Below are 60,948 nucleotides of genomic sequence, written 5' to 3'. Positions count from 1 at the left end.
GATAATCTTCCAGCGTGGAGCTTCCGGTCAACTTGACTCGCGGGAGTAAACCTGTCAGGAGAAAAGCTCCGAGGCTCAGACCCCACTACGCTTAATTGGCGTCCGTGCACTGCATCTGCAAATCTTGGACGGTGGCAGGGTACAAGTCCTCATTGGATGCAGAGCTATCAGTACAACGGTTCAAAGCTAAGAAAACATGTGGACCTTGGAGGACAGCGACGCAAAAACAAGATTGCGACCACCGATGTTCGGATGAAACAATGTCACCTTTCTATCACAAAGCTCCCGTCTTTGACAGTGCATACGGAGTCCTATCTGCCGGCACGCAGCGCACGGGGCGGATTGCCCATGAATGCAGATAACGGACTTCCCGAGGACGGGCCATATGGCAGAACTCAATACCGTCCGTGCTCGTTGGTCTCCTTCAAGTTGAAGATATATCCGAAGTTATCATCAAATTAAAGCGGGCAACATCAACATGATGGTTTGCTAAACCTCAAGCCCTAAAGTTAATGATTTCGCTTGGGCATACTGTACCCATCTTCTAGTCCTGGTCACCGTCGAAGACATTCAGCATATACCTACAATTGCTATATCCAAAGGATCTAGCCGCTCGAGCCATCAAGACATGGATCGGAAGGATGTGTCTTGCATAACAACCAAGAGCAGAACCCGGTCTCGTCAGTGGAATAGTAGAGAACCGTTATATTAATGATAGCCGCGCCGCCAACTATGAAAAACAAAGTACAGTGCTTATCATTTTGGTAGGGGTCGAGGTCGAGCCGAGTTCGCGGGATTTATCATGCTTGGGCAGGGGAGTATCCGAAGTTTTGTTTCGGTTTAGCTCAGGTACTTCTGTCAATATCGCTCATGTTTAGGCCGTACATCAAGTATTTCAGCTCACTTTGCTGTAACGGCTGAAATGAGAAACGGCTTGATATCATTGTGCCTCGGAGGCCAATCTACGCCCATAATGTGCACAATAGGTATGACTAATTATGTATGGGTACAGCTCTCAAAATAGACTAGCTTGAGATCTCGAGTCCCTCCAAGCACCCCGCGCCTCTGAAAGCTCGGTCGAGTAGATACTCAAACAAAACCATTTCTATTCCTACAGCTCATCTGCAAGCACCCATAGGAAGAAAACTGGAAGTACGCCAAAAAGCACAAAACATGGCAGAGGTCGCGCAACCACCAGCTGAACCCCAAGCTAGACGTCTCATATACTGCGGAGGTGAGTTCGATAGAGTTATACCGAAATCAAGCTTGCTTAGCGCTATGTGAATTATTGAAGCTAATACTTTGAGTTGAATAGTATGCACATTACCCCCAGAGGTATGAAAATCACCCTTTCCTACTCCGATAAATCATGCCTTTTCCTCCCAGGTTACCTCGCGACGTCACCGTGCACATTTGCAGAGGCCGCTGTTCTGTTCAGTTTTGTTCGGTTTTTTTGACTAAAGACAGTACTGCGAATTCGGCGGTACAGCAAAGAAGTGTCAGGATTGGTTGAAGGATAACCACGCCGATCTGTATCAGCGACTATACTCCGAAGGTACCCTACATGTTGACGAATTCTGCGTAAGTCTATCCAGTGCAGTTTCTTGGCTAACTATCATCTCGCGTGTATAGACGCTATCAGTGCCAACCTCTCGACCCTGTCTGTATCCGTCCAAGAGCGTGTGGCAAAGGACGCAGCGAAAAAGGAAGCAAAAGCTGCTGCAGCGGAGGCGCGAGATGCGGAGCGGCGAGCGACGTCAAAGGTCCAGATCAAGCGGGTTGAGCGAAACAAGCGCAAGCATGTCAGTGTTGTTACAGGACTCGAGGTCTACGGACTAGAGAATAAGAAGGTGGCCAAGGAGCTTGGAAAGAAGTTTGCAACTGGTTCTTCTGTTACCAAGTCGGCTGCTGGGATTGAGGAGATTACAGTGCAGGGCGACGTCAGTGAGGAGATCAAGGAATGGCTCCTGGAGGTACATGGGAAGCAAATCTCCGAGTCAAACATTGAAATTGTTGAGGATAAAAAGAAGAAAAAGGGGGCGGCTGAGCCGTGATTTGGGACAATTCTATTTCGTTATGATAATGAATGCGCTAAGATGATTGTCGAAGACGGGGTATCGAACGTCAAAAACACCAATGCTTGTGCTCATAGCTCGTCGAACATTCGTAACGGGTCATGATCTGTAGGCCGCGCAGCTTCATCAGCTTCAAGGGAGGTAGGTGTAGTCGCCAGAGGGGTACTGAGACTGATATTATGAGCCAGAACGGATGGATCTAGAGACCACGCGTGATCATCTTTCACCTCTGGCGCAGAGGCACCTTGTTTCTTTGGCAGGGGAACGCGAGAGGGTAAGTTTGGAAGCTTCAGTGCCTTTGGAATGGTCCTGAATCCTGGCGATACTTCTTCGCCTGGCCAGTGCTGGATGACGATAGCGGCCAAGATCGCTAATATGACAGCAGTGACAAACCCCCAGAATATGCGTAGTCGTTGGTTCGTCCGCATCTGCCAGTCCATCTCTTTCTTATCCCATTTCTCGATTTCGGTTCGCATCGCCTCCAACCTATATCCGAGGGTTTTGGCCCTTGTCTTGCTGACTCTCATTCGCTCCTCCAGCGCTTCAATCTTTCGCATCTGGGGATGGAACTCGTTCAGGTCCGCAACTTGCTTCTGGATGTCTTGCTGTAGGCCCGTTGTCTCTCGCTGGAAGTCATCGAATAATTTGGACGTCGAGCCCGATAGCTCTTGAAATGAGGCGATTGTCACGTTGAGTGCTGCGACCTTTTCCAACAGTCCGTAGTAGGTGTAATCCAGCCTGCGTGTAATGTCTGTCGCAAGCGTCCCAATCACTGACAGTGCAGAACGTAGATACCTATCCCTGGGTCAGTCGAGGCGACCTAAAAGCAACCCATCTGATACTGACTCTTCTCCTTTATTCCGCTGGTCCCTGACCCGCTGCAAATCGCCCATCGAGCGTATCTCCTCTGGGCGCTTGATGGCACCGAGCCGTATATCCTTATCGATACCATCAAGCACGCTTCCTCTTCTGCTTCCTGGCCCTATTCCTGTCGACTCGGAGCCCCATCGCGATCGAGTGGTCTCACGGGTTATCGGCCGAAGCAAGCTGTCGTCGTCGCTTTCTTGTTCTCGGTACGTTGATAATGAGCCCCTGCCGCCTACCTTCGAGGGAACATGATGCATTCTGTGTCGGAAAATGCCGTCGCGCGATTTGCCTTTGCCGTCCCTATGACGTCGCCGAGTTCGTTTGTCTGTTTTACGATAAAATCAGCGATGATGTTTATTGAGACTTCGAAACACTCACCTGCTACATTCTCCCTTGAGAACGAGATCCCGGAGGTGGCGGGAGGAGCTGTCTGCGGACCCCTTGCGATGGGCGATCCATGGTTGCGTTGCACCTTTTTGGATGACGGAATTGAAACAAACAGAGTCGGTCTTAATGAAGGGTCCATACTGAACTCCATAGATATAGATGCTATAAATTGTAGTATCAAATGTAGAAGGAAGCTGCGCAATCACCCCCTGGAAGCTTGAAGGAGTCAGGAGACTCCTGGAGCTTGTTGGCCTGCAGAAACTCCCCGGATGGATCTGCAGGCAGCCACGGCCTCGACTACGAGAACGACTCGGGAATCCTTTCCATCCAAACTCCACCACCGAAACTCGCTGCCCCAATCATCGAGATAATTGCCTACAAACTCCGTTATTGGCACATTTTGACGAGTCCAAGCTAAACTCTTTTGAAGCCCAGATTTCGACGAAGATCGGCACCATCTTGAGACCTACACATCCACGCAAAGGCCCATACGGAGTAGTCTACAGGTATCGCGCTACATCGTATAGTTGATCCACACACTTATGTAACATTTTGCAATCATATAGTTATCGGAGCTATACAAGGAGGACACCTACCCCCACGTGGTTAGCCCCTCGCCGTGGCGCAATCCTTTCAGTAGCGCCATTCCGTCAATTCTGTTAGATCAGAGATATTAAAATTGAAGGTTATGCTCTTTCGATGAACGCCTCGCTATCGCCGTGGCGAGTCACATTCTTCCAAGGATGCGAATGAGCGTCCTTTGATTAGTGGTATGGTCATGACCAGGAGAGTATCAACAGTCCGCATAAGTGAGAGCTAATAAACGGCAAAGCATAAGAACAATCCAGTAGACCCAGATACCCAACTCCTAAGACGCCGACCATGGGCTGCTTTTTCGCGGAATCATGCAGCGACATTTTCAGAAAGCACATGGCTTGTGCTAAACGCCAACAAAGCTCTCGAGGACCAGAAGAATTCGCTGTATCATGAATTGAGCAGCTTGTTGCGCTTCTCCCGTCTCTTGAGTCGCTCAACCCGTTTGCGGTGCATCTTCTCAGCCATCTTCTCGTAGCGCTCCTTTTCTTCCTTTGCGGCCCTTCGGTCCTTGATTCTCTGGATATGTGCCTGAACGGCCATCAGTATGTAGGAAGCAGATGTGTGTACATTATATGCAGAGTCCCTTACTTGTCGTTCAGCCTCCTTTTCTTCCCTCAGTTCTTTTTCGTGCTCTTTGACAGCTTCTTGTTGTTTCCGTGCTTCTAGTCTCTTCGCGTACGAGGTCAAGCCCGCATTAGGGCGAAATGCTTTTTTTGTCGTATGCCAATTCTTCCCTGCGGGTCCGAAACGGTGCAAAGTTAGCCAGGACAAAAAGGAAAGGTTGACGGAAAAAAAGTGGGGGTAACGGGGTGCCTACCATTCTTGCGTACTGATTTTACGGTGGTGGTAGACGTGGCAGCGGCCGTGGACGACATGGCGGCGGTCCAGCGCTATATGGTGAGAAACGAAAAGGGAGCAATGAAAGGATGTCAAAAGCGCCAGACGAGAAGTCGGAGGTTCTGCCTTGGCGGGATTCGAAATTTTGAGGAAAAAGTTATCTTAGCAGCATCAGATAAACGGATCTCGGCGGAAGTGCTGTCCCGGTCCCACACACTTGCGCCCAAAGGTCGAATGCGGCCGGATGACTCGTCGGCGAGGATTGTTGGGTTCCTTCGCTGAAAAGAATTGTCGCATCCTCCCCCCCACTGTCCTCAATATCCCGCGTCCCGGCCCTCTACCCTGCAACTTGCAAGCGATGCTTTCTTACTTCTGAGTCTTCACCCGAAGGTACCACGCGTGGATTGGGCAAACGCCAAACCCCTCGTCGGTACACCGCCCCTCACCAGCTGCCCAGTGCCCTCTTTTATCACGTCGACTTTTCCCCTCTCATACGATGCTATCTCGATAAACCCATTATTATCCTTCTCTCTCCTCGCTTTCGTCATTCGCTCGGGGCTTTCCAGCTCATCATAATACCCTATGGCGGCTACTGAAAATGCCTTGACCCTCAACAATGAAATCTCAATGGAGCTCCCTGCCCTCCCTCCAAACCAAGGCCTGGAGGCCTTCAAGGACATTGCCTTTGGATCTGTAAGTTGGCTGTTCCGCATATACACAGATTCGTCTTCTAATTGCGTCAGTTTGCGGGGATGGTAGGCAAAATCATTGAATACCCGTTTGACACGGTCAAAGTACGGCTTCAGTCACAACCGGACCACCTTCCTCTTCGCTACAATGGACCCCTGGACTGCTTCCGCCAGTCGTTCCATGCTGAGGGTCTCCGAGGTCTCTACCGCGGGATTAGTGCGCCAATGGCCGGGGCTGCTGTTGAGAACAGCTGCTTGTTCTTCAGCTACCGTGTGGTCCAGGACATACTTCGTGCGACAGTCTACTCCTCGACGGAGCCGTTACCCTACTCCGCTTTGCTGCTGAGCGGTGCCGCCTCCGGATCCGTGACTTCTCTTGCCTTGACCCCCATCGAGCTCATCAAATGCAAGATGCAAGTACCATCGGACATTCCTGGTGCTAGACAGCCCGGGCCCTTGAAGCTCATGATATCTGTGTTCCGACAAAACGGCATACTGGGGTTCTGGCGGGGCCAAACAGGCACCCTGATCCGTGAGACGGGCGGGGGGGCTGCTTGGTTTGGAGCCTACGAGGGGGTGACCGCCCTATTTCGCGGAAACCAGCATACCCTCCCGCCGATCGGTTCCGTTGAACGAGAGCCTACCCCCCTTCCCGTCTACCAGCAAATGATTGCCGGTGCAGCGGCCGGTATCAGCTATAATTTCATTTTCTACCCCGCCGACACCATCAAATCACGGCTGCAGACGGAGGAAATAACAACCTCGTCATTCTCCAAGAGGCAAACGTTCCTGGGTGTTGGTAAAAGTCTGTGGCAGCAGCAGGGCCTGAGAGGCTTGTATCGAGGCTGCGGCATCACCTGTGCGCGTTCGGCCCCGAGTTCAGCGTTCATTTTTACAGTTTTTGAGGGGCTCCGGAGTTACTTTGGATAGACGACTCTCTTCATGATTAGAGCTCTTTTGTTCGCCGACGACGCTTTCTGACCTTCGATTTTCAAGCTTTTCAAGATACCTATGGCCTGTTTAGATTTAGATTCTCATCGTGTTTTGCTTGTTGGGCCAATCTGGTATTGGGTCGCAAACAAAAGTTCGGTTTATCCTAAGTACATACACTTATATACACTTTGATCTATTTGCAACTGTATAGGATCTTTCTCTCAGGATTTTCCTCATTTCAAGCTCAGTACTGGATAAGTCTTGCACCCCAGATCCTCCTTTCAATAATGAAACCAAAGAAACCTGTAGTCTTCAAATCTATGAGCGTGTACATATCAAGAAAACGGTGCTGTCAACGCGCGAGTGGGGTAGATAGACTGTCGCTTTATCGCGGGTGTTGTTTCCTGATGCAACCACACTCCGCATTATATATATCCTTCTGTCAACCCCCCTTTCTACCGACGTACAATTTTAAACCACTACCATGGCCACACTTACCCCCCAGGAAGTCGAAACACTATCCTCAAAAGCCGAAGCAGCAAAGGCAGCAGCCTACTGTAAGTCCATCGCTTTGCCTTCGAAACCACACTTCAACATGGTGCGGGGTCTGGATCAAATCACTCACCTAGGTACACGCGCGTCATACATCTGGACATCTAAAAAGCTGATATGAGCGATTATTACAATTGATCACAGGCCCTTACTCAAAATTTCGCGTCGGCGCTTGCCTCCTCACCGAGACTGGTGAGTATATTGCAGGGGCGAATGTCGAAAATGCCTCATACCCTGTCGGCACATGTGCTGAGCGAGTGGCGTTTGGCACTGCTGTTGTACGTTTGACCTTTTCCATTTCGTCCTTGTCCGAGGATCGTCTCCCTTCTCCCAAGGGATATCCAATCTGCACGGTTATTTTTAGGTTGGTTGAGGGGCTAGCTAGCTAACCATGCATCTATACATAGGTCGCCGGCCAGCGAAGATTCAAGGCGATCGCCGTGGCGACTGATATCAGTCCTCCAGCCTCGCCATGCGGAATGTGTAGACAATTGTGCGCAACTTGACAGCGATTGGTAATCCTTGCTAACAGTGCGTATCATTCTAGTATGAGCGAGTTCACATCGCCCTCTTTCCCAGTCTACATGTATGACAAGGACATGAATTGCACTATCACCACGATTGGTCAGGTATGTGTAGTATGGAAATCCTACTCCGTCCCCTTTTCTCGTGGCAGTCAAATGCTTACTTGTGGTCTAGCTGCTTCCGAGCTCCTTTGGACCGGATGACTTCAATAATAATTGAGAAGCTGTATGCCTGGCCGCGCCCGGGAGTTCTAGCATGTGCTTACATTTATAGGGAGAGTATGGGTAGTGTTGAAAGAGATCTTATATATTCGAAATGAGAAACATCTGAAATCATGGGTCCGAATTGGGACATCTAAAACAGAATCATGCAACTGATGCTGCAGGTCAAGGCGCCCTCGAACTGGGTTACCCAGGCTCGAGAAGATAGGTATCCAGAATGCAGCGCTCGTAGTCGTACATGAACATTCATGGCGCATATAAAACTTCAAAAAGATCGAGAGAGAAAAGGCTGGCCAAGAGCCATTATAACTCATCCTCGTCAGCATCCCCTTCCTCAACACCCAAAAGTTCGTCTTCATCATCAATGACACTACTATAGTCACCTCGACGGGCCGCGAAAGAAGCTCGCGAGGCATACGGGCGTGGATAGCCCCTGTTCTGTCCAAGGCGAACATAGCCACTCGCGCTGCGCCATAGACTTGAAGCGAGAAGTGGAAGCGCCTTTGCGACCGCCACAATGCCAGCAATGATGGTAATTGGGACCGTGATAAGCAGGGAGTCGCGCGACAGTAACCCTTCTGATCCACCAGCAGTTTCTCCAAGGCGTATCTGGCCAAATTTGCCGTCCCACCTTGTGTAGACGAAATACCCAACGAGTCCTGCCGCGGCGATTGGTGTAATAATGGCGAAGAATAGCCCGACACCACTTATGCCGTGCTTTTTCTCATACTGATCCTCTTTTCCGGGGCAAGGCAACGTATCGATACCGTCCAGAATCTTGCCGCCTTGACACGTTGTCTGGGGTATGCGACGGTACGCCGTGCTCTGAAAGTACTCGATTGCGTCGGGATTGGCTTTGCAGTAGCCCACCGGGTCTTCTGGTTGAAGCCCAGGAACCAGAGCACAGCCGCCATCGGGTGTAGGCTGGAAGTTGTAGGCACTATATAATTAGCTGGGGCAGATTTAGGGTCGGGAAATATCTTACCATTCATAGTCAGCCCTTGTGCAGCTGCAATTACTTTCAATGCTGTGCAAATGAGGACCGCGCCAGTTGTTCCAACAATCAGCCGACAACTTTCTGCGACGGTATTGCTCAACGTGTCCAAATAAGCAGTTCTCTTCCTGGAATGGATGTGATGGCTTCCAAAGGTAATAGTCCTCGCTGATTTGCCCGTCCTTGTCAAACACGCAGTCTCTACCATAGAGTCCGCTGAAATCAACATTGACTGAGATGGGCCTATTTTTGGAGTCAGTGCCCCAAAGAAGGAAGCTCCTTGAAGTATCAGAGGGCACAGTCGAGATATCAGATACTTTCATCTCTTCTTCTGAAAACTCGTAATCCTTCCAGGATTTGCCCTCGTCAGTGGAATAATGAAGGACCTTGGTTGACTCAACCTCTGAGACGATCACAAGCACTGAACCAGAGTCGCCGAACTCCCACATGTATCTACCCTTTTTGACGAATTTCCAGGAAATCCCGCCATCCGAAGTCATGAAGGTATCGGCTTCGTCTTTCTTGGTCAGATGGCCACCAACGTTGCCCTGAGCTATCATTAGACCAATCGCGGATCCCGAAGAGAATGTATCCCGAAAATCAGCGCGTTCCGTGTATCCATGAAGGTGAAGAGCGCATTCGGGAGTACCCTCACCGGGCTTGACTGAGCAAGAGAATTTCTCACCATTGGCGTCGTCCTTTGCTGGAGGAGCCAGGAGTGTCCATTTCCCACCATCGTTGTGAGTGATGACCGTCCGAAGCTTCTTGGGGGCTCCGCTTGACAATTCGTCCACGTTACTAACAACGTTTGCCAGTATTACTCCTTCCAAAGCTTGTGTTCTTTCAAAATCGACATTCCCATTTTTATCCTGGTCCACCGAATCGAGGCTGAGTACATAGGTCGTGCCATTGCTATTGCTTTTCACTATTGAACCGTACTCGGCATTAGTATTGTTGCTGGTTTGTACGTATAGAAAAATGGCGTGTTCAGAAGCGTCAAGGACGGTATAAAGATTTTGCTCTGGCGAGATGTTGGCGGGGAAGTTCAGATCGGCAAACGTAAATCCATCGACACTAACGCTAGCCTTTAGGGCTCCAGTTTCATTGTTCCGCGAGGCGACGATGATGTACTCTGACCTCGTAGCGTAGGCCACAAGATCATCATAGGTCGTATTCCAGACATCAAAGCTTTCGTCAACAGTGGACATGAGCTGCAGGCGGTTGCTTGGGTTCTCATTCTCATATTGTTCGCAGAAAATGAGACGCTCGCTGCCTGGATGGTTCTCTTTGTACTCGAATTCGCATTTCTTAGCGTATCGTAGCATGAGTTTCCAGTTGTCTCCTCGGTCGTTGCTGAAATAGGCGTTCGAATGGCAGTTTCCGGACTTGCAATCGGCTTCACCAACCCAAAGCAGCCAATCCTTTTTGGACGGATGAAATCTCAGAGTCGGGCTATTTTCACGATTAGGAGGGGTCTTTGTCTTGAATGACTGGAATGTTTCTCCGCGGTTGATAGTGTAGAATCCCTCAAGACCGCTGGTCAAAACGTAAGCGGTGTCACTATTATACTGATGACGAACTATCGCAATAATGTTCGACTGGTCTTCAAGCACCTGTTTCCAGGTCCGTCCATGGTCGTGAGATACGAATACCTCTCCATGGTGGCTAAGCATCAGGACAGTCTCGTCTGCTCCGGTACTGGAGATTTGGCGTTCCAGATAATAGTAATTGGACACCTTCGAGTCAAACGACGTGGGAGTAGAAGTGATTTCCCCACTGTTCGGCTTCCCACCGGCATCCTCACATGGTATTTCAGTGTCCTTATCCAGTTCTTTTCCACCTTCGCGAATGCAAGTGTCGCCTGGAATCAACCTCCAGCCAGACGGACCCTTGAACGTGTCAGTCGGATTCTTGCATTCCCCATCTGGTGGAGTAATGGACGTCGATGGAACACAGCTTTTGCCATCCTTGGTTCGCTTATACTTGCACTCGAAATCTTCAGCAGTGCATTTGCATGGGACGAACTTCGACAATGAAGTGTGAAATGGCTCAGCCACGAAGCAGTCTGCGTTGGCCTTTCTGCGACGAAAGAATTGCTTCCGTCCCATTAAGCAATCAGGATCTCCGTTCTCATCTAACCGGGCAGGCCAATCGGTATCAAAATCATCTTCTTCGCATTTGCGTTCATGCATGTCGTTGAAGTCGATGCCGAACACAACGAACTCGTCTTTGGAAGAGTAGCCTATAAGAATGAATCGTAGACTTGACGAGTCGGGAGTCGTCGTGATTGTCGTGGTCCTTGAGTCAACCTCGTGGGGAAGATCAATTGACTTCCATTCTTTCCCGTGGTCTAGAGAATATTGAAGCTTTTTCACTTTGCCCTCATCACTGATTGCAGTCACAACCCCTCCCTGGTCACCAAACTCGTACTTATGTGGCCCTTTGAGAGCGAGGCGCCAAGTGCGACCTGCGTCATCCGATATATAGAGGTTCCCATCCGAATAGTCACCAAGATGGTCGCCAGTATTACCAACTCCCATTACCAAGCCGGGGGCAGGACTTGAGAAGACGCGTCCAATATTCGTGACAGAATTCACAGAGTGCAAGTGGAGGTTTTCACCACCAATTTCGAGAGGCTGAAATGTCTTGCCATCATCGAAAGTTATCTTGCTGGTAATCTGTTTGCCGGACCCAGTCGCCGACTCCTTCGTATTGTTAACCGTGTTCACCAAATAGATACCTTGGATAGCGGCTAACTTCTCAAAATCGACATAGCCCCTTGAGCCACGATTTGTATGTTCAATATTGCGTTCGAAATATGTACCATCGGAGTTGGAAGTGAAGAGAACTCCAACACCGCGGTGCGGATCCGTCAGGACATCGACCTGAATACTATAGTTTGTACTCTCCAACACAGTATAAGCGTCCTCTTCTATGCGATGGTCCCCGAATTCCGCCCGGTGCCAATTTTCAGTATCGACTGTCACATACAGAGCGCGCTCAGTCGTACCCTCAGACTCAACAGCCGCAACGATGAATCGCTTGACTTGTGCAATGCTGGTGACGCCGGATACTGGTCGGCCATCCTGAAGCTTGGCCTCAATCCCCTGGCTTGCGAAGAAGTCGTTGGAGTAGACCAGGCGGAAAGCGAATCTGGATCCTGTCTTTAGACCTGGGACCACACAGAGTGTGCGCTCGTCCATGTTTTCCGCATTTTCGCCAAATTGAGGATCACCAATCGCCCAATAGCATCCCACGGCGCTTTCAGTCAAAACATTTATCGTCTCGAAATCGTCCGTAGTGTAGTATGACCTTAGCGCGCATGACAGGCAGGGCCTCGTCTCGAAGATGACTTTGCCGGAGTCCCGCCCGTGGAAAGACAAAGGCCCAGTTTGTGGGCTCTTGTAGAATGGAACATCAGAGATCTTAAAGGACTTCCAAGTCTTTCCTTGATCTGTCGTGATCCAATGTTTTCCGTCTTCACTCAGCGCATATGCCTTGTTCTCGTCGTAAGAATGCTGGAAGATGGATACAACTGCGTGCTTCATGCCATCATCCTCAATTGCCTCCCAATTTTCGCCGGCATCGAATGAGCGTAAAAGTGACCTATCCTCCAAGGTCATCAAGACGGTATCGGATCTCTCAAAGTAGAATATAGATAGCGGCTTTTCGTCGAGTTTGTACGAGCTTATGCTGGGCTTAGCCTTCTTCGCGGCACTCAGTGGTGTCAAGAGCGCCACCATTAGGCAGCCCAGAAGCTGAAGCCATCGGGATATCATGGCCGGCGATATTCAAACATCGAGGGGACGAGGTAACTGTAAGCCTACGGCCCAGCGATACCGCGCGTAATACGGCCGCTCGAAGCGCTGGAGAGGTCGAGGGTGAGGGTAGGGCCGTGCCGTATTCGATATTTAAGACAAGAAAAGTTGCAGCGGATACCGGACTCAATATGAAAATAAGAGCTAGCTGACCTATGAGTTAAGAACGTTGATGAAATGACCAGAGCTCCCACTCTTCCACCACCTCAAGGTGGCCTTGAGAGCTCTTCGATCACGTGCATCTGCCTAGTTCATGCTACTCAACACTGGGTCGAGACCGAAGCGGCTCTTACGCCCCGGTGCCGAGGACGATTCCCAGCCCAGAGTTCAACACTTGTCAGAACTGTTTTTGATTTGGCCAAAATGTTACCATCGCCTTAACCCATGGCAACGAAGGCTGGTTTCGCAATCATGGACGAATTTTTTCTCCTTCCCGAGAATCGATAGTCGAGGATCGTTAAACGCCCAACTGGATACGATGAGTTATAGCGCGGTCGCAAGTTATCTATAGTATGTAAGTAATCTACAGAGTCCCCTGGAAACACGGTCACCGCCAATAATTTAGCCGATGTTTATGGCAAAACTCGCCAGCCTCGCTAACAGAATACAGAATCATTTTAAATGGAGACGTATCGGGGTATATTTAATCTCGCTGAGAATCGTGCTTGAAACAAAAAAATAAATCTCGGGTTCACTCCTTCCGCCTGCGGAACTTGCGCCACATCTTCTTCATCAGGCTTTGGTCATCCGAATCTTGTTCCCAGAAATCAGAGTTATCGTCGACCAGCGACAAAGGGAGTGAACCTGAAGGATCGGTGGTTGATGTTGGGGTAGGACACAAGACCTCTCGAAGATCCGGTCTTGTCAAAGTCATCCGCAGCGTCATTTCGCGTGAATGTTTTGGCACCGATAGTGGCGTTTTTATTGGTGTTGAACTCATCGTCGTCGGATCTTCTGACGGCGGAGGCGCCTCCATAACGTAAGAAAGCCGCGAAATGCTTGAGAGTGACTCCTTCTTTTCGCCCCGTATTGACATATCATCATCGTCATCCAGAAATGTTCCAGTAAAGCCTTTTATCAGGGGACTCCGGTCAGGGTGAGGGGACTTTGGAGTACTTTGCCCATTGTCCAGAGCAGGGAACCCGAACTCAATGGCTTCGTCGAATTTCTGCGGGGATGCGAGGTAGACGCGTAGCTTAAGGCGGGCTTCGGGGTCATGAAAGTACTGTGCGGAGGCGTCAATGCTCGAGGTAGAGGACTGAGATGTATGACGGGGCTTGTTTCTAGTCGAAGGTCGAGAAACAGAGGAACGTCTGCTGATGATGTTTCCGAGGGCGGACGGGGATTCGAGTGGCGGGCTCGAGGTTGGATTTCTTCCGTGTGGTGCCAATGATATTGACTTGCGAGACAGATTGACCGAGTTGAAAGACAAAGTTCTTCGAAAAGATGGTCTCCGTCTGGATGTTAGGCATGACGGTGAGCTCGGCGCCTGCTGCTGATAGTTGTCTAGACTTAGGTCGAGATCCGTATCTTCGTCTAACCACCGGAAACTATCATAGAGCGAGCCGTCCATGTTGAAAGTAAGATGACGAGGTGGGCATGCTCACAATCACAGCGAATTGACCGAGGTAGGTGAGATAATAAGAGCGACCTGGAGCCAGATCCTTCCGTTGGCTGAGAGGGAGATGTTATTTGCGTTGGCTCAGCGAGGGTGGAGGGGAACAGAAGAAAAAAAAGGCACAGTACACCAAAGGCCAACGCGGATTGGCTGTTGAAATAAATCAAGCCATCTGTCGGGAGCAATCACCTCGTGCCAAGGCACGCGTCAGCTTGAAGAGCTTCGAGAAAAGGCGAAAAGGGGAGCGCTGATGCAACGGGCATGGCTGTGAGTGGTGCTCAAGGGAAACTCCAAAGTCAAGAGCACGGTGGCAGTGGAGAATCCTCAAATGCTAAATGGTCCCAGGGCCAGAAGAGTCAAGAGTAATAATGCCAACTCACGCTATGCATGATAGTTGCGAGTTCAAGTGCAGTAGTTCAGGGATTAGTGGGAATAATCAACAAATCATTCATCAATAGATCAGGGGTTGCGGGATTCGTGGGCCCCAGAACTCCACTGATTCTTGAGGGCCATTATTTAGTCTCTCTCTATGATTCCGTCTCTGTATGTACTCATTTTTGGCCGAGAGCCTGATTCTTTGTTCACCGATCAAACTTAAAAGAGCAGGCTGCTAGTTGCCATCGAGGTGCGTAGATGATGAATCAAGTTATCTGTTTTTGAGTTTGTGTCAGCTTATGCCTTGTACAGTAAATTGTCGTGTCTGGGATGTGTGGAACGCAGGGTGGGGAGCTTGCTTCGGGCAGTTGGTACCGACGAACTGCTTTCCAGAAGAAAGAGATGGGGTGTGAGTTCAATATAATCCAAAGTGAGGCTACGCATCGACAAATTCCTCATGGTTGGCGCTGGATAGAAGACGGACTAGCGGAGATGGCCTGCTTCCGCTGCCCATTTGACGCTCCGGCTGTATATATATGACTAGAAACTCATAAGACATTAAGGATCTGCTGCATCGCAGACGTATTCGAATCTTCCCTGCGGGAAACATAGGCTCTGACCTCATGCGCACCAAGGCCAACCTCAGTGCCACGCCCCGACGCCCCAGCATTCCTTCTACTGGTAATATTATCAGGCCCGCGTACCCTCTCCCGCAAAGCCTCCGTACCGATGACAAAGAGGCTACCGACTTCAAGCAACACGTCCAGCATCCCACTCGGGCCCTTGATCTGGTCATCTATATCCCACGACTTGAGTAGATTGGTGTATTGCGTCATGTCCTTGGTGACCATGAGCCCACCAGGGCCATTCACCACGAACCGTTTGAAATGCTCTAGGAGTAGACTGCGAGTCCCCAAAGCGATTTCCGAAAGTAGTTGGCGCACATTGGTGCCGCTGACCGGGAGCGAGTTGACAGCGCTATCATGGGCACGAGTCAAGAAAGCACAGAGTGTTGCACATGTCTACTTTTGTTAGCGAAATCTTGCCTGCGATCGAAATTGCAATTAGACGACGTACCGGCGTCTGCAGCTTTTCTAACCAAGCTGTGCTGTCACCCTCCTTGGGTCTGAAATCATTCTTCTTCTGGCCAGACAGAATCTTGTTCACCCACATCAGAGTGATGTCGATGACCTTCTGCTCTGTGGTGTTGATTTTTTCTTCTATGCGAACGGTTGCCAGATTTGTCTTTTTCTCCATTTCGCGACGGATGGTAACACTGTTTGCCGCCAAGGGAATGAGCAGAGTATTGATGCACATAACCATTAGATTAGCAATGCTAATCGAGTCACGGACCGCAGGAAGATAGGAGAAATCGGGTTCACTCTTCCCTGATTCTTGCGCTGTCGCCGCTTCCAGAGCGGCATCGAGACAGACCTCGAGGTAACCCTCTCCCATAAGAGATTGAAGTAGATTCAACAAGGTAAGCATGTCTTTGGGTGTTTCGCTGCTAACGCTGAGCTCCAATCCTCTACCGACTGCTTCTGCAAGCCATTTCAGCATTCTTTTAGCATATGAGATGCTGGGCAGGCCGTCTTCCTCGCTTAACTTGATGTCGCTGGGTTTTGCAAGATCGTTGGATTCTTTGAGGCCTGCAACCTGAAGTAGGACACTTTTCTGGGTCGAAGAGAATTCAGAAGACTCCAACCGGTTTATATAGGCGTCTCGAGCGGATGCCAAAAGTTCACTACCGGATTTTGACAGCGACGCCATGAAAGTCGTAGTCGCTTTCTTTCTCCGGGCATGAAATGTGGTGAATTTGAACAGTAGCGAGGTATACAACTCCTCAAGTGTCCTCTTTTCCCTCTCAATGTAGGATGAGCCGACAAAGTAAGGCACGAACAGATCTTCCAACTGTTGATCAAGAACAAGTGAAGTCTGAGAGGAAATAGCCTCGGGGTGCTCGGTTAACCCATGTGCTTTCAATTCATCTACCAGGGTGCTGATGGAGCTGCGCGAACTCTGCAAGGACCGAAGAAAAGCTAGCGATGAAACACTATTCGCCTTCTCTAGAACCATTTCGAGCCTCTGTTGGATTGATTGCTGGAATACCCGTTGTAAAAATTTCCCAAGGACCTGCTCGTAGTTGGGAAAGGCTCGTTTGATAATGGCAGACTCTTCCTGCACCACAACCCTGACCTCATCGATCAACGATTGAAGGCTTGGTTCAACGCCCGTTGGCTCAGCATCGGGGTCGGCGAGGCTCTCCCATGTTTCCGGATCCCCTCCGACTTCTTCTGTAACCAGTTGACTTCGGTCAATAAAGAACTGATGTTGGTTAACGAACAAGGCAACAACACTCGCGCCGCCATTGAAATCTTGAAGTACAGTGGCGCAGTCCTTCATGCCTTCAAAGTTCGCCTTGCGGTAAAAGTCGTCAAATTGCTTCAGCAGGTCCTTTTCGAGCGTTTCGGAGAATTTCTCAATTATTTCGCGCGTGTTCCATCTGAATCCGGTACCGTTCGGTGTAGCTTCGTTCGGCGTCGTAGCTCCGTTGCTACCTTCGTTCTGATGCGACCCGCTCCAGCTCTTCGGATCCAGCCTCTGGCTTATCCGTAGCAATTGTCGCGCGATATGCGCTGACCGTACTTTTGCTTCGCCAGAGCCAGACCGCCGCAAATTTTCCAAAAGTGTGATTTCCCCTCTGTTGCTCACTCCATCCCAGCATTGGAGCAGAAAATGTGCGTCGAGCGCGCGGCGTCTCTGCCGGTCCAATTCTTCAAGTTTCCTCCCCGTTTCCACGGCCATGTTCCCAGTCGAGCCTGCCAGCTCTGGGGTATTACTGTGGAGCGATGTGTCCAGCTGTTGGAATGACTCGATGGCTTGCTTCAGCTTTTTGCCTAAGGTATTAAGGTTTTGCGAATGCTGGGCTTCCGCCCTTCGGACTGCCGCCGACAACTCATTTTCCTTGATTTCTAGATCACCGGAGAGTTCGCCTAGGCGTCGCTGTGCATGTTCGAAAGTCCGGATGAGGGGTTTGGGGTCAAAAGGCTGGTTTCCGGCGGCAGGGCCAAGCGTGGAGCGGCGGTTTGAGGTTGCTGAATCAGAAAGGGCTTCAATAAACTCTTTGACTATGTAGTCGCGACTTGAAAAATCTTCAAGTGTAAAGCTCGGGCCTTTGGGGAATACCGATCGGGAAGGGGTGTGCGAATGGAACGACATGATCGGAGTATAGTTGCGCACGAAGCGAGCAAGCCGAAGGCGTAGCGAGCGGAGCAAGTTAGGGACATGGGGTTAGACTTGGCAAGAAGAACAGCGAGCTCCAATCGCGTGTCAAAGCAGACGAGTATTAGCCGTCCAGCCTGCCGCGCATTTTCACGCGGGTGTTATCGACAAGCATGAATCTCAAGTCAGTGGTCCCATGATTTGATGCGGGCGTGGTGAATGTGATAGCTTCGGGATATAGCTTTCTCCGTCCCGTCGTTGGATGCCGCAGGGTATCCAGCTTACTACGTTCTGGGTAATGATATTATTATTGATTGATGTCATTTATAGCGTGACTCTCTGGCGCGGCTCGGGAAAGCTATAGCGCGGAGCTCGATCTATGTTGTATCCGTACACATGATTGACTACTAGGTATTATGGCACTGGATCGTCTCAGGCCTGCTGGTAGAATACGATAATGTAAACGTTATATCAAGAGAGATCAAATGCAATGAGCATCCCCTCAGAGCGGACAAGGTGATCGTTTATTCCATGAAAATAGAAACCTGCTGCCTGTTTCAATGCGTTTCCGTCATGGCCGAGGATCCAGAAAAATCGCCGCACCGAAGGCGGAGCTGCATCTGATCGAAATCCAACACCTTCCACCCATATAATCGCCATCCGTCACCCTTTTTAGTCGGCAGGATTTTCGTTCACTGCAACACTCGAATGTCAGCAATCGCACGTCTGGCACCCGAATATCAAGATGGTGTCAAAACACGATAGAGAACTGCTACGGGATAATATTCGCTCTCGGAGCTCCAAGTTGAGTGCCACGGATCGAGAGAACATTGTGAAGCCATATCTTCCAGACCCCTCTGAACTTCCACGCTGGCCACCTCAACGGCGCAAGAAGCTGCCGCGGAAAAAGCCAATTCGGACCTTTTTCAAGTCACAGTTACACCTGATAACGTATGCCTTTCTTCACATCTTCTTTGGTATCGCCGTGCGACTCGTGCAGAGCTACCATGCTGTGGTCGACAGAATCCTGGCTATCGTCTACTACCATCACCGGACGCCAGAGTTGATTCGCAAGGATGTCAAAGGATTAGACCGTTTGCCTGAACATCTGAGTGTTATATTATCGCTTCGAAAAGAAGACGATGCTCTACCAATCCTAATGGACGAAGTCGCAGAACTCGTGTCTTGGACTGCTAGTGCTGGTATCCCAGTACTAAGTGTATATGAAAAAACTGGTGCGTGCAGGTAATCAGATTGCTGTCGAGTATGCTCATGACAACCCTGTTTAGGTGCCCTCAAATCCTGCATTCCCATACTACATCAAGCGATTACAAACAAACTCTCGTCTTACTTTGGCTCGTCTCAGCAGCCTACACTTCAACTTTTCGCACCTCATCACCCCATCTATCAACAGAAGAGCTCCCAAAACTCACTCGTCGTGCTTCTCTTGTCAGCAACAGATGGCCAGGAAACATTTGTTGACTTGACGAAAACTCTCGCTGAGATGGCCCAGAACGGAAAGCTATCGCCAGAGGACATTACCATGGAGTTGGTAGACGCAGAGATTAGCGAGATCACCACCCAGCCATCCCAAGATGTCGAGCGGCGCGATCAGCGCTTGCCATTAGTTAAGCCAGAGCCAGACCTTTTACTAGTCTTTGGGCCGTCTCTGAAACTTGACGGTTATCCACCGTGGCATATCCGCCTCACGGAGATGTACTACACAGGTGTGAATAGCGATGGAATGGCCGGTTGCAGTGATACAGTGGAGTATCAAGGCTTCCTCCGTGGTCTCTGGCACTTTGCCGGGGCGCAAATGAGGTTTGGGCGTTGAGCACCGAGTACTGAAGGGTGAGATCCAGAGAATCGTCTTCGAGGTACGTTTAGTGGTGGAAACACCACTAGTTTTACGTACGCCGTGTGCTTTTCCTAGAATAATCTGCTCGTAACAAGATCAGCATTCCTTTGCTGCTGGAAACGCATGGTCCACGCCTGAAGCACAGTGCATTGGTCACCACTCCTTGGTTCTGACTGAACATACGAGAGTCATTGTTGAGCTGTAGCAGAAGACTAAATACAATTATAATTATTTCACGACCAATTATTCGGCAGTATTATAGTTTAGTATCAGGTATAGGATATGACTTTCAACCGAGGTTGAAGCAGCACGACCGTTATTTCATACAGGCGAGACATCGCACCACCTCGATTCCGGTTTCAGTGAGTCCTTCCACTGCACAGCAGGAGCATACCCTCCGTGGCCGCCTATATTGTAACCCACTCGCCGCTATATCCAACTGTGCATTGTTTGATGTATTCTTAATCTGCCGTTCTTGAGCACCTGGACCACAGCAATTGATGGCGTCGCACTGGCGCAGGCAAACAAAACAAGCACGTTCGCCGCACAGATCACAGTCAGCATACGCTTCAAGGAGCGCTCTGGTGGTCGGTCTTCGGTGGCATATGTGGCAGGGGTGTAGCAACGGCACGAATGCGCAATTGGTTTGTTGTGGGAACTTTGGCATTACTATGGTTTTGGGAGAGATGGGCGGCGATGAATCAGCGGAAGGGACGCATATTGTTGGAGATAAGGGTCTATTTTGGGTGGTGTTGGCGTGCAAATGGTGAGACTGTTGTTGGCAGTACAAAGATGACTGCTGTAGCGCTCGTCTTTTGCGGGGCACACATTGTAGACGGGTATGCCGCGGCGGATCGGTATATGCCAAGTGATACGGAGTGTTGAGAGCATGTAGGTGGGACGGGATGATGTTGATGCTGATTGAGAGATTTCAAAGTCAGTACGAGTCAAACAAATCAACAAATTCCAATATCAGAACAGTAGCGCCTTAGCACTCACTTATTGAATACGTGAGGGAGTTCCGCCTGAGACAAGTCTCTTTTCCTTTTCTTTAAGCCCGAGGTTTGCAGGAGTATGTCATCCTGCTGAGGCCACATCGTTGGCTTTGTGAATAGGGAAGATTGATCCCGTGGCGTCGACTCAAATAGCGGCAAAGTCAGACAATGCAACGGGTCTAAGACGCAAACAAGTACTAAGATTTGCAGTTATGTACCAGTCAGCGGCCTGTATGATAAATGATTGGAAAGGTGGTATCTCAGATCTGAGCCTTCATTCGAGTTTTATACTTGACATCCTCAGGAGCAACTTGAAGTTATTGCGAAAGTGGTCTCGATGGACCCGCTCGCAGACTCCGGTTGGCCAATTCTAACTCTTTAAGCTCTCGCTCCACCCGCCATAGAACTTAATGTCAGTCCCCTGGCTCACTTGGTCCCCTGGCTCGTCCCCAGCCCGCATTTGAATTTCGCACTCTCTCCGACTGCCATTTCCCCAATATCGCATCGCTTGGCATGGGCCAACGGCTACATGATCAGATACATTCAGGTAGAGCTTGACCACCGCCTGCGCCCTTCGAGTCCTAGCCGCCATGGACAATAACGTTTCCGAGCTAGTCGAGAGACTAGGGAGCGAGGAGGATGCGGTGCGCAAAATGGCCGTGTTCAAATTGCAGAGCAGCATCGGCGACCCTTCGTTCGCAGATATCTTTATCGCCGAAGATGGGCTCACCAGACTCCGCTATCTCACTCTCCATGCGAGTGGAAATACGTTGGCCTACAGTCTAACCAGCTTCGCCAGGCTATTGGAAGTTGACAAGGGGTGGGAATGTGTGGATCAAGAATTGGTTGAGAGAGTATGTTCTCTTCATCGATCCGGTTTTGTTGCTGCTACTAAATTGTACCTTTTGGTATAGGTTGTTGAACTTATAGTCACACACCCCCTTGTCAACATCCTCAGGGGGGCCATGTCCATTCTCGTCTCTGTCGTGTCGCATCCTTACTCGGGCGGCCGTTTGTCGCAAAGTGGCTCTTTTGGATTCCGTGCCCTGAAACCTGCAATCGCTCTATACCCACAATTTCTGGAAATGCTTGTTAGTCGACTTTCTTCGGCGGACCACGCACTCTGTGCCAATGCCCTCCAATTGATCAATTCATTAATGCGTGACTCTATAACCAACGACACAGAGCTGGAATGGCCTAAATTCATCCAAAAGCTTCAGGATCTTGGGGTGATTAAGGCTGTCTACTCGTTGATGCAAGGCACCGCGTTACAAGACCACGCACATCCTCTGATAGAGTTTCAGTCTCTCACAAAAGTCCTCCTGCGCAAATGGCGCGATATCCCGTTAGATCTTGAAAAGCCAGAGCACCGGAGAGCCCTCAAAGGTATTCACCTAGCCAGCAGCACTCGGGAGAGGGAAGACAGCGACATACGCCGATCAAGAAGACACAACCCGGATAAGTGGCGACGACTTGGATTTGAGACCGAGAGCCCCGTGATCCAATTCGAAGAAATGGGATTCCTGGGGATGATGGACTTGGCGGATTTTGTGCGAAACCATCAGGATGGATTTCAGAAAATGCTGCTGGAACAGTCGACGAAACCCGCACAACAGCGGTGCCCTATTGCCCGTGCTTCTCTGTCTGTCACTTCAATTCTATATGACCACTTTGAGGTTGACAAATCAGAGGTTGAAGACAGCAAGAGCTATCTACTACTAGAGTCTCGCTCTAATCTAGACAAAGTTTTCAAACCTCTTTTACTTCACTGGACTCGCTTGCATGTGGCAGGGTTGCACGCCTTCTTCCGGCTGTGGAAGTCGACCAGTGCAGAGGTCGAGGACTATGACAAGATTGTGGAGTTGGTTCGCATATTAATCGAGTCTGTCGTGGGTGGCGCTGCCCGAACAAAAGATGTGCAAGACGTGGAGGAAGAACTTGCCGATTTTGAGTACGGCCGGCTGCGCAGCCTACAGATGGAGCTGCTAGAGCTTACGTATGAGGATGTCTGGGGACAACATTTGCGACAAGTACGTGAAGAGTTACAGCACGAGGCCCTTCAGTTTGTCAAGGAGCAGAGGATACGGTGCCTGCTGCAAGGTGCTTGGTTCCCAAATGATGGAAGCCCAAAAGTAGAAGGGAAGCAGGCAATATCAAAATGGAGATATGTTCAACTGTCCCACAATCGAAGGTTTCTCCATTTCGGAGATTTTGAGAGGATGGACGAGGTCAAGCGTCCAGAGCTTGATGTCCTTGGAAAGAGTGAGCTCCCGTTCCCCAATTGGACTTCTCAATTAATTAACAATTCAGTCGATCTATCCACCGTTTCGTCCGTTGTCTCAAATGTTTCTGCCTCACCCGACAACTCATCTTCTTCCACGGTCAAGAGCATGTCGCAGCAACGTGTTTCGTCGACGAAAATCACCATCCATGGCTACGTTATGGCTTCTAGCGAGGCGCAGAAGACTAACGGCCATTCTCGTTCCGGTAGTAGAGCTACCCAACGAGAGGCAACCCTTTTGACACTTCGCCCAGAGTCCCCCAGCATTGCTTCCGAGTGGCTCGATGGCCTGCTTATGCTTTTGAATCAACAGCCAATCACCGCCGAGACGAGCAAGTTGATCAAGCTTATCAGTGACTATGGGCTGAAAATCCGACTGCTGAATGTTCGATTTGACGACGCGGTCTTTGCAGGTGAAGCTCCAGCCGTTCCCTCACGGGAGGGACTCACTGATGATTACTATTATGATATCTTTGGGGGTTCGTAGCAAACCCGCACTAATACTTGTATATGTACACTATTATACCACTTTGAAGGACGCTGTACCTTACATTCCCATATAATCACCGGCTTTTTGCTTGCCAATGGAGGATACGACATGTAGTGATAGTACATACTAACCTCGTCGTTCAAAGTGCAGTCGTAAGATCTGTCAATCTTGTCGTGTATGACGAAACTTAGATACGAAGTGTAGGTATGAGGTAGGTTCGCACTACGGAGGAGTTGGCCACTGGACTGATGATCCTAGTAGATCCACCCGCTGGGCGGAGACGGGGACTTCTAAATGTTCTTCCGCACAACCCAAACAAACGGTGCCACCTCTCATGCAAGACGATTATCAACCTCGACTGTCAAACATTTCAATATCACATGAACCATCCCGAGCGTCAATTGGTTGTCGAGCCTCAAGCTTGGATGATTCGAAACCGCAATGGCCTTCCAGCGAGGCATTGGCGACAAATAGCCCAAGACCAGCCGGCAAAGACATGGATGACAGCGAAGACTTGATCGAGGATGATTACGATTCGTATGACGAATTGTTTACCCAACACTTTACTAATGATGATATCTCGCTACTTGAGGGCACGGGGGCGACGTCCATTGCGAGGAATACGCAAAGCCAGCAGATCCAAAAGCCCGTGAGCGCCACCAAACGCTTTCTTTTGCCGTCAAAGTCGTCTCCGCATCCTGGCTCCTCAGCCCCTCCCAAGCCGACCAAGGAGGATTTGCCCTGGGCACAGAGATATGCTCCGCTAGACTTAGAGGAGCTGGCAGTCCACAAACGCAAGGTGCGGGATGTAGAGCAGTGGCTGGACGATGCGCTTGCAGGACGGCCTCATAGGGTATGACAAAAATATCCATTATCAATTCTGTCTGACATATTTAGGGCATTCTCGTCCTCAAAGGACCATCGGGCAGTGGGAAAACAACTACCATAAAATTGTTGGCGGACAAACTAAAGTACAACATATTAGAATGGAGAACCCCAGCAGTCTCCGAATATGCGACCAAAGGCTATGTTTCTCTGGGAGCCCAGTTTGATGACTTTTTAAACCGTGGCCATACTTTCGGTAGCCTTGATCTGGATGGTTCCGATGGCACCGAACCCTCCCAGAGTCCCAGAGGGCAGGAGTCTTCGCGGCGTATAATTCTCATTGAAGAATTCCCTACATTGACAGGTCGGAACGCCTCTGTTCTAGCCGCTTTCAGATTGTCCCTATTGCGACATATCTCTGATGCGCGACGGAATTCGAACAGGGAGATTGGGGTACCGCCTATCGTGATCGTCGTCTCCGAGACATTTTCCAATACAGATTTCTCATTTGATAGCCTCACAGTCCACCGGCTACTCGGACGGGAAATCTGCCATCATCCCAGCACGAGGATCATCGAGTTCAATAGCATTGCGCCGACTATCATGCACAAAGCTCTAGGGCTAGTTGTTAAGAAGAGCGCCCGCAACGCCAAGGCATTGGCGTCTACCTTGGAAAGTCTCTCCCAAACAGGGGATATCCGGAACGCAATCGCCTCCTTGGAATTTGTTCTAGGTAGTGGGAATCAAGGATCTCATCAAGGATTTCAAACAAAGACCTCAAGTCGAATGCACAGAAAGGCAAACACGTCTGTCAGTGACACACAAATCTCCCAAAGAGAAAGCAGCCTTGGTTTATTCCATGCAGTCGGGAAAATTGTGTACAACAAAAGAAGCCAGCGGCCTGATACCAAGCAGTCGCGGTTGCATCTCCTGGAACTTGACCGACCCGAGGTTTCTGAAGTCCATGTCAATAAACTGTTTGAGGAGACCGGAACGGACATTCAATCTTTCATCAGTGCCCTGCACGAGAACTATGTCCTATCTTGCAACGGCCCTTCGTTTACAGAGACTTTGGACAACTGCATAGATGCGTTATCGGACAGCGACCTGCTTTGTACGGACCGCAAAGGCGTCAATAGGTCCCGGACTGGTTTCGGTGTTAGTTTTGTCAAACTTGGGTCAGGCGTTGACATGCTACGGCAGGAGGAGCTAAGTTATCAAGTGGCTGCTCGTGGCTTACTCTTCTCGCTTCCTTTTCCTGTAAGGCGGCATCAACAGGACTCAAAGGGGGCAAGCTTGCCGCACAAACTATCATTCCCCCCGGTTTATAGACTCCAACGTCATATGGAAGAGGCCCAAGCTGCTCTAGACCAGTGCATTGGCACCTTGATGGCCTCGTCCGCCCGGCCTACGGTCTCGAGTCGCGCAGAGAGTAGTAGTTTTGATGACGACGCGACGGCAATGACCATGTCATCTCGCAACGACCTGTTGCTTTACCAACTACCATTCATGTCAATGATTTCTTGTGCCGGCGCATATCCAGAGGGCCTCGAAAGAATTACTACTTTTTCCACATTGAAGGATGGATTTACAGGCCCAAGCTCTCAGAATGACGAACCTTCGGCTTGGTGGTCCCTTTCGAAGTCTAAACGTGATCCTCTGAGCTTGGGCGACGAGCAGCTTATTCTCAGCGATGACGAGATAGTAGACGATGGCCCATGATTTATAGATATCAATCTCTGTGCATTTTGTCTAAGCAGGCCAGAAACAGTAGAATACCTACCTAGGTACTAGGTAGGCTATGGAGGCAGCTTGTATAAAAACCGCGATTGATTGGTACAGCGCGCTTATATAATCTTAGATCAATGTAGTCACATGATAGCGTAATGCGCTCGGCATCAACAACGTGGAAGCAGCCGCAAGGACCAAACTGGCTGGGTGACGAAATTCCCTTGTTTTCATGTTGACTATCCCACCCCATGCCAGAGCGTTGAGACAAAGAACGGTTCAATCGTCTGTTTAAACCTTTGTCGTGCGGTGAAACCGCAGCCTCCAATCATCTCAAATTTTGATCTCCCGCCACGTCCTATATCTTGAAATCTCCAACGCGCCCAACACCCGAATCTTGACCATGGCGGCATTGGGGGAAGATCTGTTGGGTACCGTCAACAAGTTGCAAGACTTAGTCTTCAACACCATTGGGAATGACTCGCTCGATCTGCCGCAGATTGTAAGGATGCCGAAATCGATCACGATCCATCGCTAACCTTGCGACCAGGTAGTAGTTGGCTCCCAGTCTTCCGGGAAATCGTCTGTCCTTGAGAACATAGTCGGGAGGGATTTTCTACCCAGGGGCAGCGGGATTGTGACCCGAAGGCCATTGATCTTGCAACTTATCAACATCCCTAGTGAGCGGCACGACAGGCCCGAGAGCGACGAGGTTCACATCCCGCATACAGCTGCTAGCGTCGCAGGACAACATGAATGGGCAGAGTTCCATCACCTTCCAGGGCGCAAATTTGACGACTTTGCGCTCGTCAAGCAAGAAATTGAGGCTGAGACGGCCAGGATAGCTGGCAGCAACAAAGGCATCAACCGACAGCCGATCAACCTGAAGATTTTCTCACCGCACGTGCTCAACCTCACCATGGTCGATCTACCGGGTCTCACCAAAGTACCAATTGGGGATCAGCCGTCCGATATCGAAAAGCAAACTCGCGCGCTGATCCTAGAATACATCGCGAAGCCGAACAGTATCATCCTCGCCGTTTCACCGGCGAACGTTGATCTGGTCAACTCTGAAGCCCTCAAACTTGCTCGCCAGGTGGACCCTATGGGTCGAAGGACAATTGGTGTCCTGACAAAACTGGATCTCATGGATCACGGAACCAATGCCATGGACATCTTATCTGGCCGCGTATACCCGCTAAAGCTCGGTTTCATTGGCGTGGTCAACAGATCGCAACAAGACATCCAGTCTGGTAAGTCCTTGTCGGATGCGCTACAGGCCGAACTTGACTTCTTTCGACACCACCCGGCCTATCGGAACATGGCGAATCGATGTGGTACGCAGTTTCTTGCCAAAACGCTCAACACGACGTTAATGTCCCACATAAGGGATCGTCTACCGGATATCAAGGCTCGCCTCAACACACTCATGGGTCAAACACAGCAGGAACTCGCTAGTTATGGCAACAAGCAGTTCAGTGGGAAAGAACACAGAGGATCCCTTATCTTACAACTTATGACGCGATTCGCCTCTTCGTTTATATCTTCTATTGATGGAACTTCGTCGGAAATCTCTACCAAAGAGTTGTGTGGAGGAGCTAGGATATACTATATATTCAACTCTGTCTTTGGCAACTCTCTCGAGACGGTTGACCCGACTCAGAACCTTTCAGTGTCGGATATCAGGACAGCTATTCGAAACTCAACTGGGCCACGCCCAAGCCTTTTCGTTCCCGAACTTGCTTTTGATCTTCTCGTCAAACCTCAGATAAAGCTGCTTGAACCTCCCAGCCAAAGATGTGTCGAACTTGTGTATGAAGAACTCATCAAAATATGCCACACTTGCGGCTCGCAGGAACTTTTGCGGTTTCCACGTCTCCAGGCAAAACTCATCGAAGTTGTCTCTGATCTGCTCCGCGAGAGGTTGGGCCCTTGTTCTACCTATGTGGAATCATTGATTTCTATCCAAAGGGCTTATATTAACACAAATCACCCGAATTTCCTTGGTGCAGCAGCGGCAATGTCGTCCATCATCCAAAGCAAACAGGAGCAAGAACGAAAGACCGCCCTAGCGGAGGACCGGCGCAAGCGAGAGAAGAGGCGGTTGAGAGATATCCCCAATGTCAACACCTACGCGGAAGATGAGGAGGATCATTCGGAGGCCAAACTCCCCATCAGAACGCAGTCTAGCAAAGGGGGTGCTAGGAGTATGTCTCCCAACGTTGCCAAGGCTCAGGAGAGTGGGATTGCCGCAACCCTGAATGGCGCACACACGAATCCTCACACTGCCTTTGGGGGTGGTGCAAATACCGCGCGAGATTCGTTCTTGAACTACTTTTTTGGCAAAGATGGTGTCCAGCCATCGGCATCGGCCTCGGCGACCCTGGCGCAGGGACAGTCAGTTCAAGTCAGGCAACCGGCCCATGAGGTCAATGTTAGCCGCCGCACGGAGGTTCTTTCCCCAGTATCAAATCCAGAGGAATACTCGGCGGTCTCTGATTATAATGATGTGAACTCTCTGGTAAGTCTAGTCCTCAATCATGCTACCCGGCATTAACCCTTGTTCCCATAGTTGAAAGATGATTCCGAGCCAGCCATTTCTGGTCGAGAGCTCATGGAAACGGAATTGATCCGTCGGTTGATCTCGTCATATTTTGCCATTGTTAGAGAGACGATCGCCGACCAGGTTCCTAAAGCAATCATGCACCTTCTCGTCAACCACAGTAAAGAAGTTGTGCAGAATCGGCTTGTTAGTGAGCTCTACAAGGAAGAGTTTTTCGCAGAGCTGCTCTACGAGGACGATGGCATCAAAGCCGAGAGAGAAAAGTGCGAAAGGTTGCTGGAGACCTACAAGGCAGCGGCCAAGATTGTAGGTGAGGTTCTGTAGGCTTCTTTGACCTGCTTGTCCTTCCTGGCATCCTGGCCTTTTTGCCCATCGCATTCTATCAAGTCTTGCAACCTTGTAGTTCTAGTTTTATTCCTCGGGGTTGGGTATATCTCAGATGTATATGTCGATACGAACAGCAGCCCGCCATCAACCTTATTATGTACACTAGAAAATAAACTACATATATAAACAATGGCAGATCTAGTGAGTCATGTAAAAGTAGACATGGTAAGAATCAAACATCCTAGCATCAACCCAATAAGCTCTAGTTAATCCCTCTTGACTGGCGTTCTTCGTAACCGCGCGCCTTCAAAGCCGTATATGGCTCCGCCCACAAAGACAAGTACAGCACCTGCGAGAACACCATGTGACAAAGAGTTCCCGAAGAGACGTATGGATAACAGAAGGGAAACAAGTTTTCTGATATTCAATACGATTGTAACAGTCAAGGATGACGACTTGGCGGAAAGAAGGTGCACCCCACGAATGCACCAATATTGAGTCAGGGCATTTAGCAGAAGATAAAACACTTGGACTGGAATACCAGTTACAATAGGCCGAAGTCGATCGTGATCGTGCAGGGCGTCGAGTATATGGAGGACGGGTTGGATTAGAGTATGTTGCAAGGATGTCCCACACGACTCCCCTACAACAGCTGTGTGGTCGCAGGAGAGTTGATCCAATCCCACGCGACCGGCCAGAGCTTTGCTATGGGAAAATAAGGACGGTGAGGAGTTCAACGCGCGCCACTGGCCCCAGATCTGTGGGAATGTTGGGAGAAAGAGTGGCAGTGACAGCATATGGGAGTAGAAGAGGGCCTCTTTCCAGTGATTCCTCCCATATGTTTCATACAATCGATCCGCGTATATTCCCTGAAAGGCAGAGAGTATCATTGCCAGGGCAAGGATAGCGAATCCAGTAACAGTTCGGGATATGGTAGAGTCTTTGTCGATTCCAATCTGGATCGACTGACCCTTGGCCTGCGCATCTGCCAGTGCCGAAGTGACGACTCCAAAGGTGAGCAAAGTTACTGCCAGGATCTGGCCCCGTGAGTATCTTTTCCCCGAGTAAATATAGCCAACGACCATTGAGGCGACGGGGCCTCCAGACCGCAAAATTATATGCAGAGGCACCGAGATTCGGTACGCAAATGCCCAGTTGTTCAGCAGGTTGACCGATATAAAAAATGCCGTATAAACAAACCATGATCTCAGTGGAATGCAGCGCTTGTTGACAAAAAAAGACCCAAAACCCGCGGACAGGGAAAGAAAGTTCGGTAACATAAAGAGCGCAGTTAAAATGAACTGGGCAAATGTTATCAATGGCCCTTGTAAATGATTTCGTCAGAACAGCACAGCACAGGAGTAGAATCAGATGAGTACCTGCACTTGGTCGATCCCTACAAAATGAGAAATAAGTACATATATCACTTTGGTTGTCCTGGGCGTCTACTTGAACTTACTTGATTATAGCCTCGAGTGCGAAAACCTTGTATTAAAAATCAGTGACACAGCTCGCCGCAAAGTGAACATCTATCCACCCACGTTCGCACAGCATCCTCCAAAAATCAACGATATCATCAGAAACACATTCGTCCAATGCCCAAGCGTAGCCTGGACTGCCGTGGCTGCAATGCTTGCAATACTGTGGACACGGCTATCCGATGACTCCTTTCGTCCATTCATTTCTGCCGTGGTGGCTTTCGGTTTTCGTGAAGGCGACGGCGCAGTTGACCTGGACAAATCCGAGTGCGACTCTAGCTTAGCGCCATGGTTTGCTGGGTTGCCCTTTGACTGAACGCCCGTCATAGTGGAGGGCAACAGGTATTGACTGCTCGCAGGCGGAGAGGACGAGCAGTAAAGACCAGAGAGGTAGTACTCTGTAGTACTCGGTAACTAGAAGCTGAGACCTGTCGGATGATTAGTCATGTTACAGCCAACTAACTAGTTAAGTTAACTAACTGGCTAAATACCCTAACTGAGCGCGGCAGGTGAAGTTTCCGAGTTACCATAAGAACTAGTTAACTTATAGACTGCTAGGTTTCGAGAACGGAATGCGCGGGACCATGGTTACAGAGAAGCAGCTTCAGATGTCAAGTAAATATGTGCCTGACTGGACATTTAATATGCAAGAAAGAGTAACTTAGGTTGCTTGCTGTACAGAAATGGGCTCAGTCGCAAAGGACCTTCACTGCCTGCATGCCTGGCTTCTACAGCAGATCGAGCGCAAAACTCTGTGGAATGATGACTCCTAATTGTTAAGCTGTACATAGTTTGCTGGGAACAGCCCTGTCTTGCCACGATATTCACCAAACCACCAATCATCGTCCGGAAATTCCTAGTGTAGAAAGAGCAGTGAGTGGCTGGATGAAAAAAAAAAAAGGGAAGACGCGGCGTATAAAGCTCAGATATCTCGGGACTTACAATGTTCTTGATTTCGGCACCATCGGGGAAGCTGAGTTCATTGTCCTCGGCGGCTTCATAATCATAAAGAGCTTTGGCGGTGGGCTTGTTACGGGATTCGGCAGGCGAGGCAGACTCGGAAACGGGCTCCGGAACAGGCTCAGGCGCAACGGCGTTGGCTGCATGTGTCTGGGTATCAGGTTCGGCATGGCTTTGCTCGTCATCTTCGACAATCTCGACATAGTTACTCGGGAAGAGGCCCCTCTCCCCGCGCGCATTGACACCTAACCACCAATCTTTGTCCACCATGTCGATTTCTGTCACGTATTCCCCTTCCCTCAAATCTACCTCATTATCCTCCGCCTTTTCATAATCATACTGCACGAGGGCTCGTAACTTGCCAGACTCGGAAACATCATCATGCGTGGTGGCTTCAGCAGATATATCAGCGGCATTATGGATGTCGTCATCTTGGTGTAAGCCCTGCTGAGGGCTCTGGAGATGTTCTGGAGCAGGATCTGGGATCTGATCTTCTTCAGTATCCGCAGCTCCCTTACCAACCGGCATAGCAACTCGAATGGGTGAACTCTCACGCTCCAAGATTTCCGGCGTTGGGGATCTGGAGCGCTGGGGTGGGGGAGGGCTAGGGCTGCGCGGGCGGTGTTCCTCTTGCTCACGGGTCGCTTCAAACGCCGCTGCTGCATTTGCTGCCCCGTCGGAAGAAGGCAAAGGCTTGACCGCATGGGCAAAGCTTGGAGCGTCATTCGGTGGCCCTTGCGTAAGCTGGTCGCGAATGGCGGCAACGCCTTGTTGCGAAACCGGAGGTTCAGGAGATGGCTCTTCAGCCGTGGCAAGTCCTGTGGGCTCGTTGGAAGCGCTCCGAGCGGATTTTCCAGTATGTGTGGTCTGGACAGGTGCCCAAGTCTTTCCACTATAGGAACTTTTCCATTCCCCTCCGCCACTATTCTGGCTCTGGATAGCGGCTGGTAAGTCATTCGAAGGAGTTACAACAGCAGCAGGCTCATGGCCCCGCTCCCTAGCCTTCTTTTCGGCCCAGAGTTGTGCGGGTGTCTTGCCTCCTTGGTCAGCAAACGTTCGACTGGCGCTACCAATTGGAGCTGGTGGTGCGGCCTTTGGCGTGCTACCAACAGGGACGGGGGGCTTTGTCCCTACAAACGCGGAACCACCACCAAATCTATTTGAGACTTTGGGTTTGGGCAGTGTAGTCAGTCGGCCCGTTTCATCAGAAGCAGGTTCTGCAGAAGCATTTTCAGATGGGGTATGGCCACTCTTTGGGGGTGCGGGAACAGTGTCCGACTTTTGAGCTTTCGCGCGGATTGCAGCAATGTCGACCTTCCCCACTGGCTCATATGCTCCTTTCACCGTTTCCGGTCTCTCGTCTTTGAAGTCACCCGCTTCGCGGGCTTGTCTCCGAATGGCAGCAATATCCACCTTTCCAATAGGTTGATATCCACCTTTCACCACGTCACCTGCCTGGACTCTCGTGGTTTCGAGGCCACGGGACGGCTCGGTTTGCTTTCCCGACTTGAGTTCTTGTATATTGACCTTGGTCGGTTGATAGGCTGACTGGACCTTTTCTAGATTCGTCCTCGTTACTGGTGGCGCATCAGCGCCCCAGCCGTCATCATCGTTTGACTTGATGCGGACTGGAAGCGGCTTCGCAGCGACTGCGCTCGTCGCGTTAATTCCGCCAGTCCGAAGAGGGGTAAACACGGGTTTGCTGGAAACAGGAGGTTTGGGGCCGGGAGCAGGAGTTCGGTCAGGCGCCGGAGTGTATTTGGCGCCGGACGCATCGCTGACTTTCTGCACGATACCCTCGACCGTCAAATCTGCATCCGAACGAGCCGTGATCTGGACGTGATAGCCCTAATGAATTGTCGTCAGACCACGTTTCAAGGCCCCCTTCAATAAACGGGTAACTAACATGTAAGAATTTGGAGACTGCGGAGAGGTGGCTAGTGAAATACCCCTTTGTCCGCTCAGGAACTCCTTCTCCACACCAGGCAATAAGGACGCTCTTCGGCAGCCCCGTATTGATGTCGGTCACCTTGACAAAAGCAAACTGGATTTTCCCTTCCGAAAACTCTTCAATGAGATCGGCCAATTCGCCCTCTTGGGAGACGAGTTAGCACACTCCGGCGGTGTATTTTGGGGGTACAAAGAGCCTACCTCCGCTGTCCTGAACCTTGAGGACGCTTTCTTTACTACCAGCATCTTGCTGAAAAGAGCTCACCAGAGGGGTGGAAACGGAGAAGATGGCCCATTTGGCAAAGGTCGGAGAGCCCCGTGCGGACTCTGAAACAGGGTAGTCGACTACAGACTGGTAGCTCTTCGATATCGAGGGACCGTTGGCCGACAGGTTAAGTGACGCCATATTGACAGGCCAAGCGGAGCGTGTAGGATTGGGCTTTAGGAAGTTTTCAGGGGCAATCAATGACTGTGTAGCAAAGAAAACAAAGTGTCAGCTACCGCCGGCTTGGGAAAGATATAGCATACCCAAACAACAGCCAGAACCAGGGAATGAGTTGATGGTCCCCCACCTTCCGCTTGTTTGGGCAACGAGAGCAAGGCGAATCAAGTGGCCTTTATTTTAGGGCCAATTGTCAGCGTATATTTGACGCTTGAAATGAGAATGTAGAGTCAACAACGTAGACTCGGCGTAGGGCTAATATCGTGTGTTTGTTCTCAGTTGTTGCCTAGCAGGAAGACGATCCGAGTCGTCGCTGCCCTTCAGCACCTGGTTCGGCCAGTACGTCACACTAGTACGCGGAACCCGGAGAAACCAATTGTCGCCCGACAGTCCTTGTGATACGAGCTCCAAGGCCCAACGACCTACTATGTACTACTACTCCGTTGTACTACTAGTACTGGGATAGTACTAGTGCAAATGCCGAGAATCCCATTCCCTGGCTTTCATGTTCCTCTGAGAAGCAGGGTGCATTATGTACATCGTAATAGTAGTAGTCAGAAATCCATCTGTAACATGTACCGAAGTGTATGGACACTTTTAGTTAATACCAGATTGCGTTGTCAGGGGCACACAATCACATGACAACTAACCAACTACTTTTTCTGAATTGTTCCGCAAACCTCGTGGTATAATCTCACATTTTCCATCCATTTATAGTCGTCCGCCAATATTCGAGGCTCTACACTCTATATTTATCCTTCGGCTAGAGGTCGTAAGTCATACGCCTACGGGTCAGATTTCATACCCATCCCGATCGAGCAGTTTCTTACACACAAGGAGGGCTCTTTTTTTGACCGCATCGCCTCGTAGAGACAAATCTGAACGAGAGGTCATCATTATGGACGAGAATCAACCTAATGACCACAGTCTCGATGAAGGGACAAAAGACATTCTGCCTAGGGACAGGCAGTTGAGGACTCCGACGTACGACTATGCTTACGAAAAGTCCATGAGTCATGCAGAAGCGAAACTTTTCTATCAGCAGCAGTCCAATGTCCCAACGACTAATCATCAAGCTCCTGGCATGAACCCAGTGCATTTTCCGGTTTCCGACGGCTATGAACATGATGCATCGGCTGAAGAGGCGCAATATGGTGGTGACATGTTGGGAGCTGCCCGTGCCATGATGAACATGGGCTCCGATAGCAATGCAGTTACATCCGAGTTGAATGCCATTTGTCGCAAGATACGGGGCTTGTTGGATCTACGATCAAAATACATTCGGCTATCCCTCCAGACCCTCGGAGACAACCCAAATAATCGCCCAGACTGGAAGGTCTACCCACCTCCACCTGAGCCAGCCTGGGGCGAGGACAGAGAGACCGCCAAACTCAATGACCACTCCCAACCGGAACAAAGAAGAAGAAAGATGGGCGAAAACATTGGTGAAGATTTTGACCTGGCTGACTGCATGCCACTTCCGGGACAATCTGACTGGGTGTTCAAGCTAGATGAGAGTAGCGTTTACCAGGTTTACGAAAATGAAGTTGCTGCAAACTTGGGTCAGCCTGCGGTTAAGATCCCTTCTTTGAGGGATTTTTACATGGACCTAGATGCAGTGATCGATGTTTCGACGGATGGGCCCGCAAAGAGCTTCTCCTTTAAGCGACTCTCCTATCTAGAAGGGAAATTTCAGCTCTACTCACTATTGAATGAGTATCAGGAGATAGCAGATAGCAAGAAAGTTCCCCACAGGGATTTCTATAACGTTCGAAAAGTTGACACCCACGTCCATCATTCAGCGTGCATGAACCAGAAGCATCTCCTTCGTTTTATCAAAAGCAAAATGAAGAAGTCCCCAGATGAGGTTGTTCTCTTCAGGGACGGTAAACACCTAACGTTGAAGGAGGTCTTTGAGAGTATCAATCTTACAGCTTACGACCTAAGCATCGACACTCTGGATATGCACGTAAGTTCTGCCAAGCTCTGCTGCTTCCTGCCTATGTACATTCGCCACTGATAGACTCACAGGCACATACGGATTCTTTCCATCGCTTCGACAAGTTCAATTTGAAGTACAACCCTGTTGGGGAATCCCGGCTGCGCGAAATCTTCTTGAAGACGGATAACTACATCAAGGGCCGATACCTGGCAGAGATTACAAAAGAAGTCATTTCTGACCTGGAGTCCAGCAAATATCAGATGGTTGAGTGGCGCATTTCGATCTACGGAAGATCGATCCAAGAATGGGACAAGCTCGCTGCTTGGGTAGTCGACAACAAACTATTTTCGCCCAATGTCCGCTGGCTAATCCAGGTGCCTCGACTCTATGATGTTTACAAGTCGAGCGGCATGATGCAGAACTTTGAACAGGTGATCACTAATGTGTTCCAGCCGCTTTTTGAAGTGACAAAGGATCCAAGCAGCCACCCGAAACTCCATATCTTCTTGCAACGCGTGGTTGGGTTTGACAGCGTTGATGATGAGAGCAAAGCTGAGCGTCGCCTGTATAGGAAGTATCCAATTCCTCGAGAGTGGAATACGAAGCAGAACCCGCCCTACACGTATTGGATCTATTTCATGTTCGCTAACATGGCTTCCCTCAACTGTTGGCGACAGCGGCGGGGCATGAATACTTTCGTCCTGAGACCTCACTGCGGCGAGGCGGGTGATCCTGACCATCTTGCCGTAGGATTCCTTTGCTGCCACAGTATCAGCCACGGGATCTTGCTTCGAAAAGTCCCATTGCTACAATATCTGTTCTATCTTGAGCAAATTGGCATTGCAATGTCACCTCTCAGCAACAATGCCTTATTCTTGACCTACGACAAGAATCCATGCGCCCATTTCTTCAGAAAAGGGCTTAATGTGTCTTTATCCACCGATGATCCGCTGCAATTCGCCTTCACAAAAGAACCACTGATTGAAGAATATTCTGTTGCAGCACAGATCTACAAGTTCAGTGCTGTAGACATGTGTGAGCTTGCCAAGCACTCTGTCGAACAATGTGGCTTTGAACTCTCATTGAAGGAAAGATGGCTAGGATCGGACTGCTCCTTGGCCGGAGTTGCAGGTAATAATGTTGCAAAAAGCAATGTTCCGGACATTCGCGAAGCCTTTCGGCATGAAACACTAGTCGGAGAATTAGCCTTGTACGTCTGCGGTTTCCTCACTCTTTGGCTCACCTTTCCCTGAAATTCGAGTTGTATACAAAGCACTGCCTACAAAAGTGTGGAAGGGGTCTGGCAAACATCGCTAACAGCATCAGAATCGAACGCTACTCCACGCACAATTCCGAACACCTTAACGGACTATCCTCTGTAGGTAGCCATAATCCGCCTTGTCTTTCCTCTCCGGAAACCAGGACTGGTAAGTCTGGAGTACCATGTCGTCTACTATTATACTCAGCACTCATTCGGTCTGCAGGTCCACGCGAGAACGCGAGTCAGTCAACCGCTGACACGAGACAGTCAGCTACTGGTACCCCAAACTCCGCATCGCCATATAACCTCGTGGGCCGAGGCGAAGCTGGTGGCTCAGATAGTCTGGGGCCGCAAACGGCATCCGTTGACACAGTTATATCAGTATGCGACAGTGCATCCAATACACTCTCTGCTTCAGGGCCAGACGGGCTGCCAGAACAGAAGATATTTCCTGGTATTGTTCACGAGAGAGCCCAGCGTGGAAATGTCTTGGAGCAACAGATTGGAGAGGAACAGACAGGGGATATCTGACGTGGTTACCGAACACTTTCAAGGTACATCACATCGACACGGTCATAGTTTATATGATTGGTAGTCACTTCTGGATTCGGCACTTATATATGACTGTCATATGTTGGAAGACAATTCACATCTAATTACATTGGATATACTACGTATGCCCTTCTTTCACAGGGCGAGCAGCCGCCTGATGTGTATGCGTGGCGCTCACACTGCCCAGCTCCCCTTACGCTCGCGTACACCCCATGTTTCATGGTATGGGTCTGCTTCAGACATTTGAGGTTGCTGGCGCGCCCATTCCCGGATGTAAAGGCGAAGCGCCGTCCATCGCATACATGAGCCATTAGCGGAACCATTTTTCGGGGAATCATGCACAGCGACATGGCCTTTGGCGTCGGTGTTCAAATCATCGGCTCTGAGTGCTGCCACTGGGACACCTGAAACTTTACTGAGTTCATAGTCATAGTAGCGCGCAACGCTAGGGTACCCCAACGACAAGTAATTGTAGATCTGCGTAACAAATCCGTCGTTGAATTCCTGATTGGTCTCATCGCTGGGCTCGTTGAGATTGTGGACTGCGGGGCGTGAGACTTGCTGGCCTACAGGGACCCCAGTCATAGGCGTTTCATCGCTGGTGCCCTTCCGCGTAGCTGGTTCGGCGCCATATCTCGGGGTGACGAGTCCGGGTATCAAGGCTTCATTGCCATATGTACTCTGCCTGCCCACTTTACAGGTTCCGTTCCAGAGGCCATTGCATTCTTCCTGTGCGGGGACGTGTGGATCTGCATTCCAGAGCCCGGAAAATGCCGAAAATATATGCTGAATGTCATTAGAACTATGCGTCCGGGAGTCTTCGGATATAGTGGTCGCTGGTGTCAGACTCTGCGGGAAAACAAGATCTCGTCCCAGCATCGGTGGGCTGGCAGCCTGCCTGAGCTGTGCCAATGGACGATCCATCTCCCGCGCCTCCTCCGGCTGACCACGAGCTACAGCTCTATCAACTCCTTTCGAGGTTCGACGATTCAGTTGAGAGAGGCGCCCTCCTCGTGTGGTAAAGTAATGACGTCTATTCATCCCCGCTTCTTCCTTATGCCTCCGCAGGTATTCCAGTTCGAATTGTAGATCTGCAGATGACGCCCGTCTGTTTATCCTGTGTTGAAGCCCGAAGTCACGTAGATGGCATTCCGCGTCGTAGGGAGGCTCTTCTTCCTCCCTATCGATAGCGAAGTGGTCTACTGGCTGGTAAACTTGTTCGTTGGGAAAGGCCGCCAAAGCTTGCTCTTTTAATTGAGTCTCCGACGGCTGGAGTGAAAAGGGGAGTAAATACTGTAGGAACTGCTCCTCCAGGCCATCTCCTGATTGTTTTACAGTATCAGGGGGGATTGCTGCTCGTCTGCGAGGGGGGGCCGATGGTGACCGAGGCAATGAGGGCGATACCGAGTCTTTGGATTCCTCACTGCAGCTGGAAGGGATAGCAGGTAAGTCTGGGACGCGAAATGAGTGCCTTCTTGCCTCCTGGCGACGCAGGAGGCTGGAGTATGAGAATCGAGACTCCTGCGTTGCTGCAGCCGATTCAATTGGTTTGGTGTCAACGGCTATGTCCATGTCATTGGAGCTTCGTGATTCTAGCCGTGATAAACTATCCGGTTGGGATGATTGCTTCTTCCCTGGCCGCACAGAGTGCCTAGCGGTTTCCATCAACTGCGGGGCGAACTTCCTTGGACCTCGTTGCTTTCTGTCGGAATTCAACGCTCCAATTTGCAATGTACGGTCTGCGCCATTTGTCTCGTTCGAAAGTGATTCGGGGGTGGCATGTATTTGAGTTGTGTGTAGGCGCTCAGTGGATAAGCTGCTGTCCTTCTTTTTGGAACTGCGGGAGGATATCTCAATAGGTTCAGGTAGGAACTTCCGCGGTTTTCTAGGTGTTGAGTCTGCGGGCCGAGACATGTCCTCTGCTTGCCTACAAGATCCAGGCCCCTAGACCTGCGTAGACTATGATTGTCAGCAGGTCTTTAAAAACGGTCGGATCGCGGGCATGATATCCTCGCCATCTTTGAACGCATTGTCCGGGAGCCCCATGCCCCGGGGGAGGAGGGTCTGCGAAGTAGGAGCGCCAGATGGTTTGTGGACCTGAGTGCACTACGCACACCATGGCAATCACAGTTCCAGGGGGATGATGATTCAGCATACCTTCAAGAGGTAACAAATTATGGCTCAAGTGCCACAATTCTCCAACTCATAACCTACTTTACCTCTAATTCCGTGATCTGCTGAGGCTCCGAAGGGTATCCTGTCGCCACTGTTTCGATAACACCGATTTCTATGTAGCAGAGAGAATTGATGATGTGTTCCTGACCGAGTTATGGAAGGTGGGAAATAAGGATATTAAACGTGAGCAATCCCATCCACGTCATGGTTGTGGCGTTATCTGCTTGCATTAGAGCTACACCGTACACCTGGGCATGCGAGGAGTAATGGTGTCTCCGGTGTCCCAGTTGTGAGGGTGGGGCAGATCCTATGCGATTAGGGAAGCTCACCTAATTCCTTATCCTGCTTGTTGTAAGATATTAGTCTGATACCAAAATTATGATTGGTCAGTGTTGTATGCTTGTGTTAGACCCCGTAACGGAATTCCCTCCCATTCTGCCCACCCCAATTAATCTGCCCAGCCTTTTTACTATATAAACTGCTAGTTTTCAACATGAATATCTTAACTATCTTAAGCTTTTATATAATATAACTTAGTATATATACTTTAGGCATATAGCCCTGGTATATACCTTAGTTATACCTCTTTAAACCAAGTACTTCTTATATTAATTTAGATTATACTATTGTAAGGCCCTTGCAAATGTACTTGGATAATTACAACCCACAGTCCTTAGTTAGCCTGTACGCTAACTAAGCCTATAGAGGATTTCCTTCACTTATAAAGGGTTGATTCTAACCTTTAGTATTAATCTATTACTTAATCCTTATTCTTAGAACTACACTATTATAATAAGCTATATCAGCATGGAAGCCGTGGGAGACAGGAGACATCGTGGGATGTGTGTAGATTCGTAGGAGCTAGCTAGCGGAAGACGAAGCTATCTAGGAAGCAGGCACGTGATCGGTAGCTCCTCAGGCCGCCGCGCGGACGAGCTATCTACCCTTATTACTACTTCTTACACTACTTGCAAACCTTGGAAAGGCCAAGGACCTTTATAACTATATTTTATAATATTAATATAACTAAGTTTTCTTGAGATTAGATGGCTTTAAGTACTTAAAAGCTACGGGGAAGACAATAAGTGGTGTTATCATGGGAGTTGTGTGCCATGTAATGACCTGCTATGGTACTAAATGCCTAAGGCACCCCCATGCTGTCACAGCATACTCCAGTTGACCGCGGTGGTGTTATGGAAGGTCGACCTCTCGAGCCTTCCTAGACCTTGGGATCGTCTTGACCTAAGCCCTGACAATGGATTGACTTACTTGGTTTGACTCAACGTCCAACTAGTGTGGAGACTAGTCACGGTCGGGGTTGGCTGAGGTGGAATGAAGCAAGGCCAGTCTTCACCACGTATGATGAAGCCTGTCAAGAAGTACTAGACGAAGTGTTTGTCACGAGAAACTTGAATCAGAATGGTCTAAGGGTAGCACTTAGAATAATAATAGTATTAATCACGAAGAACAAGTAAGACTAAATACAGGTAGGTAATAAGCGTCCTTAAATATCCTTCGTTCCTAACTACCATCCTGACTACTATCCCTCGTGGTAGTCCCTGTGGTAGTTCCTCGACTACCATCCCTTCTACCATCCGCCATGGTAGTCTTGGTGGTAGTTCCACGTGACTGCTGGGACGCGGCCGTTGTTGGCTCCCTTCTAGCAAATCGTGATTGTGCTTCATAACATTTGCGCATTAGTAGACCGTGGGCGGTGAGTGGCAGCCATCTAACCCAGCCTGCGGTCATCTCCTGAACCCCGTCTTTTCGAGACCATAGTCCCGTCGTGACCACGATCCTCAGTCGCCCGTAGTCTTCCCCCGACTGTTGTCTTCCCTTGGCAGCGGTCCGTTCCAGACTGGAGCAGCCGCTGGTTGACAGTCGTCCCTTATTTCTGCCTCGCAGGTCCGCCTTGCTAGGTTCATAACAGGTGGGTTTCATACAGCGCTAGTGGATGGTTTCGCCACCAATGAAACCATTACTAGGATTGGCCGCCTTCCTAATTAGGTTAGTTAAAGCTATAGAAGGTAAGTGATCTTCTATCTAGGTAGTAATCTTAGTAGTAAGCTTTAATACTAATATAACTTACTATTTTTAAAGATCTCCTATACTCCTAATTCTTAAGATAATAACTTTAAACTAATAATTATAGTCCTTCTTTAGCTACTAAATCTAATAAGCCAACCCTTAATACGTAAAGATACCTTAATTCCCTAGAATCCTAAGCTAAATACACCTTACTATGCTAAGTAAGTAAATTAAGACCTTGTCAGATAAGTCCAACCGATCCTGCTTAAGGCCTGGAAGGGCTTAAGGTATTCTAATATTAAAAGAGAAGACTGCTTCTTAATAAACTAAGAAGGTAACTGGGTTTCTGAAAGGTAGGGTAGCTTTGATTCTGAAAGTAATAGATAGTATCTAAACTAATTATATGTAATAATAAGTGTCCCTAAATACTAAGCTCCTACCATAGCCTGTCTATACTGAACGTAGACCTGGCTATGTTCCTATTATAGACTAGTCTATGCTACGTATAGCCTGTCTATGCCCATAGCCCTAATCTAGCCTAGCATCATAGCTTGACTATGATTAGTCTCAGCGTATTATTCTTCCATAGCTATCACGGCGCTAGGCTATGGTATAATAGATCTATTAGCTAATAGTGCTTGTGCTCTCTAATAATCCCCCTCTTCCAAGGTCTTTATCCTAAAGATACTAATAAGTCGTACTTTTCTAGGTAAGGTTATATATAGTTCCTAGATCTTATCTATTTTAAATATTATTATACTAACTTTTCGTGATGTCTTCTAGAGTAAGTATTAAGAAAAATAACTTGATCTATTAATTTAAAGAGGGTGGTTTTATAATGATTACCCTATGTACTTATTACACGCGTCTTAACAAACCATGTATTAAAACCAAAGGTTTGAGTCATTATAAAGGGTGTGTATCTAAAGGTAGTTAGTCCTAGTGTGTTAAATTAAAGGCATCTTTTTTAGATAGTGAGTAGCGAAGGCTTGTTAATACTTAAAATAAAATAAGGATATAAAAGAAGGAGGCGCTTACTCTTTTATCTTATCTTAAGAAGTAAGATAACCTTCTTTATAAATAGGTGGGCGACTTCATTACTTATAATATAAAAGAAATCAAAGAGCCTGAATAGCTTGAGGAGGAGGAGTAGAAATAAAAGGAAATTAAGGAAGTATAAAAGAGTTAGTTAGCTACTATATTAAATAGTAAAAGTTCTTTATAAGTAGCTTTTAATATAGAAGCTATTAAGGCCTTTATATTACCTTCTTTATTAGACTCTTTCTTTAATTATCTCTATACTAAAATTCCTAAATATTTTTAGGGTACTTTAAATACCTAATAAGTTCCTATAAATTATTTTCTAGTAAGTAATCTTTCTATTTAATAAGGTATTAAATCTAACCTTTTATTATATATTAGTCTAGAATCTTTTTAACTTTAAATTCCTTATTAATATTAGTTATTTTATCTCTAGTATTCTCTAGATTTAGTATTAGTTTAAGTAATAAGATATAGAATACTAGATAAACTTGTATTCTTATTAATAGTATTAGGTAATAGTTATTATTTATAAGTTTCTTTTTAATTTTAAATAGTCTATATTTTATAATATTAAGTTTATTACTTAGTTATTTATTTTTAATATTAAAATCTTTTCTTCCTATTATTTATATAAGGACCTGAGGCCTAAAGGGGGTTGTGATAAGTGCGAAAGGGTATAAAGGCACTTAATAAGAGATATAAATGGTAGAATCCATGTGTAAATCAATAGTCAGGTTAATATCGTAGATTAACGCTGAGTTGCGAAGTCTCTGCCTTCGTGAAGGGAGGATATCCTTTCGTGTGCTGAGTCAGCCAGGGGCTGACTCAGCCCGCGAAGTTCTAGCTAACGTAATTCCCAACCGAAGCGCTCACCCGACCAAAGCGCTCACCACCCCAAAAACCATCGCGCGTTCAACGCGTAAATATTTAAACAACCACCATGCCACTAAAATCGCGTCTATCGGATCGAAACTTGGTGGAGTAAGAGGGGAGGATACAGCTCGTAATTTCCACTATAAATAAAGGCGAGATCACGTCTCTTCATTAAGTAGTGGATGTTTTTAATGTGCCTTACTTAACACTACGCGGTCGAATTAAGGGAAAGTAATATTAAATTAAGCAGCGTGCTAACAGTCACTAGCTTTCTAAGAATAAAGAGGCATCTTTAGTAAAGTAGATACTATCTAGAGATACGCGTGGAGTTACTCCTAGACCTTCTCATGTTATAGAGATAGCTAATATTCTTCTTAGCTCTGCTGCTCAACCTCTAGGAAAGAACTAGGTCTCTTCCTTTATTAATTAAAATATTAAAGTCAAAACTTGATTTACTTAATGATATAACTACTCACGCGCGAAATGTGAAGACCCAAAGGTTATAAAGGCATGATTTAACCAGCTAGAAGAGACTTAAAAGTAATAGGGGATCCTTAACCAAGATATCTACAACTTTAATGAGACTAGCTTTATAATAGGTCTTATAGTAACTACTAAGGTAGTTACTAGAGCTGATATGCCTGGAAAGCCTCATCTTATTTAACCAGGCAATCAAGAATGGGTTACTACAATTAAGTGCATGAATTCAAGTGGTTAGATAGTCCCTTCATATATTATCTTCAAAGGCAAGCGCCATATCGAGGGCTGGTTTGAAGAATATAGTATATAACCTAACTGGCGGATTAAACTAAGCGCAAATAGCTGGACTATAGATGAAATAGGCCTTTAGTGGCTTTAGAAGGTCTTTATTCCTACAACTACTAGTTAAATAATTAGTCAATATTAATTACTAGTCCTTAACGGCCATGGAAGTCATCTTACACCTTAATTTAATAAGGCCTGTGAAGAAAACAATATTATTATTATCTACATGCCTCCTCATTCATCTCATCTTCTGTAACCACTAGATGTTGGTTACTTTAGGCCACTAAAGCGCGCGTATAGGGGATTAGTAGAGGTAAAGATGCGCTTAGGATTCAACTATATTAATAAATTTAACTTCCTAAGTGCTTATCCCACTACTCACTACTAAGTCTTTACTACTTAGAATATTCAAAGTGGTTTTACTGCAGCTGGGATACTTCTTTTTAACCCTTAACAAGTGCTTGATAAGTTGAATATCTTAATATCAACGCCAACCCCCCCTCAGAGCTGTGGGGGAGACTTAACTAGCTCCTCCATGCTAGCAACACCTTATACAGCTCGCCACCTCTTTAAGAAGGTATTATTAGTTAAAAAGATCCTTTGGAGGGACTTAAGAAGCCCCTCTTCACCTTTAAAGAGGACTTATAATGAGTTACTTAAAGGTTGCGAATCAATAATACACCAGGCAGCCTTTATATTAAAGGAATTACATAATCTCCGCGTAGAATATGAGAAAAGTAAGTGGAAAAAGAGTCGATCTAAGCACCAGATAACCCCTAATGAAGGCCTATCAATACAAGAGGCAAGGGATCTAATTACGTTAAGAAATAAGCAGTTGAATGAGCAAGGTGGTGGTTTAGATGTATATACTTCTTCTGCTCCACAACCTTTAACTACACGAAAGCGCGCTCCACCAAGGTGTTCTGAATATGGTATTCAGGGGCATACTAGAGTTAGTTATCCTAATCGTCAAAATAATTAATTTATTTAGTTTAATAAAGGTTTTGGCTGTTGGTGATAGCTTCAAATTTACTCAGTGTGGTCAAAGTCGATGGGTTGAGTGCTTCGGTCGGGTGAGCGCTTCGGTTGGGAATTACGTTATCCTATATACATGTGGTGAGGGTCTTACAATTTATTATAGTAGATAAATTTTTTTTCTCTTCTCTAAGGCATGTCCCTATACTTTAAATTATAATAGTACTTTATTTTTTCTTTAGCCTACCTAATATCTTTTATAATTAAGTTATATATTATACTTAAGTACTAAATCTATATTAGTACTACTAGTAGTCTTCTATTTAGTAATAGAATTATTTATAATATTCTTAGATTCCTTCCTAAATTTATAAAATAAGATATATAATTTATTTATATTCCTTATATTATTAATTATAAACTATACTATAGGCAGAAGTTTAACCTAATTATCTTAATTCTAATTAAGGTAGTATTATAGGTATTATTTAATAAACTAAATTAATCTTTCTAATTATCTATTAGTTTACTAGTAATATATAGTAGATATATCTTAGCTTATTCTATTAGCTTTTATAATTATTTTCTAGAATTTTAATATAAATAACTTATCTCTATTAGATATAAATCTCTTTAGTAGTCTTATCTATATAAATACTTCTTATAATATTAGTAATACTAGCTACTTAGTAGTAAGGTTTACTAGTATTAGTCTAATAATTATATATTTTATTATTTTATATATAATAATAATTATATTAGTATAGGTAATTCCTATAATTAGATCTTTAAATAATAGTATCTTATAATAAAATTAATAGTAATACTTTCTTATAGTTTTATTAGTATCTTAGGTATTCCTATCTTTTTATATAGTTAATATTAAGATAGCTTATTCCTATTATATTTATTATAATATATAATATAGTTATAAACCTATTATGTGAACCGCACTATATAGTAGCTGCGGGGATAGATATGTATGAAGCGGAATCAGAGGGTCAAACAGTGAGTCTCTATTATTGTTGAACTAATCGCTGGTCTTCCCGTGGGAAGGCCAGCGGCGCACGAAGTTACCTTCGTGTGTCACGTGCGTAGCCTCGGCCGCGGTTGCGGCCTGGGGCTCACAACTGCGGCGTGGTGCGGGCACCACACCTGAGTAATTACGGTGATGTCTATACACAGCGTCTAACATATTAGTATATTTATAGAAAGTAGTATATCTATTAGATTTTCTCTATTATCTTATTAATCCCTTAGTATCCTTTAGTTAGTAGGTTATAATATACTTTAATTACTTCTTTTACTCTTAAGTCTAGTACTATAATTAATCTATTCTAAAGTAAAACTCTATTACTTTCTTCCTTCTATATAGCTCTATAGCTCTATTTTTATAAGTACTTAAGTTATACTAAGAACTTATAGTTATTAATTATATAAATAATAATAAACTTAGCTACTTAGTTAAATCTAAGAACTTCTTTTTTCTTATAAAATAGGTTTATTTCTAGATTTTTAACTATATAGTCTAGTCTTTAGCTTAGTATATTAATAGTAATATTCTTTTTCAGACTTAATTCTAAATTAGTATTATAAAAGCTTTTAAGCCTATCTTATTATCTTTTAAGTTCCTTTATTATTATAAAGTATATTAAATTTTTATAATCTATTTAAATAATCACTTTATACTCTACTTCTTTAAGGTAATATCTCTATTTCTTAAAATCTTCTATAATTACTAAGGCTTCTTATTTATAAATATTATATCTTTATTCTATATTAGTTATCTATTAAGAGAAAAAGATAATAGGTTATAATTTCTTATCTTCTCTTTTTTATTTAAGGATTATTTTAATTACTCCTCTAGAGGTATCTATTTTTATATAATATTATAGTTCTAGGTTAGTAAGTAATAGAATTAATATTTCTTTTATACTTTTCTTAATCTTCTTAAAGGTATCTTACTACTTATTTCTTTATATAAATAGTTTATTATCTTATAGTAATTTTATTATTAGTTATATAGTTTTAGTATATTAATAAAGAGACTTCTTAATATATTCTATAATTCCTAGGAATTCTTTAACTCTAGTCTTATCTATTAATATAGGCTATTTAAGGATTTTATTAACTTTTTCTTATAATATCTTTTATCTATCTTATATAAAGATTATCCTAAGATGTTTAACTTTTATTATATTAAATATATACTTCTAGATACTTATTATAAGTCTATCCTCTATTATTATCTATATAACTTTATATATATATTTTTTATACTCTTTAGGGTTTCTAGAAAAGATAATAATATTATTAAAGTAGATAGTAATAGTTTTATTAAGATACTTTTATAGGATATATATTATAAACCTAATAAACTTAGTAGGTAATTATATAAGTCCTATAGATACTATAACCTATTTATATAATCCTAAATCTATAAGAAATACTATTAACTATTAATCTTCTTTTTTTAATAGGAGGTTATAGTAATCCTATTTAATATTAAAGATAGTTAGTTAATTACTTAATACCTTATAATAAATCTCTCTTTTACTCTATATACAGTACTTGGTTTATATTATTAATTATTAGGTTATTTAACTATTAGAAATTAATAATTATCTACTTTTTCCTATTCTTTTTAAGGATAAATATTAGCTATAAAGAGTATTATAAGTTAGATTTATAAATATATCCTATCTATAAGAATTCCTTAATAAACTCTTATTCTAGTTATAACTCTTCTAGTAGCTTTCTAAACTATTATAGTTATTTAAGCTTATTTTTAGCTCCTTTAACTTATAGTATCTTAGCTTTATAATACTTATTATACTTTAGTAGTTAATATTTCTTTTTAATAAATAGTTTAATAAACTTATAGTATTTATTTAGTAGTTTTTCTAAAACTTTAGTAAGTTTCTTTTTATAAATTTCCTTTAGCTTTAGTTATATAGCTAAATCTTTTTATATTATCTCTATTTTATAGATTTTAGACCCTAAGGTCTTATAAGACCTTTATTATTTTAATCTTTAGTAAGGTTTTCCCTAATACTCCTATAATAACTTAGATTTATATAACTTATTATTATTCTTTTCTAGTTTATAATTATTATTCTCTAATCTAAATATTTCTAGTTATCTAGTCTATTATTAGGTTCTATATATATAGCTATATTATTCTAATAATATTATTATAGAATCCTTACTCTATAATTAGTATTACTTTAAACTTTAGATTTTTTAAATATTCTCTACTATTAAACTATACTTTATTTATTATAAGTACTAGTATCCTATATTATTACTTTCCTCTAAATTTAAAGATTTATTAATTATACCTAGCTAGTTATATTAGTATATTATTAGTACTAATAAATCTTTTACTTAAGAATTATTCTAAATATCCTAAATCTAGTAAGATTCTTATATACTTCCTATTAGTTTTATAATAATTATAATTAATTTATTATTTTCTTTAGAAAATATATTTACTTCCTTCTAATATTACTTATGGTATTACTATATAATATTACTCTAGTTTTATAGTATAAATTTTTCTTTTTTATTATAGAATACATAGTACTTAACTCTATAGTTTCATAATAATTATAATTAATTTATTTTCTTTAGAAAATATATTTACTTCCTTCTAATATTACTTATGGTATTACTATATAATATTACTCTAGTTTTATAGTATAAATTTTTCTTTTTTATTATAGAATACATAGTACTTAACTCTATAGTTTCATATATTAAGTTTTAAGTGGTTTAGGCGTCCTTATTCTTCCTCTATATAGTTATAGTTATTATTTTTAAGTAGATATCTAAAATTAGGTCTTTCTAATACTTTTAGTAGCTATAGTATCTAGTACTATTCATACTTAAGATTCTAGTATTAAGTATAATCTTTATTATAGTATTCTATCTAATAGATTTCTTAGTATACTGTCAGAGAGCCGCGCTAAGAGACGGGATGTTGTCAGCCAATGGATCTGCGCCGACAGATAGCGGTATGATGTGCCATCACGTCGACGAGCCGGGTTAGCAGATGTTCTGGTTAGGCTGGCTAGGAACAGGCGCTAGGATAAAACAGGACTATAGTTATATTAGGTGATCTAATATATATAAGTGAGTGATACTATGGGTATGAGAGAGTAATACTATATATAAGAGTAAGTGATTAATATTAGATAGTATTTAAGGACGCTTATTATTATATGTAATTAGTTTTAGCTACTATCTATTACTTTTAGAATTAAAGCTACCCTACCTTTTAGAAACCCAGTTTACCTTCTTAGTTCTTTAAGAAGCAGTTCTTCTCTTTTGATATCAGAATACCTTAAGCCCTCCCAGGCCTTAAGCAGGATCGGTTGGACTTATCTGACACTAGTAAAGATTATTACTATTTTTATTATTATTATTATTATTATTACCTATAGATATATATACTTTATTTATCTAGTTCTAGTTATATTATTCTTACTCTAATAGTATAGTCTAATATATTAGTTTTAAGTATTATCTAAAGCTCTTACTTATATCGTAATATAATTAGTACTATTATAATAGCTTTCTTTATAGTATTAGAAATATTTATTCTTTTTAAGTAGCTTAAATAAAAATCTTATATAAAATATATACCAGTTAATATACCTTTAGTAGTAATTTAAAAGCCCTATAAACTATTATAGTTTTTTTGGTTTTTTAGTATTAACTATTTTTAATAGCTTTTACTTTAAAGGCTTTATTAAAGCTTTTAGGCTATTTATAGTAAGCTAATATTCTAGAAACTTAGTTTTTTTAGTTATTATATTTATACTTTCTAAGCTTATACTATAGCTTTATTTTTTATATCTATTTAAAAACTTATTTGATATATTCAATATATTACTATCTATTCTTAGATTAACTATTATAACTTTTTACCCTTAAATTTTTTTTCTAGCTTTAGTACCTTATTAATCAAATCGTTAAAATGTAGGTAGTATATTAATTAGCCTAAATAATATAACTATTTATAAAAGATAAATTTCATTCAAAGGGCTATTTTTTATTCTGCTCCTTTTATAATTCTAATATAGTAGTAGATATTAGTAATATTAAACTTTATAAGCTATATTATTTTTAAAAATTTTATGCTATATCTCCTGGATTAAGGGTAGTCAATATTAATCTTTAATAGTAATATTATTAGGTAGTTAGTAGTTAATATAAAGCCTATTACTTTTTTTAGATATAAATAGGACAGTATATTTTATAAGTAAATATAATAGTTAAATATTTCTTTTTATAGGCTAGTTATTAATTTTTTTAAAAAAATTATTCATAGTTTAGTTTAATACCTTCCTTAATAAGTATGGTATAGTTATAGGGTTTATAAGGTAGTATACTGCTCTAGCCTATTAGGTTTCTAGAATATATTATAAAATTGACTATACTTATCTAGGATTATTAGTTTTATTATAAATACCCCTTTAATAGCTATAAGTATTAAATATTTTTCCCCTTTTTATCTAAGTTATTAATATTACTAATTAGATTTATTTTAATATATTTTATTAGTATACTAGTGCCCTAACTAGATATCTTTCTTAGCTATATTTATTTAGATGGTTATAAGGTTACTAGTAGTACTTATAAAACTAGACTTTTTTTAAAGTAGTATAATTATTTTTAGAAGTGAATTTTTATAGGTTACTTACTATATTATTAATTAGCTTATTATAAGGCCCTAGCCCTAACTAGTACTTATTATTTTCGGCTAGTTTCGTTTATTAAACTATTTTTATTAACTAGTTAATATTTAGGTTAAATTTTTAAGCTGTAAAATCCCTAATGTTATATTATACTATTTTAAAAGAACTATACTATGACTTAACTTAAGTCTACTTTCCTTTTGTTACTAGGGGTATAACTTTTAATTTAATTATTAGGTATTTATTTTTATAGGATTTAGTTTAGTATATTATTAGATATTTAGGGTGCCTCTAGTACCCTCAGTAAGCATAATTACTTCTTCAGTATAGGTAGTTATTATTTATGTAAACAATACTTAGCTACTTATATTAGTATTAGGTAATGTTCTAGTATTCTTAGTAGATACTATAGGTATTATTATAGTATGCTATTTATAAGAGCTAATGGTATTCCTTATAGTTTTAATATTTATATAAATATTTATACTATATTTCCTTATATATTTTATAGGTTTTATTTTTTTACAAATAATTTTCGCCAAGCTACTCTAGTTTTTTATAGTAGTTATTATATACCTTTTATAAATTTAATACTATATATATCTCTCCTAGGTACTACTAGTATAGTCTTAGTATATTAAGTTTTAATATAAATGGTAGGTTATTAAATCTTTAAGAGGTATTAATAACCTAGCTAGGTCTTTTATAATCCTATTAAAAATCTTAATAAATCACTATATTAGTATTTTACTTAGGTTTTAAGCTAGTGAGATTATAATTTTAAGTAAGGGTTTTTATTTAGGGTACTAGGCTACCTAGTAGGTGCCTTCCTATAAAGTATAGGGCTCTCTACCTAAATATTATAGTTTTTATTATAAAGGGGTTAAAGCTATATATCCTATTTTAAACTACCTTATAGTAAGTAGTTTTAATTTTATAAAATTTATTTATCCTCTTAGTCCCTAATCTATAAAATAAGATTCTATATAGTAAGATATTATTGAACTAATATTATATAGTTTTAAATATATCTATTAACTATTAGTATAGTAATAGTAGTATTTTTAACTTTTTATTTAAATAATTACTAGTATTTTAACCTACTATTTTATTATATTAGCTTTTATTTAAGCTTTACTATAGGGGTACTTAGGTACCTAATTTTATTTTATAAAGTTATTTAGTATTACCCTAGCTAGGGGTACTATTACTCTAGTTAGTAGTATAGTTTTAAATTATTGTTATACTTTTATAAAGGCTTTTTAAGACCCGATTTTACTTTGCCTTTTTAAGATAGTATCTAGGGTGTTAGGTGGTTTAGTTAACTATACTCCTAGTATTCTACTATACTTCTAGGGTTAGCTTATATAGGTAAAAAAAACTAGTTATTATTTTTTCTAGTAGCCCTAATTATTTTAATTCTTTATTAGCCTTAAGTTAATTATATTATCTAGAACCCTATCTAGGTTCTTAGGCCTTATTTTTATATTAATTATAATTATTTATTTTTAACCTAATTTACTAAAGTAAAAGTATAATTTTTTTTACGTAGTTAATCCCTTTCTATCTTAAAAAGGGTTATATTAAGTTTTATAGCTAGAGATATTATCTAGTATTAGTATAATACCTTTTTTAGTAATTATTATTTTTATAGAACTAAGGGGCCTAGTATTTACTGTATTACTAAAAGTAACCTTCCCTTTCTACTTATGTTTTTAAGCTAGTTATTAATTTATACTACTTATTTAATTTTTCAATAGTAGTAGGCCTATTTATAGCTACTATTTTTGAAAAAAACTTTATCAAAAAAAACTAAGGAATAAATATCTTATCCTTCTACTAGATATAGGACTCGAGTTACATAAACTAGAATATATACTAAAATATATTTCTAGTTTATTTAAGTTATTTAATTTCTTTCTTAGTATATTTAATTATATTGATATCCTTATGTATCCTTTAGGTACTTTTTAAAAATATTATAATCTTTAAAAACCTTTCTAGTATTATTTACTAAATTATTATAACTAGTTATTTATTACTCTCTAATAAAGAGTTTAAACTATTTATATACCACTCTAGTAAGGTAAGCAAAAGTAAAAAAACTTTATTTTTATTTTTTAAAACTTATTTTTATTAATTTTAAAATAGGTATTTATCTAGGTTTACTAGTACCTTAACTTAGATTAAGTACTAGTAAAGGGCTCTAGAGCCTTAATATTTATAATTTTTATAATAAGCTAGTTCTTAAGTTTATAACCTTATTTAATAAGCTATTTCATTATATCCTAGGTATCCTTACTAGGGGACTTATTCTATTAGTTTAGTTTATTAGTAGGCTAGTTAATAGTCTAGACTTAGCTATTAAGTTACTTTTATATTGTTTAAATAATTTATTAGAGCTAAGCTATATTTCGAATTTTAGCTAACTAGGTACTTTATACAGCTATTATTAATTTAAATTAATTTAAAAATACTTGATATTAACTACTAATTAATTTATTATAAAAAAATTAACCTTTTAAGCTATTTTATATCTTAGGATTATATTAACTTAAGCCCTAATAATAAATTAATTTACTTAGGTTTACTTAATATTTAACTAGTATATAAACTTGTTATAGTTAGGTTTAGTAAAATATAAAATAAAGCTAATTTTTATTATATATAATAAAGACTATTAAAAAAAGTACTAGATAAAGCATTATTATAATAATTTTAAATTAAAATAATCTCAATGTAGTACTTAGAATAATAGTAATATTAATTATAAAAAATAAGTAAAACTAAATATAAGTAATAATAAGTATTTTTAAGTATTATTTATTTTTTACTGTTTTCCTACTATCTAAAGGTATATAGGATAGTATATTTAATAGGCTATTATTATACCTTCTATTATTTTTCTACTATTTAATAGTCCTTTAAATAGTATATATATATATATATAACTACTGGTATATAGCTATTATTAGCTTCCATTTAGTAAATTAAAATTATGCTCTATAATATTTATATATTAGTAGGTTATAGGTAGTAAATAGTAGCTACCTAGCCTAGACTACTGTTATTTCTTAACTACTATCTACTAAAGACTATGTATAGTTTGATTATAACTATAATTTTTAACTACCTATAGTTTTTTTCTTAACTATTATCTTCCCTTAGCAGTGGTCTATTCTGAGGTGGAGTCTCCCTTAGACTATAGTCTTTAGCTGGTAGTTACCCCCATTTCTATCCTACAAGGCCGCGTTGCTAGACCTAGGTTTATAACACTGGTCATGAGCCATATATGGCCTGGATATGTTGTAACAAGAGTGATTTATATAAAATTATAAAGAATCTAGCTAGGTTATTAATACCTCTTGGGAATTTAATAACTTATTATCTATACTAAAACTCAATATGCTAAGACTATACTAGTAGTACCTAGGAAATATATATATAATACTTAAGGTAGTATTAAATCTATAAAACTTATCATAATAGCTACTATAAAGAGCTAGGGTAACCTAGTTAAGGTTACTTATAAAGATATAAAAGCTATAAACTATATAAAGAAATATAAGTATTAGTATAGGTACTAGAATTATGAAATACTATATTAGCTTTTATAGATAGTATACTATAATAATACCTATAGTATGTACTAGGGATATAATAATATTACTAGGTACTAACCTAAGTAACTAAATATTATCTATATAAGTTCAACTCCTCCACCACGTTGTGCCGCTTTATTTTATTAACCTTTGGTTATTTAACTCCTTTACGATGCTATAGAACTTTAACTTATTAATCTTTAATTATTTAACTCCTTTATTATACCATGCTACTTTACTTTATTAACCTTTAAAGTATTTTAATAAGGTACTACTACCCCTTCTATACCCTTTTTTTAATATAAGCCTAGCTAGGCCTTAAGGACCTTATCCCCGTAGCCCTATAAAAAATTTATAAAAATCTTTACTAATAGTCTTTTATACCTATAGGCCTCCTATACGATACTAAAAATAATATATTTATATATATATTCACTAAGCCATGCCCTAGCTTAGTATTTACTTATCACATAGATATTATAAGTACTAGCCTATAGCTAAAGTATACTACCTATAATAGCTAATATTAATTATTTAGGCTTTAATAGACACTAACTCCTTAAAAGGATTACTTAAAGCTTTTTATACTAATAATATTAACCTTTTTAAGTAGAACCTGTTTATACTTTATTTTAACTAATTATAGTAATTATTCTAATGGTAATTTTCATATATATTTTAATAACTACCCTAATTATATTTTAAAAGCCATTTTAATACTCTAATATATCTAACTAGTAGCCTTTAGTACCTAATTTAAAATGTAGCTAAGATTTGATACTAACTTTATTAGTATTATAATATTATTTTATTTGCTAAAGTAAATTTTAATAAAAAAGTAACTACTAATTATATTTACAACCTTACTAGTATTATAAATAGTATAATTACTGTGTCCTTAAAATAGCCTAGTAATTTAATATAATATAGTTTAATATTTTTTAGTAATTATTACTACTATATATAACTAGCTTATTAAAAAGGTTACTATTGTACTTTTTATATTATTTATATTACTAGGAACCTAACTATAAAACTAGGCTAGGTAGGCTATAGGAACCCTAGGTAACTCTAGTACTATCTTTATAAATACTAGGACTAGCTTACCCCTAGTAGCTATATCTAACTAGAATAACTAGTAAATTTAGCTCTACTAAAAGAAGAAATAGTTATTTAAAAATTACTAGCTAATACTAGCCTAGGAGAGAATCTAAAATGGTATTAACTAGATTATAGATAATATAAAGGTTACTATAGTAAGCTAGCTTACTAGTAAGAACCTAAATATATTTATAGATAGATTTATAGATTATAAATATTTAATTTATTAAACTAAGGAATAGCTCCTAGGGCTTCTAGGTAGATTATAAATTATTTTTTACTATATTATTTTTATTTATAGTGTTTCTAGGGCTTAGTGGCTTAGTTCTTTATAAACTATACAAAATCTAGTAATACTTAGACCAAAGTCTAGAATAGTATTATTATACTTATACCTAGAGTATACGTACTCTATATAACGTGGCTTACTAGAAAATTACTAAATAAAAATTAAAAAAATTTAGTTATTAGCTTTTATTAGTTTAAAAATATTAACTAGATTAATTACTAGCCTTATATATCTCTAAAGTATTCTACTTAAAAATATTTTTATAGGCGTACTAGGCTATATAATACTATAAATACCTTTAATTTGAATACATTAAATATAGCTATATCCCTATTTTTACTATTATTACTATACTAATACTTATAAACTTAAGGATTATTTTAATATAGGCTAGAGGGATCGGGTCTTTATACCTATACTAACTAGTATAATATATAAAGCCCTTAAAAAATATACTTAAAGTATGTTACTACTAACTATAATATCTAGTAGGCCTAGAAAAGTAAGCTAAAAAAATTATTATTAGTAGCCTAATATTAAGCTCCTAGCCTAGTATACCCTAGCCTACCTTTATAGATAGGAGATTAGATCCTATTAGCCTATAAGAGATAATAGGCTCTTATACTAGTACTCCACCCTATCCTTTAGTATAGGTAGGAGAATCTAGGGTAATTAGCTATATATACCTAGTTATAAGAGGGCCTCTTAGTTACTTATATAAGATAACTTCTACCTACTAGTTAAGAGTATAGAGAATACTAGAACCTAGATAGATCTTAGGCTTTTATATAATATATCTCTAGAGGGATTAGTAAGAGGTGTAATAATTATCTCTTTTATAGATATATAAGCTACTCTCTATAGTAATAAGTATATCTAAGGGGTTATAATAAGTCTTCTCACTTCTATAGATAGTAGTCTTTAGACACCTTATAATAAGAAATAGGATAATTATTATAGCTAGTTATATAAGACCTATATAATAGAATGTTAGTCCTATATTTATTATAAATATAATTTTTTTCTCTTTATAATAGTTTTATTTTTTTATCTTCTTTTTTCTTTTTTAGTAATAATACTAGGGTTTTTTTATTTATAAAATATTCTTTATAGGCTTATAAATATTATAGGTTTATAAGAGATTCCTTTATAGTCTTCTTATAACCTATTTAATAATGGTATTTATAGGGTTCTTTACTAGACCTAAGATCTTCTTAATTCTATATTTATAATTATTCTTATAAATTATATTTTAAACTATTTATAGGTATTTATACCTTCTATTTCCTAGTATTTATAAAGTATTAAAATATAGAAGATATTATAGATTTTTAGTCCTATAGGTAACTCTATAGGTATTCTTATTTATATACTTAACTATTAAGGCCCTACTTATAATTAATTAAGCTTTTTATTTAGGTATATTGATAACTAGTTCTTATTAGTAATGTAAATATATTTACTAACCATAAAGGTCTTCTCTCTTTACTTTATATTATACTACTTGGCCTATTATTCTAAGGCCTTTTAAAGATAATACTCTTATGTATAGCTTTATAGATTTCCTAGATATAGATAGTATAGTCTTTAAGTTTATAGTAGTCTTTAACTTTATAGCTCACCTCTCCTCTTATATAGAGGTTAAGTATGATTACTTATAGATCCTATATAGGATCTAAAATAGTAAGGACTTTATTAATACCTATCATGAGTTATTATATATAAACTCTATCAGAGGGATATAGTCTACCTAGTTATTCTATAAGAAGTTAATATACCCTTATAAGTATTATTTAAGAATATTATTTAATCTGTCTATCTAGCTATCTATCTAAGGATAGTATATAATACTTATTAAATAATTTATAAGTAGTAGATAAAATCCAACTAGAAGCTCTTTATAAAGATACTTCCCTAGTTAATAGCTATATTTATATGTACCCTATAAAGGTAAAATATTTTAAAGATAACTAGAAATATAAGTTTCCCATTAATAATAGCCTTTTATATAAAAATAAAGTATATTATCTTACTTATTTTATCTATAATAATAAGAATAGTATTTCATACCTCTTATAAGCTACTTAAATCCTTAAACTTAATACTTATACGTAGATTAGTAATAAAATCTACATTAATCTATTCCTATAGCTTATAAGAAATAGGTAGGGATTAAAATAGGTCTTACTACTAATTATAAATAATATATACGCCCTAATAGATAGTATAAGAATTATAATAATTAATTATAAACCCCTATATATCTAGCTAGAAGAATTTTTATAAGACTAGCTTATAGATTTATTCCTTTATAAAATAATATAGTATTAGGTTATTATATAGCCTTATAAGGATCTTTATCTATAGCTAATAATAGTCTAGGATATAGAGATTTTCTTAATAATAGAGAAGTCTATTCTATAATACTTATTTAATCTAAGATTAAGGCCTATTCTTCTTTTAATTAGGGTTTTTCTTATAGCATTTATAGTTACTTAAGATACCTATAACCTTCCTTATAAGATTATCTTATACTAGGAGAGTAGGGATACTCTTAACTAGATATTATAAAAAGTTATTTCTAAATAGCCTCTATTTCTTATAAGCCTATTATATTTCCTTATATATAATCTTTATCTCTAGGAGATTCTCTATAGTAATTATAGCTACTATTATAAGCTATTCTTATCCTACTATTTAAGATTTATAATCTTTTATAATTATAATATTACCTGCTTCTAGTTTATATATAAACTATTATAAAGCCTAGACTACTATAATATAGATAATATCTATTCTATAGAGAGATACTTCTAGGGTCTCGTATAGATCTATAAGTTCTAATTATATAAGTAGCTTACTTTTAGCTTACTTTATATAACTATCTTAGTCTTTCTTATATTAACTCTCTCTTACATAGTTAACTATCTATAAGGGGCTGTCTATAGGGTTTAGCTTATCTATATAATAGGTAATCTAGAACCTAAATCCTATTAGGAACTAGGACTAGTAAGTAAATCTATATTTATAATAGCACCTTTATTAGTACTTAAAATATACTTATACTTTATAAATAGTAGTAATCTTAATCTTATAATAGCTATCTTATAGGTAGTATCTCGATTTCTTAAAAGACTATAATTATAAGTAACTCTTATCTATTATATAATTTCTCTCTACTTAAGATAACTTCTATAAGAATAAGACTACTGTAAGTCTTAATATCTTATTTAGATATAATTAGATAAGGACTCTATAGAGCCCTCTATTTAAGGTATTTATCTCTAGCCTAGCTAGTAGATGCTTTATAAAGTAGTTTAAATAAATTATTTTTATAAACTTCTAGGATTTCTATAGCTTTATAAGCCTAGAGGGTTATAATATTCTTCTTATTCTTAATAGTTTATACTAGCCTATCTTTAGGCTTATAAAGGAGATCTATTAGTACTATAATAATACTTATATAGGAGTATATAAACTAGTAGTACTAGCTTATAAATCTTAAGATAAGAATATTATAGATTATCTTTAGTATTAGCTAGGTATAGATAATAACTACTTATAATAGCTCTATCTTAACTCTCTAAGGTATAATAATGTATTATAGGAAGTGAATTTACTATATTATAAAGATATACTTACTTTATTTATAGTGAAGGCTATCTCTTATAACCTTTTTAATATCTTATAAATATAGCCCTAGTGTAACCTTATATCTTAGAATATAATAATATTATCTAGGTAGACTACTATAGTAACTTCATAGATTATAAAATACCTAGTTTATACATACTTAGAATATTATAGGTATATTAGTAAGCCTAAATAGTATTACTAAGTATTTAAATAATTTATACTTTATATAGAAGGCTATCTTCTACTTATAACCCTATATAATATATATCCTATAGTAAGTATTATAAAGATTAAGCTATATAAAGGTCTTTATACTACTTAAGTAAGTAATTATCTTATTAATTAGAGGGAGGGGATAGTAATTCTTAAGAGATATTATATTTAACCTATAATAATTAATATATACCTAGATTCTCTTATCCTTCTTAGGTATATATAGTAGAGGTATATCTATAGAGGACTTTAATAGTCTTATCCACCCCTTTATAAGTATAATTTAAATATATTTATAAATTATAGCTGATTCCTATACGGAGTAGTAGTAGAGAGGCCTAAATAAAGACTCTCTATCTAGCTTAATCCTTAAGTCTACTTCTTTATAATAAGAAGGGAGCTTACTAGTCTCCTTCTTAGAGAATACTCTTATAAGGTCTTAATATTATATTAGTAGATCCTTATCTATAATTACCTTTTCTATATTTACTATACTAACCTAGAATACTTAGCTAGGGTTTTTATAGATATTATTTAGGAAATCTTTAATAGATATTCTCTCTACCTTTAGAGGATTTCTATAAAAGATATACTTTTCTTTAGCCTAGTAAGTCTTAGGATTATAAATCTTTAGCTATAGTATCCTAAGGGTTACTTATAAGATATCTAGGGATACTATTATAAATATTTTAAACTCCTAGGTACCTATAAGTCTTAAAGTTAAAAATCTATCTCTATAACTCCTTTATTCTATAGTTATCCTTTATTTATAGTCTATATAAAGATTTAATAATGGAGTAGGTTCTATCCTATTTACTTTATAAGTAGGGAGGGAACTATATTAACTTTACCCTTATTATCTATAAGTACCTTATAATCTATAATAGTTCTACTAGGTAGGGTTGTCTTTATAAAGAGGAAAATCCTCTCTATAATAAGCTACTCTCTATTAATAAGGGTTAGTTATATAGATAGGGCTACTATAGTTATAAGTACTAAGTATATTAGGTCTAGCCCTTATTATTATCCTTTATAAGGTCTAGGTAATTAGGCTTATAATAAATAGCCTAGTTTCTTATAATAGAAGTATTTTTATAGGTAGTTATTACTACCTTATAGTAATAGGTATCTAACTTAGTATTAGTCTATTTTTCTATAATTAAAGTAACCCCTACTATAAGCT

At 42.0% G+C, this 60,948-nt stretch overlaps 18 protein-coding genes across 18 annotated transcripts; 8 read left to right on the top strand and 10 right to left on the bottom strand.

Annotated features, from left to right (window-relative positions):
• The first annotated feature begins 1,055 nt into the window (after window positions 1-1,055).
• Window positions 1,056-2,060, top strand: tma22 (putative RNA binding protein Tma22). Its single transcript, XM_071037809.1, has 4 exons — window positions 1,056-1,234; window positions 1,316-1,335; window positions 1,468-1,555; window positions 1,633-2,060. The coding sequence occupies exons 1-4, from the start codon at window positions 1,174-1,176 to the stop codon at window positions 2,052-2,054; spliced, it is 591 nt and encodes a 196-aa protein (XP_070901955.1). The 5' UTR covers window positions 1,056-1,173; the 3' UTR covers window positions 2,055-2,060.
• An 86-nt stretch (window positions 2,061-2,146) lies between these two features.
• On the bottom strand, window positions 2,147-3,468 carry BJX68DRAFT_263905 (uncharacterized protein; the record flags this gene model as incomplete). Its single annotated transcript, XM_071044801.1, has 3 exons — window positions 2,147-2,870; window positions 2,922-3,267; window positions 3,321-3,468. The coding sequence occupies 3 exons, from the start codon at window positions 3,466-3,468 to the stop codon at window positions 2,147-2,149; spliced, it is 1,218 nt and encodes a 405-aa protein (XP_070901954.1).
• A 415-nt stretch (window positions 3,469-3,883) lies between these two features.
• Window positions 3,884-4,536, bottom strand: BJX68DRAFT_230745 (uncharacterized protein). The gene has a single exon (XM_071039253.1). It carries the CDS (start codon window positions 4,259-4,261, stop codon window positions 4,106-4,108), a length of 156 nt encoding a protein of 51 aa, XP_070901953.1. The 5' UTR covers window positions 4,262-4,536; the 3' UTR covers window positions 3,884-4,105.
• On the bottom strand, window positions 3,884-4,959 carry BJX68DRAFT_230744 (CGR1 family protein). Its single transcript, XM_071039252.1, has 3 exons — window positions 4,744-4,959; window positions 4,515-4,660; window positions 3,884-4,454 (listed from the first exon to the last, which is right to left on the bottom strand). Exons 1-3 carry the CDS (start codon window positions 4,799-4,801, stop codon window positions 4,314-4,316), a joined length of 345 nt encoding a protein of 114 aa, XP_070901952.1. The 5' UTR covers window positions 4,802-4,959; the 3' UTR covers window positions 3,884-4,313.
• Window positions 4,960-5,195: 236 nt separating this feature from the next.
• Window positions 5,196-6,626, top strand: amcA (putative mitochondrial ornithine carrier protein AmcA/Ort1). The gene is made up of 2 exons (XM_071037806.1): window positions 5,196-5,456; window positions 5,507-6,626. Exons 1-2 carry the CDS (start codon window positions 5,346-5,348, stop codon window positions 6,380-6,382), a joined length of 987 nt encoding a protein of 328 aa, XP_070901951.1. The 5' UTR covers window positions 5,196-5,345; the 3' UTR covers window positions 6,383-6,626.
• Window positions 6,627-6,869: 243 nt separating this feature from the next.
• On the top strand, window positions 6,870-7,681 carry BJX68DRAFT_263902 (cytidine deaminase; the record flags this gene model as incomplete). Its single annotated transcript, XM_071044800.1, has 5 exons — window positions 6,870-7,014; window positions 7,082-7,215; window positions 7,345-7,430; window positions 7,485-7,566; window positions 7,637-7,681. The coding sequence occupies 5 exons, from the start codon at window positions 6,870-6,872 to the stop codon at window positions 7,679-7,681; spliced, it is 492 nt and encodes a 163-aa protein (XP_070901950.1).
• A 118-nt stretch (window positions 7,682-7,799) lies between these two features.
• BJX68DRAFT_230738 (vacuolar protein sorting/targeting protein 10) lies at window positions 7,800-12,746 on the bottom strand. Its single transcript, XM_071039251.1, has 2 exons — window positions 8,669-12,746; window positions 7,800-8,623 (listed from the first exon to the last, which is right to left on the bottom strand). The coding sequence occupies exons 1-2, from the start codon at window positions 12,454-12,456 to the stop codon at window positions 7,987-7,989; spliced, it is 4,425 nt and encodes a 1,474-aa protein (XP_070901949.1). The 5' UTR covers window positions 12,457-12,746; the 3' UTR covers window positions 7,800-7,986.
• A 300-nt stretch (window positions 12,747-13,046) lies between these two features.
• BJX68DRAFT_215930 (uncharacterized protein) lies at window positions 13,047-14,320 on the bottom strand. The gene is made up of 2 exons (XM_071037808.1): window positions 14,242-14,320; window positions 13,047-14,169 (listed from the first exon to the last, which is right to left on the bottom strand). Exon 2 carries the CDS (start codon window positions 14,066-14,068, stop codon window positions 13,187-13,189), a length of 882 nt encoding a protein of 293 aa, XP_070901948.1. The 5' UTR covers window positions 14,069-14,169; window positions 14,242-14,320; the 3' UTR covers window positions 13,047-13,186.
• A 541-nt stretch (window positions 14,321-14,861) lies between these two features.
• Window positions 14,862-17,999, bottom strand: BJX68DRAFT_215880 (exocyst subunit SEC10). Its single transcript, XM_071037807.1, has 2 exons — window positions 15,566-17,999; window positions 14,862-15,510 (listed from the first exon to the last, which is right to left on the bottom strand). Exons 1-2 carry the CDS (start codon window positions 17,705-17,707, stop codon window positions 15,037-15,039), a joined length of 2,616 nt encoding a protein of 871 aa, XP_070901947.1. The 5' UTR covers window positions 17,708-17,999; the 3' UTR covers window positions 14,862-15,036.
• A 1-nt stretch (window position 18,000) lies between these two features.
• BJX68DRAFT_215848 (ditrans,polycis-polyprenyl diphosphate synthase) lies at window positions 18,001-19,581 on the top strand. Its single transcript, XM_071037805.1, has 2 exons — window positions 18,001-18,945; window positions 19,000-19,581. The coding sequence occupies exons 1-2, from the start codon at window positions 18,456-18,458 to the stop codon at window positions 19,542-19,544; spliced, it is 1,035 nt and encodes a 344-aa protein (XP_070901946.1). The 5' UTR covers window positions 18,001-18,455; the 3' UTR covers window positions 19,545-19,581.
• A 248-nt stretch (window positions 19,582-19,829) lies between these two features.
• Window positions 19,830-20,897, bottom strand: BJX68DRAFT_230729 (uncharacterized protein). The gene is made up of 2 exons (XM_071039250.1): window positions 20,568-20,897; window positions 19,830-20,485 (listed from the first exon to the last, which is right to left on the bottom strand). The coding sequence occupies exons 1-2, from the start codon at window positions 20,663-20,665 to the stop codon at window positions 19,885-19,887; spliced, it is 699 nt and encodes a 232-aa protein (XP_070901945.1). The 5' UTR covers window positions 20,666-20,897; the 3' UTR covers window positions 19,830-19,884.
• Window positions 20,898-21,017: 120 nt separating this feature from the next.
• Window positions 21,018-23,521, top strand: BJX68DRAFT_230728 (ELMO/CED-12 family protein). The gene is made up of 3 exons (XM_071039249.1): window positions 21,018-21,417; window positions 21,478-22,825; window positions 22,874-23,521. The coding sequence occupies exons 1-3, from the start codon at window positions 21,154-21,156 to the stop codon at window positions 23,329-23,331; spliced, it is 2,070 nt and encodes a 689-aa protein (XP_070901944.1). The 5' UTR covers window positions 21,018-21,153; the 3' UTR covers window positions 23,332-23,521.
• A 123-nt stretch (window positions 23,522-23,644) lies between these two features.
• On the top strand, window positions 23,645-26,041 carry BJX68DRAFT_230726 (putative cell cycle checkpoint protein Rad17). The gene is made up of 2 exons (XM_071039248.1): window positions 23,645-24,187; window positions 24,232-26,041. The coding sequence occupies exons 1-2, from the start codon at window positions 23,669-23,671 to the stop codon at window positions 25,879-25,881; spliced, it is 2,169 nt and encodes a 722-aa protein (XP_070901943.1). The 5' UTR covers window positions 23,645-23,668; the 3' UTR covers window positions 25,882-26,041.
• Window positions 26,042-26,081: 40 nt separating this feature from the next.
• BJX68DRAFT_230723 (dynamin-related GTPase DNM1) lies at window positions 26,082-28,944 on the top strand. The gene is made up of 3 exons (XM_071039247.1): window positions 26,082-26,389; window positions 26,438-28,408; window positions 28,460-28,944. Exons 1-3 carry the CDS (start codon window positions 26,291-26,293, stop codon window positions 28,772-28,774), a joined length of 2,385 nt encoding a protein of 794 aa, XP_070901942.1. The 5' UTR covers window positions 26,082-26,290; the 3' UTR covers window positions 28,775-28,944.
• On the bottom strand, window positions 28,945-30,683 carry BJX68DRAFT_230721 (putative UPD-GlcNAc transporter (Mnn2-2)). The gene is made up of 4 exons (XM_071039246.1): window positions 30,319-30,683; window positions 30,237-30,262; window positions 30,157-30,173; window positions 28,945-30,101 (listed from the first exon to the last, which is right to left on the bottom strand). Exons 1-4 carry the CDS (start codon window positions 30,580-30,582, stop codon window positions 29,044-29,046), a joined length of 1,365 nt encoding a protein of 454 aa, XP_070901941.1. The 5' UTR covers window positions 30,583-30,683; the 3' UTR covers window positions 28,945-29,043.
• A 90-nt stretch (window positions 30,684-30,773) lies between these two features.
• BJX68DRAFT_230714 (putative actin binding protein) lies at window positions 30,774-33,894 on the bottom strand. Its single transcript, XM_071039245.1, has 4 exons — window positions 33,367-33,894; window positions 33,122-33,309; window positions 31,198-33,063; window positions 30,774-31,111 (listed from the first exon to the last, which is right to left on the bottom strand). The coding sequence occupies exons 1-4, from the start codon at window positions 33,569-33,571 to the stop codon at window positions 31,025-31,027; spliced, it is 2,346 nt and encodes a 781-aa protein (XP_070901940.1). The 5' UTR covers window positions 33,572-33,894; the 3' UTR covers window positions 30,774-31,024.
• A 351-nt stretch (window positions 33,895-34,245) lies between these two features.
• Window positions 34,246-37,055, top strand: BJX68DRAFT_230708 (AMP deaminase). The gene is made up of 2 exons (XM_071039244.1): window positions 34,246-35,576; window positions 35,639-37,055. Exons 1-2 carry the CDS (start codon window positions 34,506-34,508, stop codon window positions 36,800-36,802), a joined length of 2,235 nt encoding a protein of 744 aa, XP_070901939.1. The 5' UTR covers window positions 34,246-34,505; the 3' UTR covers window positions 36,803-37,055.
• A 407-nt stretch (window positions 37,056-37,462) lies between these two features.
• Window positions 37,463-39,831, bottom strand: BJX68DRAFT_230703 (uncharacterized protein). The gene is made up of 2 exons (XM_071039243.1): window positions 39,520-39,831; window positions 37,463-39,321 (listed from the first exon to the last, which is right to left on the bottom strand). Exon 2 carries the CDS (start codon window positions 39,274-39,276, stop codon window positions 37,537-37,539), a length of 1,740 nt encoding a protein of 579 aa, XP_070901938.1. The 5' UTR covers window positions 39,277-39,321; window positions 39,520-39,831; the 3' UTR covers window positions 37,463-37,536.
• Between the last annotated feature and the right edge of the window lie 21,117 nt (window positions 39,832-60,948).

Source organism: Aspergillus pseudodeflectus, assembly GCF_044049435.1.
Source record: "Aspergillus pseudodeflectus strain CBS 756.74 chromosome Unknown BJX68scaffold_9, whole genome shotgun sequence".
Lineage (NCBI taxonomy): Eukaryota > Fungi > Ascomycota > Eurotiomycetes > Eurotiales > Aspergillaceae > Aspergillus > Aspergillus pseudodeflectus.
This window is presented reverse-complemented; position numbering and strand designations above follow the sequence as displayed.

What these genes read in the sequence shown, in the direction of transcription:
- tma22 (XM_071037809.1), top strand. Translation starts at nt 1,174, where the DNA reads ATGGCAGAGGTCGCGCAACCACCAGCTGAACCCCAAGCTAGACGTCTC. An exon ending in ACGTCTCATATACTGCGGAG is followed by an intron (nt 1,235 to 1,315) that starts GTGAGTTCGATA and finishes TGAGTTGAATAG; the next exon opens with TATGCACATTACCCCCAGAG. An exon ending in TATGCACATTACCCCCAGAG is followed by an intron (nt 1,336 to 1,467) that starts GTATGAAAATCA and finishes GACTAAAGACAG; the next exon opens with TACTGCGAATTCGGCGGTAC.
- BJX68DRAFT_230745 (XM_071039253.1), bottom strand. Translation starts at nt 4,261, where the DNA reads ATGTGCTTTCTGAAAATGTCGCTGCATGATTCCGCGAAAAAGCAGCCC.
- BJX68DRAFT_230744 (XM_071039252.1), bottom strand. Translation starts at nt 4,801, where the DNA reads ATGTCGTCCACGGCCGCTGCCACGTCTACCACCACCGTAAAATCAGTA. An exon ending in AAAATCAGTACGCAAGAATG is followed by an intron (nt 4,661 to 4,743) that starts GTAGGCACCCCG and finishes TCGGACCCGCAG; the next exon opens with GGAAGAATTGGCATACGACA. An exon ending in AAAAGGAGGCTGAACGACAA is followed by an intron (nt 4,455 to 4,514) that starts GTAAGGGACTCT and finishes ATGGCCGTTCAG; the next exon opens with GCACATATCCAGAGAATCAA.
- amcA (XM_071037806.1), top strand. Translation starts at nt 5,346, where the DNA reads ATGGCGGCTACTGAAAATGCCTTGACCCTCAACAATGAAATCTCAATG. An exon ending in AGGACATTGCCTTTGGATCT is followed by an intron (nt 5,457 to 5,506) that starts GTAAGTTGGCTG and finishes TAATTGCGTCAG; the next exon opens with TTTGCGGGGATGGTAGGCAA.
- BJX68DRAFT_230738 (XM_071039251.1), bottom strand. Translation starts at nt 12,456, where the DNA reads ATGATATCCCGATGGCTTCAGCTTCTGGGCTGCCTAATGGTGGCGCTC. An exon ending in ACAAGGGCTGACTATGAATG is followed by an intron (nt 8,624 to 8,668) that starts GTAAGATATTTC and finishes CTAATTATATAG; the next exon opens with TGCCTACAACTTCCAGCCTA.
- BJX68DRAFT_215930 (XM_071037808.1), bottom strand. Translation starts at nt 14,068, where the DNA reads ATGGACGGCTCGCTCTATGATAGTTTCCGGTGGTTAGACGAAGATACG.
- BJX68DRAFT_215880 (XM_071037807.1), bottom strand. Translation starts at nt 17,707, where the DNA reads ATGTCGTTCCATTCGCACACCCCTTCCCGATCGGTATTCCCCAAAGGC. An exon ending in TAGAAAAGCTGCAGACGCCG is followed by an intron (nt 15,511 to 15,565) that starts GTACGTCGTCTA and finishes TAACAAAAGTAG; the next exon opens with ACATGTGCAACACTCTGTGC.
- BJX68DRAFT_215848 (XM_071037805.1), top strand. Translation starts at nt 18,456, where the DNA reads ATGGTGTCAAAACACGATAGAGAACTGCTACGGGATAATATTCGCTCT. An exon ending in AAGTGTATATGAAAAAACTG is followed by an intron (nt 18,946 to 18,999) that starts GTGCGTGCAGGT and finishes AACCCTGTTTAG; the next exon opens with GTGCCCTCAAATCCTGCATT.
- BJX68DRAFT_230729 (XM_071039250.1), bottom strand. Translation starts at nt 20,665, where the DNA reads ATGTGGCCTCAGCAGGATGACATACTCCTGCAAACCTCGGGCTTAAAG. An exon ending in CTCCCTCACGTATTCAATAA is followed by an intron (nt 20,486 to 20,567) that starts GTGAGTGCTAAG and finishes TCTCTCAATCAG; the next exon opens with CATCAACATCATCCCGTCCC.
- BJX68DRAFT_230728 (XM_071039249.1), top strand. Translation starts at nt 21,154, where the DNA reads ATGGACAATAACGTTTCCGAGCTAGTCGAGAGACTAGGGAGCGAGGAG. An exon ending in ATCAAGAATTGGTTGAGAGA is followed by an intron (nt 21,418 to 21,477) that starts GTATGTTCTCTT and finishes CTTTTGGTATAG; the next exon opens with GTTGTTGAACTTATAGTCAC. An exon ending in GCTTGATGTCCTTGGAAAGA is followed by an intron (nt 22,826 to 22,873) that starts GTGAGCTCCCGT and finishes TTAACAATTCAG; the next exon opens with TCGATCTATCCACCGTTTCG.
- BJX68DRAFT_230726 (XM_071039248.1), top strand. Translation starts at nt 23,669, where the DNA reads ATGCAAGACGATTATCAACCTCGACTGTCAAACATTTCAATATCACAT. An exon ending in TTGCAGGACGGCCTCATAGG is followed by an intron (nt 24,188 to 24,231) that starts GTATGACAAAAA and finishes TGACATATTTAG; the next exon opens with GGCATTCTCGTCCTCAAAGG.
- BJX68DRAFT_230723 (XM_071039247.1), top strand. Translation starts at nt 26,291, where the DNA reads ATGGCGGCATTGGGGGAAGATCTGTTGGGTACCGTCAACAAGTTGCAA. An exon ending in CGCTCGATCTGCCGCAGATT is followed by an intron (nt 26,390 to 26,437) that starts GTAAGGATGCCG and finishes CCTTGCGACCAG; the next exon opens with GTAGTAGTTGGCTCCCAGTC. An exon ending in ATAATGATGTGAACTCTCTG is followed by an intron (nt 28,409 to 28,459) that starts GTAAGTCTAGTC and finishes TTGTTCCCATAG; the next exon opens with TTGAAAGATGATTCCGAGCC.
- BJX68DRAFT_230721 (XM_071039246.1), bottom strand. Translation starts at nt 30,582, where the DNA reads ATGACGGGCGTTCAGTCAAAGGGCAACCCAGCAAACCATGGCGCTAAG. An exon ending in TTGGAGGATGCTGTGCGAAC is followed by an intron (nt 30,263 to 30,318) that starts GTGGGTGGATAG and finishes TTTTAATACAAG; the next exon opens with GTTTTCGCACTCGAGGCTAT.
- BJX68DRAFT_230714 (XM_071039245.1), bottom strand. Translation starts at nt 33,571, where the DNA reads ATGGCGTCACTTAACCTGTCGGCCAACGGTCCCTCGATATCGAAGAGC. An exon ending in CAGTCTCCAAATTCTTACAT is followed by an intron (nt 33,064 to 33,121) that starts GTTAGTTACCCG and finishes ACAATTCATTAG; the next exon opens with GGCTATCACGTCCAGATCAC. An exon ending in GTGCCGAAATCAAGAACATT is followed by an intron (nt 31,112 to 31,197) that starts GTAAGTCCCGAG and finishes TTTCTACACTAG; the next exon opens with GAATTTCCGGACGATGATTG.
- BJX68DRAFT_230708 (XM_071039244.1), top strand. Translation starts at nt 34,506, where the DNA reads ATGGACGAGAATCAACCTAATGACCACAGTCTCGATGAAGGGACAAAA. An exon ending in TCGACACTCTGGATATGCAC is followed by an intron (nt 35,577 to 35,638) that starts GTAAGTTCTGCC and finishes ATAGACTCACAG; the next exon opens with GCACATACGGATTCTTTCCA.
- BJX68DRAFT_230703 (XM_071039243.1), bottom strand. Translation starts at nt 39,276, where the DNA reads ATGTCTCGGCCCGCAGACTCAACACCTAGAAAACCGCGGAAGTTCCTA.